The sequence below is a fragment of the Macrotis lagotis genome, chromosome 1 (genome assembly GCF_037893015.1).
Source record: "Macrotis lagotis isolate mMagLag1 chromosome 1, bilby.v1.9.chrom.fasta, whole genome shotgun sequence".
Taxonomy (NCBI): domain Eukaryota; kingdom Metazoa; phylum Chordata; class Mammalia; order Peramelemorphia; family Peramelidae; genus Macrotis; species Macrotis lagotis.
Genome location: NC_133658.1, coordinates 653,529,065 through 653,601,153, shown reverse-complemented (window position 1 = coordinate 653,601,153; position 72,089 = coordinate 653,529,065). Strand labels below are relative to the sequence as shown.

The window sequence follows — 72,089 nt, the reverse complement described above, 5'->3', positions numbered from 1 at the left end:
ATTGAATGTAGTAGTCTTTGGTCTTTTTTATAACTCCACAGTTCTTTCTCTCCGCACAGATGGTATTCTCCATCACTGAGATCCTAAGATTGTCCCTGATTATTGAACTGATGAAATAAGCAAGTCCATAAAGGTACACCCTCATGTTGCTGTTAGGGTGTACAATATTCTTCTGGTTCTGCTCATCTCACTTAGTATCAGTTCATGCAAGTCTTTCTGAAATCCCAACTCTCCTGGTTTGTAATAGAACAAGTGTTCCACAATGTACATTTGCCACAATTTGTTCAGCTAATCCCCAATTGATGGACATTCACCCAATTTCCAATTCTTTGCTACCACAAACAGAGCTACTATGAATATTTGTTAATTTCTTTAAAGAATATGTCCAGATGCTTTTTTTCTTCAGGGTCCTTTCCTAGTGACTGCCTCTAATCCCCTGAGATTGTAATCAATAATAATCCTCATGGTCCCTGCTCCTTTAGGACCAGAAGTGATTCTATTCCTCAGAGTCCCTCATCCCTTGTGTCCACAAGTAGTATTGCCCCTCAGGGTTTCTGATAAGTCTTGACTGCAAGTACTCCTCTCTGCCCTTGAAGCATTATCAAGTTGTCAAACAGTGGCAATAGAGCTGCCAAACACTCCTGTTCTACATCTAGTGCTAGCACAATGATCCCCTGTAATCTCTTTGTGACCAGTTGTCAGATCCTCTTGTTTGAAAGCTTCTAAAGCTGCTGCTGCTTTTGTCACTACTTTGTAATCCCACCATTTTATTTCCCTTAGCTTCAGGTCATCCTCCACCCCATGTCACAGATCTCTCTGACCTCTCAAGTTGTCATGGGCTGGAAGAATATCTCACTTTGAGATATTTTGTTGTCTCTGTCACTCTAGAATTTGATATGAGGTCTTATTTTAAAGTTTTTTCCAAGGGAAATGTAGGGAAGGCTTATTTGAATGTTTTTTCTACTTTATCATCTTGGTTTCAGCTCCAGAAGTCACTTCTGTTTTCTTTTTTTAAAATATGCTTTATTTTTATTTTTCAAATAACATATTTTAATTAGTCTTTCCCTACCACTAATGACCCCATTCAAATTAAAAATCCACCAAATTAAAAAAAAGCAACTGAAAAAAGAAATTCACCAATACATATTTATGTGGTCCAATCTTATACCAGTCATGTTTTAAATGAATTTTTCTGCATTTTGTTTATCACTTTATGAGATAAACACAGGTTTGGATTGCATGGTCATTCTTTTGAACTCGCCACTATTATTTTGATCAGAATTTGTCCTTAAAAGTTTACTTTATAAAGTTAACACTATTTAAATTTTCCTCTTAGTTCTGCTTACTTTTCGCTGCATCAGTTCATAGAGATGTTCCCAGTTTTTTGTTTCTACAAGACATCCAATTCATCATTTCCTTTGAAAGAATAGTGTTCATATTATGCATATTACACATATAATAGGACATTTAATAGGACAGTTCCTTGTTTTACAATCTTTGGCTACCCAAAATAAGCTGGTATAATATTTTTGTACGTTAGGATCTTTTTTTCCTTTACTTCTATTTCTTTGTGACATAAGGCTAGTTATAGATGGGTAGAAGAGTATGTTTTGTGGGCATAGTTCCAAATTGCTTTTAGAGTATACTAGTGTATCTACTTTTCCATGGCTCCTCTAAGAGTTTTTCTTTTCCTCCCTTATTAATGTTGTTAGTCTGACAGGTGTAAAGTAGAACCTTGAAGTTGCTTTGAATTGCCTTTTTCTAATTAGTAGATTTAGAACATTTTTTCATATGATTATTGATAATATGGAATTGTTCATAAACTACCTATTTATCATAACCTTTCACTATTGAGAAATAGTTTTATTATTATAGTTATTCATATTTGTATTTATATATCAATATATATTTTAAAATATATGTATGTTTTAATTTATTATTTTTTATTTATGATTCATATTTATTATCATAAATTTGAATCCATTCTTTATATATCTACAACATTATTGCAAAGAATGCAAAGAAAGTTTACTTTTAAATTTTTATTACTTTAGATTTGTTCAAGAAACTTTTAAAAATTATAAATTCCAACTTAGCCATTTTATACTATATAATTTTATATAGTGCTTTTTTAACCATGGATTCTTTTCCTATCCATAAAACAAAATAAAGGTTTTCTTCCTTGTTCCTCTAATTTACTGATGTTGTGACCTTTCATAGCTAAATCATATAACAATTTGGATGTTATCTTGGAATATGTTGGGAGTTCTTGTAATCTAATTAATTTCTGCCAGACTACTATCCAGTTTTCCCAGCAATTATGGTCAACTTTGATTCCTTCTCTCAGTTACTATGGTTTTTGGTTTTTTTATGGAACATTATTTATGAATTATCACCAGCTAGATGATGAAGAGGATAGAACATTGAACTTGGTATCAGAAAGACCAGAGATCAAATCCAGTCCCAAACATTTACTAGCTGGATGATCCAGGGCAAGTCATTTAACCCCTTATCTGCAAAAAAATGGGGGTGGGATAAGGAGATAGGAAACCACTCCAGTATTTTCTCAAGACTATTCTATGGACAGTTGGTTCACGAGGTCATGGAAAGTCTGAGAGGACTGAATAACAACAGATGTGTGTTTGTATTTACACTTTGTGTCCCTAATCTATTCCACAGATTGATCTCTCTTTCTGTGTCTATCTATCCCAAGTGCCATTCATGCAATGAAAAAGTGTCAGACCTAGGATTCAAGTCCAATTATCAGAACCTCTGACTTGAAATCTGGCACTCTTTCCTTTGCACGATTCCTACTCCTAAACTTTTCAACAGGAATGTACCTGTTAAGTCAATCCTATAGGATTGACTTAAAAAATAATAGCTCTCCTGGTTTGACCAGATTTTGAAATGGTTTAGATTTGGTTGACATTAGCAATGACTTCTATGAGAATAAGGATGAGTATATCAGTTTTTTTTTGCTTTTGTTTTTTTATTTTTTTTTGGTCCATGTCTTTTTTTGTAGGGGCATTATCTCTAGCTCCCTCCACCCAAATTATCTAGTTCTCACATATGTGCTACAGGTAATGAGCAAGTATTAGTACTATCTTTGTTTCTAGCAAGCGAAAGGAGGACCAGAGAAGCAAACTCTTTGCTCTCCCTTCAATTCCATGAATAGTCTGAAAGGAGATAATCAAGACTGGGATAAAATGGAGTAATGATGAACATTTCACTTGGAATAAAAGTCAGAGAATTGTAAACTAAAGAGAAGAGGTTTCAGAGTTTTCATGAGACACTTAAAAGCCTTTATCAAAGCAAATTTTATAAATAGTCATATTTACCCTCAGATTTGTAGATGCATTATATTTCTAAAACTTTTTGTGTATACAGCTTGCAGGACACATAATTGCATGTTTATTTTTTAAGAAACTTAAAAAAATATTGATGAATCATGAGAAGTGCTAGAAACATGGACTTTTACCCAGCCTCACAGCAGATGTTTAATATATTACCCAACTACAAAAGTTCCCATAGAGTAATTGTCAATATTCTTGCAATCTTAATAATAATAGCTAATATTTATTTAGCATTTTAAACTTTATAAATCACTTTATAAATTATCTCATTTGATCCTCAAAATACCCCTGATAATTGCTACTATCATACTCATTTTACAGAAGAAGAAACTAAGGCAGACAGAGAGGTTAAATGACTTGCTAGTAAGTTCTAAAGCTAGATTTGAAGTCAGGACTTCCTGAATCCAGGTCCAGAACTTAGTTGCTTCAATATCAGCAGAGGCAATGTCATCAGTCTCAATGAAGATGGATTTAGTTTCAAGGAAAAGAAAAATCTCTGAATTTCTCAAGTTCACAAAAAAGCAGAGAATCACAGACGTTCAGTGGTGGAAGGGATCTCAGATATGACCTAATTAAGCAATCTCACTTTAGAGTGAAAGGCAACAGAGACAACTTGCAGCTTGGGAGACATAAAATACCTTTTCTGTGTTTTCAAAGGTGGTATGAACCTGGAGCTGTTTCTACCATTCTCTGCCACATTTCATATCCAGTCTTCTGCATAAGTATTTACTCATTTTGACTTGTGTCCAATTTGTTCTGACTCAGAATTTAATTACCGATTCCTTGAGATGTATTTTTGCTTCAGTGTTGGTATTTATTATTTATTTATTTTCCCATGGCAGTTCCCAGTTCTAATTAAAAAGGAAATACCCTATATTGTAAACATCTCTGTTCATATTGGAACTACTGTCTTAGTGGTTGAAGGCAAATACTTAAAATTTCTCAGGAGACTTTGGGAAATAACTTGCCCAATTTATAGACTGCAAAGTCTCTACATCAATGGCAATAGTTGTTCTCCATTAAAATACCAGAAGATATAGAATCTCTTCTCCGAATTTCAAGTACAGTCTTTTTTCCTGACCTTGTAAAGATAACCTCTTCCTTTATCTAGTAATGAGAATCTTTCTAGTATCTAGTACATTGGGAGGCTCACAGAATCTCTGAACTGGAAAGGAACTTAAAGACTGGCTAGAATAATGATAATTCTTTTTGTAGTATATCTGGCAAGTTTCAAATCAACCTTTGATTGAAGACCTTCAATGGGGAGGAACCTGTTTTATCCAGATACAGTCTTTTCTACTTTAGGATAGCTTTAATTGTGAGAAAGTTTTACCTTGCATGATGTATAAATTTGATTTTAGGTAACTTATATCCATTGTTCCTCTTTCTGCCTTTTGGGACCAAGCCATTACAAATCTCATTCTTCTTGACAATAATCCATTATCTGTTTGGATCTATTTTCAGATCCATATGAAGTTTCCCTTTTCCAGGTTAAACATTACCTTCAATTTTTTTTCCTGCATATCACAAAATTCCCTAGATCCCTCTGTTAGAGGTTTTCTATTTTATCATTATTCTTTCTAAAACCTAATATATAAACTGAATATTATATACCAGATGTGGACAGACAAGGGTACATTACAGCAGAGATTTGCTTCCTTATTTCTGGAAAGTATGCCTCTCTTGATAGAATATAAGATCTGTTCTTGGTTGCCATATCACACTATTGACTCATTGAAACTTTGGTCCACAGAACTCCTCAGATCTTTTTCAGTCTACCTGATGTCCAAGTAGACTTCTCCATTTTGTGCTTGAGAAGTTGTTTTTTTTTTTTAGTATAAAGTATACTCAAGGATAAAACTCAATATTGGATTTAAAATGAGTTCTAATTATTTGGGGGAGACCATTTCCCAATCCTGCCCCTCTTTGATAGTGTGATTTTTAAAATTTTATAATGCTGCTTTTTTCTAAGGACTTTATTTCCTTTGAAGTCCACCAGCACTCTCCCCCTTTTTATTAAAACCAAGACTGGGCTAGAATAACTACTTTAGCTGATAATTAAGCCATTATAAATTTAATTCAATTATCAATATTAGTTCACTCTTCCGAAAATTGTTGCTTCAAATAAAAGGGTAGGTTAACATTTTCTCTTAAGTCTATATTTATCTTTATATTTTTAGGGACCTCTGGTTGTCTGTGAAGGTCCTTCTCAGAGTCCATAGGATGGTATTTTGGAATACTGAAATTCACTGTATGGTTTTTTCCAGTAGTAATGTTTGTTTGTGTGAATTAGACTATAAGGAAATCTGAGCACCACAAAACTAACACTGTTGAATTATTGGTGCTGGAGAAGACTCAAAGATCACATTAGTCAATACTTAAATAGAGCAATACAATATATTCACTGGAAGAACAGACACTGAAGCTGATGCTTAATTACTTTGGCTACATATTGAGAAGATGGGACTAATTGGAAACAACCTTGATATTGAGAAAGATTGAAGGCAAAAGGAAAAGGAATTGGCAGAGGGTGAGACAAATAGAAAATGTTATGGAAACAATGAACATGAACTTGGACAGACATTAGAAGAGCTGGTTATGGTCCATGGAGTCATGAAGACCCTATTATTGAATGACTGAACAATAACAATAAAAAGTCTAGACCAGTGGTTCTCAAACTTTGTTTTGCTAATGTCAGATTATTTGTTACTATTGACAGGACTCAAGTTAATAATGGTCTAGGAGAACCTTACAGGTAGTAAATTATCTCTTCAGTGAAAGGATTCATTTTTTATTTGAGTCTCATTTTCAATAGCTTACATATTTTGAGGTTAGTGCATATATATATATATATATATATATATATGCTAGGCAAGGTTTCTTTGTTTTGAATATTTATGCAAACAATACCTTGTATTATGAGTAAATAAAAGTTATGAACAAATCAACAAATTAAACAAATTGATTTATACATTTTATCTACAAAATCTAATATATCCCAAATCATATAATCTAAATAAAATACTCACAGCTTGGAGAACCATTGTCCTGAATTTCAATTTGTAACAAGAATATTATTCAGCTATGCTTTTTAAATAAAAAAGTTTAATATAATATCAGTTACATAGGAGGTGCTTAATAGATGTTTGTTGACTGACTAATAGAATTTCTTTTTTGTTTCTTATTTTATTAATACTCCTGATGAACTTTATTTACCCTGGAAATTGGTCCTTGAAGTCTTCAGTCTACCTCAGTTTATCTTTATTTTTTATTTTTCTAAGAGTTATTTTACTTTTTCCAATTACATGCAAAGAAAGTCTTTTTGATGTAAGGTTTTAGATTCCTTCCTTCCTTCTCTCCTCATGACAATGAGCAATCTGATATACCTTATAAATATATAGTCATGTTTAACATATCCATATTAGTCATTCTGTGAAAGAAGAATCAGAACTAAATGGAGAAATTATGAGAAAAATCATAAAGTTTTAAAAATTGAAAATAATATGCTTTGAGATTCCATAGTTGATCTTTAAATAGTTTCAGAGTCATTCCTCTATGTTTCTATTCAGATTGACTGTTTAATGAAGATGTGCACTTTTATAAGCTGTATTTAAATCTGTCAGTTGGCTAAATATTTATCTTTTTGTATTACAAAATTTCTATGGGAAAGCAAAAGTGCAGATTATATAGTACTTTATAATTAACCACTGTCATACACTTAATTTACAATTTCCTTCCTGCTTCCTAGGAAAGCATTTATTATCTTTGGATGTTAACAATGCAGTGTCATGGAAAGAAATGCCTTAGAGTCAGAAGGACTGAGTCCAAATTCTATTTCTGTGGCTCATTACCACTGTGACTAGAAGCAAATCATTTTTCCCTTCTGGGCCTCAGTTTTCTCATTTGTAAAATGAGAGAATTAGATTAGATGATTTCTAAGAGTCCTCCAACTCAAAGCTAAGTGATTCATAGGTTTTTATTGCTTTTTTTTCAGATCTGTGATTTCATCAACTTTCCATGTAGAAACTCCTTTCAATGATACAGATTAATTACTTGTCTAACTTAAAAACTTTAAGAGTATTTCCTGGGAAACTAGTGACTGGTTATGATCACATAGCAGTTATATGTGTAAAGGAAAGGCTTGACTAAGATTGGGCCTCTATTCCATACTTCAGGCTACCTCTCAGTCCTAAATTTAGGGCATAGAAAGGGAAAGAAATGTGGTTTCTGAAGGTTTGTTTTTTTCCCCTTGGACAGAGTGCCTTATAATTCACATGTCATTGTATTTCCCTCCATTGCTTCTTTTGTTGGGACTCAATAATATATTTTTTTAGTTTTTTGCAAGGCAAACAGGGTTAAGTGGCTTGCCCAAGGCCACACAGCTAAGTAATTATTAAATGTCTCAGACCGGATTTGAACCCAGGTACTCCTGACTCCAGGGCTGGTGCTTTATCCACTATGCCACCTAGCCACCCCCTTCAATAATGTTTTCAAAAGTAATATTCTGTACCCTTACACACAGATTCATCGTATTATGAAGTACTTTAGAGTTGGAAGATAATTTGGCTTTCAAGTTCAAACCTTTCATTTTATAGCTGAGAAGTTGAAGTTAAGTGACTGACCCAGTATCACATAGCTAGTAAATCTCTGAGGCAATATTTGAACTCAGATTTTCCTTACTAGTTTTTTATCTTCTGAGTCACCTAGCTACTGTCCTCTCCCTGGTGAACTCTCTTAAATGTCAGGTGTCATCTCCTGGTGAACATATAGCATTAGACAATCAGAAACAGTCACTTGCTGAATAGAAGTGGCTGGGTATGGGATCTGGAGCAGAAATGGGAAATATGATCAGCAGGCTTAACCTGAAGACAAAGGGGCAAGATTTGAATAGAATTATCATCACTCAAAAGAGACTCAAAAGAAATGGAGATCAAAGGGACTAAGTTTCTATAGGTTAAAATGCTAGAATAAGCAAACAAATTAAAGACCTTGAAAAAGTCATTTCCATTGAATAATAGGTCAGGAAAGAACCTTTGAGACAATCTAATCTAAGTACCTCATTTTGCTGAGACAGGAAGTGATTTACTCAAGATCAAAGAACTAGTGAGTGTTGGCAGTGAGACCTATCCCAGGACCTTGGATTCTAAGTTCTGTTCTTTCAACCAGAATCATCAACAAAATGGATAATTAACTGCAGTCTCAGATATTCTATCAGTAATCTTATGAGTTGTTGAACATGTGCTGCAGACATGTCAAATACAAAGATCTATACATAGGGACCATAAAGAAAAGATTACCTGGCTCTGTCTAAAATTTAGAATTTAAAGGAAAGATTAGTATAAACTGCACTGATCCACATATAATGGTACTGTCCACTCCTCACCACCAACCCTAATCAACCTGTTTGTACTACCCATGAGTGTGACATTTAATTAGTGAAAGAGATTTCATTTTCAGAGTGCAACAATTATTGGGGGTAGTCAATTTGTGTTCCAACGTAATATTTATTTTGCTTAAGAAAATGAACTTTATCTTTTGTGGGTTTTGGGGGGTCTGTTTCTTTCACAATATGACTATTATGGAGAATCATTAAAAATTGAATAAACCTTAAGAATAAATATAGAAAGAGAAGGCCATGAACAAGAAAAGTGCAATCTGGAAGCACCAAGGGGTTCACAGATCAAGAGCCATAAAGGACTTTTTTATGATTTCTTATCCAAACCCTGCAGCTTCAGTTGAGGTAACCATTGCCCAGAGAGGTTAACTAATTTGATCCTAACTGGACAGAAGTCACATAGGTCACATGGGTGGTAACTTCTGCTACCACAGAGCTAGGAGTCAAAATTGGGTTTGTGATAATAAGTTTATTAACATTAATAAAATTCAATGGTCTTTTCATTGTTACATTTGGCTACTAGCATTTAACTTTGTCCTTTATCCTCCCTTCCCTCTTCCTCTCCTTCCTTCCTTCCTTCCTTCCTTCCTTCCTTCCTTCCTTCCTTCCTTCCTTCCTTCCTTCCTTCCTCCCACCCTCCCTCCCTCCCTCCCTCCCTCCTTCCTTCCTTCCTTCCTTCCTTTTTCCTTCCTTCCTTCCTTCTTTCCTTCCTTCCCTCCCTCCCTCTCTCCTTGGTTGTCTTGTCTCTCTGAACCACTGAGAGGAGCTGCATTCATCATGGTTGATCAACTCATAATGTTGTTGTTAACATGTACAATGTTCTCTTGGTTCTGCTCTCTTTGCTCAACATCTATTCCTGTAATTTATTCCATGCTTCTCTAGAATCTGACCATTCATGAATTCTTATAGAACAATAGTACTCCTTTACATTCATATAGAATAAATTGTTCAGTCAGTCCCCAATTGATGGGCAACCCCTCAAAAAGAGCTGCTGTGAATATTTTGGAACATGTAGGAATTTTTCCCATTTTTTATGATTTCTTCTGAATATAGACCTGGTATTGGTATTGCTGGATCAAAGGGTATGATCAGTTTTATTGCTATTTGGGCATAGTTCCATATTGTTCTTCAGAATGATTGGATCAGTTTACAACTCTACAAACAATGCATTAATGTCCCAGTCCTCCCACAGACTCTCCAACATTGATTGTTTTCCCTTTTTAGTCAATCTGATAAGCAGATTTAGTCAATCTGAAAAGCAAAACTCATAATTATTTTTCTTTGATTTTCTCTAATCCATAATGATTTGGAGCATTTTTTCATATGATTTTAGATAGCTTTAATTTCTTCAACTGAGAATTCCCTTTTCAAATCCTTTGACTACTTATTAATTGGGGAATGACTTATAATCTTATAAATTTGATGCAATTCTCTCTATATTTTGGAAATAAGACCTTTAACAGAATCCCTAGCTGTGAAAATTATTTCCCAGTTTTCTGTTTTCTTTCCTTCCATTGGTTTTATTAGTGCAAAATCTTTTTAATTCACTGTAGTTAAAAAAATATCCATTTTGTAATTTATAATGTACTCTGTTTCTTGCTTGGTCATAAATTTGTCCCCTTTCCATAGTTCTGACAGATAGAGTATTTTTTGGTCTGTTAATTGGCCTATGGTGTCACACTTTATGGCTAAATCCTGTACCCATTTTGACCTTATTTTGCTATAGTGTGTAAGATGTGGGTTTGGGCCTAGTTTTTGCCATACTGTTTTTCAGTTTTCCCAATAATTTTTATCAAATAGTGAGTTCTTATTCCATACTTTGACTTTGTCAAACAGTAGATTACTGTAGTCATCTAATATTGTTTCTTTTATACCTATCCTAATCTACTGATCATTATTTCTGAATCAGTACCAGGTAGTGCTAGGCCACCTTCCTTTCCATTTTTTTTCATCAGTTAACCTTGATATTCTTGATCTTTTGTTGCTCCAGATGAATTTTGTTACTTTTTATTTCCTAACTCAATAAAATAGTTATTTAGTAATTTGATTGGTTTGGCACAGAATAAATTTAATTTGAGTAGAATTGTCATTTTTATTATATTAATTCAACCTAACCATGAGCAATTGACATTTTTCCAGTTTTTAAGATGCAACTTTATTTGCTTTGTAATTGTGTCCATACAATCTCTGAGTTTGTTTTGGGAGGTAGATTTCCAAGTATTTAATGTTGTGTTCAGTTACTTTAAATGGAACTTCTCTTTTTTACCTCTTGCTCTTGGGATGTGTTGTTCATTTATAGGAATTCTGATTTATGTGAGTTTGTTTTATATCGTGCTACTTTGTTGAATTTGTTAAGTTTTTTAGATGATTTTTTTAGGGTTTCCTAAGAGTACCATCATATCATCTGCAAAGAATGAAAACTTTGCTTCCAATTCTAATTCCTTTAATTTCTTTTTTTCTCTTATTGCTAAAGCAAACATTTCTAATACCATATTGAATAGTAATGGTGATGATGGACATTCTTGTTTCATCCCTGATCTTACTGAAAATGCTCCCAATTTATCCCCATTCCAAATAATATTTGTTGACAGTTTTAGATAGATACTACTTATAATTTTAAAGAAAACTGTTTATCTCTATACTTTCAATTGTTTTTAAGAGGAATGAATGTTGCATTTTGTCAAAACCTTTTTTAGTGTCTATTGAAATAATCATATGATCTCTGTTGGTTTCATTATTGATATGTTCATTTTTCTTGCATGTTTTCCTAGTATTGAACCATACCTGCCTACCTGGTATAAATCCTACTTGATCATGGTGTATTAATCTAGTAATAACTTGCTGTAATCTCTTTGCTAAAATTTTATTTAAGCTTTTTGCATTAATGTCCATTTGGGAGATAGGTCTATAATTTTCTTTGTCTTTGGTTCTGCCTGGTTTAGGTTTAGGTTTAGGTTTAGGTTTCAGTACTATACTGGTGTCATAAAATTTGGTAGGACTCTTTGTTCTATTTTTTAAAGTAGTTTTAGAATAGAATTCATTTTTCCTTAAAAATTTTGTAGAATTCACATGTTAATCCATCTTTAATTGAAGACTTTTTCTTAGGAAGTTTATTGATGGCTTCTTCAATTTTTTTTTTCTGAAATGGGGTTATTTTATTTCCTCTTCTGTTAATATGGGTAGTTTCTATTTTTGTATATATTCATTCATTTTACCAAGGTTATCAAATTTATTGGCATATAGTTTGGCAAAGCAACTCCAAATTATCTCTTTAATTTCCTCCTCATTGGTGGTTAATTTACTCTTTTCATTTTTGATACTGGTAATTTGATTATCTTCTATTAATTAAAGTCTTATCTATTTTTTCCATACAACTCAATGACTTTCTTCCTTTCAATTTTATTAATCTCTAGATTTTCAGAATTTCTAATTTGGTATTTAATTGGAAATCTTTAATTTGTTCTTTTTTTCTATCTTTTTATTTGCTTACCCAATTCATTGATCTCTTTCTCAATTTTATTCATATAATAGGTGGTCATGGAACATGAAATCCCAAACCATGCAAAATTAAGCATATAATTTTACAGGGAAAAATGGTCATTCAATGAAAGAAATAATTTCAAATTTTGATAAGTAGAAGTCCAGAAATGAACAAAAAAATTGATCTCCAATATCAAGACCCAAGAGAAGCCTAAAAAGGTAAACAAGGAAAAGGAAAATTTAAGGATTCAATTGAGCTAAACTTTTACATCCTTGCATGGTAACATGATACTTGAAATTCATAAAAATCATACCACTAGGTACAATAGGATATTAAAAATAATTAAGTGATGAGAAAGAGAAGTACAATGGGTTTAGAAGGAAAGGAGAAGTTGAATGGGGTAAATTGTTTCACATGAGGAGGCATGTAGGGGTAGCATGAGAAGGTGGACAATGGACATTGCTTAAATCTTACTCTCATCAATACTGGGTCAATGAAGGACTAATACACACTGTTTGTTGAATATAGAAATCTAGCTTACCAAATAGAAAAGCAGAATGGGAGAAGATTAAGTAAAGGTGGTGTGGGTTATGACTGACAGAAGAGAGAGCATAGAAGTAATAAAAGCAGGGGTGGCAATCCTGATCTCAGACAAAGAAAAGAGAAAAATAGTTCTAATTAAAGGAGATAAAGAAGGAAGCCTCATCTTGCTAAAAGATGCCATAAACAATGAAGTAATAGCAATAAACATACACACACACACACACACACACACACACACACACACACACACACATATATATCTCAAGTGGTATAATATGCAGATTCTTAAATGAGAAGTTAAATGACTTACAGGTTCATGACCAAACAAGAATAAAGAACCTTATAAAATGCAAAATAGATAATTTTGATAAATAAAAAAAAGCCTTTTGCACAATCAAAACCAATTTAACCAAGATTAGAAGTAAAGCAGAGCAGCAGCTAGGTGCCACAATGGATAGAATACTGGCCATGGAGTCAGAAGTACCTGAGTTCAAATCCAACCTCAGACACTTAATAATTGCCTAGCTGTGTGACCTTGGGCAAGTCACTTAACCTCATTGCCTTGCAGAACAATTAGAAAAAAAGAAGCAGAAAACTAGTGATCTTTATAGCAAGCACCTCTGATAAATGCCTCATTTCTCAAATAGAGAACTGAGTTAAATTTCTAAGAATATAAGCCATTTCCCCTATTGAAATTAGTAAAAGGATATGAACAAGCAGTTTTCAGATGAATAAATCAGTTATCTTTATGTATATGAAGAAGTGCTTTAAATCACTTTTGTTTAGAGAAATGCCAATTAAAACACTTCCTAGTTTTTCAGAATGGCTAATGTAACAAAAAAAGAAAATGATAAATGTTGGAGAAGATGTGGGAAAACTGAGACATTAATGCACTGCTGGTGGAATTGTGAACTGATCCAATCATTCTGAAGAGTAATTTGGAAGTTTTCCCAAAGGACAACCAAACTATGAATACCTTTGATTCAGCAATATGAGGTCTGTATCCCAAAGAGATCATTAAAAAAAAAAAGGATCTACAAGTGCAAAAATATTTTAGCAACCCCTTTCATAGTAGCAAAAAAAAAGAAAATTGAGGGAATAACCATAAACTGGTGATTGGATGAACATTGTGGTAAATGAATGTAATGGAATACTTTTGAGCAATAGAAAATGATGAGCAAGCAGATTTCAGAAAAACTAGGAAAGACCTGTCCAAACTGATGCAAACTGAAATTAGCAGAACCAGGAAAACATTTGTGCACTGTCTCAAACAACATTGTATGTGATCAATTATGAATGTACTTAGCTCTTCTCAGCCATAGCATGATCTAAGAAACTCACAAAGGAAAATGAAATCCACATCCAGATAAAGAACTGATGAATTCTGAATGCAGATCAAAACATACTTTTTCATTCATTTTCTTCTTTTTCTGTTTTTTCCTTTTTATCTGTTTCTTCTTTCATAGTTGGTGACAAATATGGAAATTTTTTACTTGATAGCATGTGATAACCTAAATCAAATTTCCCACCATTTTAGGAAGAGGGGGGGTGGAATGAGTGAAAAAAATTTGGACCTCAAAATCTTGTAAAAACGAATAGTAAAAATTGTCGAAATGTAGTTTGTAAAAAAAATAAATTACTCTTAAATTCTCGTCCCCAAAAGGATTTTATATGAGTAGAATGGCTCAAAATAGAACCAATTGTTTTAGAAATATGTCTAGAACATTTTAATGAGGTTTGCAGGACAAAAAGAAATTTTTCTCTCGAATGACGTCTGTGGTAGAGACAGGTTTTTCACTGTCCATTTTCTTTATTAAGTTGCCTGCTGGAGTCAATCTTTCCCAGTCTGCCTCATAAACTTTTACACTGAAATTCTGTTAATAGAAACTGGGTTGGGGTGGGTGGGAGCAATACTAGAAGATGAATGTGAAAATTTTAACTTGAGACAGACTTTCAATTCGCCCTTTTTCAGATTTTTGTGCAGCATGGGAGACACTACACAGGACCGCCCAGCATGGCATGCCCTCATTCGAGAAAGTGTGGTGCTCTAGAGGCAAGGCAAAATTGAAGCAAATTAAAGGTAATGTGATTTATGTAAGTGTAGAGTAACCAGGTAATCACATGGACTATTTATTTGTGCCTGACTTGTGGTAGAGCATTCTGAGCTCATATTGGTCTGCTCAGGCATTGCTGGATATGCTGTAACTCGGCTCTAACATATTGATGCCAGTTTGGTCTTCACAAATGAAAGACAAGAACCAACCAACCAATCAACCAACTAACCCATTCAGATTAATCAGAGACTTATAGGAAGAGTAGGTGAGAAAAAGAGAGAGGAGAAAGGTTAGTTATCTCCTCCGAAACCTTCAACCCCTTTATAACTCATGCCCGTGTTTGGCAAGACTTGCTGTCAAGAAGGTCTGGATTTCTATTTTATATTCCTTATGTTCATATTTAGTGATTTTTCTCCTCAGTGGAAAGGTGAAACAGTTGGCCACTTTCCAGTAACAGTCCTCCATGTAGTTGATGTCTGTTATTAAACCACCTTCTTCCCTATACTGGAGATTTTAAACTCGCTGTTGTTACTGTTGTAGTTTGTTTGATTTTACAGTTCTTCAATCTTCACAGTTTCCCTCTGAATCACCTAAGTTTCCCATATAGTTCTTAAATTGTGGAGCTTCCAATTGTTTATAGTGACACAGTAAAAGACTAGACATTTTTAAAATCAGCTCTTCTTTTATAGTATACCTTTAAAAATGCAGGCCTTCAGTAAATGTGCTTTATAGATAAGTAAACTGTATTACTATCATATTCAGATGCTTGTGGTCTATATGACCTCTGGATCCATTTGTGAATTGAATTTAAGCCATTAATTACCAACTAATAAGTATTTGGATATATCTAGTTCGGTGTGTGTGTGTGTGTGTGTGTGTGTGTGTGTGTGTGTGTGATATGGAGAATCTGAAATCATGGTAGCCAATGGTTCAATCATGGCATACCAGTCTACCATATCTGATATATGAGTTTTTCTACTTTTCTTCTTATTTGTCTTTCTGTGTATATACTTAGATGATTTTGTTTGACAAGCAAAGTCCTTTCCATCATTACTCTCCATTTTAAATAGATGACTAAAAGACCCATTAGATAGACAGCTAACGGAGTAGGAATCAAAGTTCAAATCAGATACCAACTATATGAGCTTGGGCACACTTAAATTCATTTCCTCAGTGTCCTCAAATGTAAAATAATACTAAAATAAGTGCTAATAATAGTACTTGGCTCCCAAGGTTGTTCTGAGGATCAAGTGAGATGATATTTGTGAAGCATTTAGCATAGTGTCTTAGTGGATATATAGTAAATACTTTCCCCCTTCCTGCATGCTTCTGGTTAATCCAACTGGACTTTATGCCTCATATATGATACTCTATCTTCTACATCAAAACTCTTTTCACATTCTATCCCTCATGCTTACATCAACACAATGAAGCCCAGCTCTAAAAACGCAGAGGAGTCCAAGATGGATTCAAAGCAGAAATGGTTTAATTCAGATGAAAATCAGACTCTAGTGCTGAGGGACCCTGTAAGACAAGCCATTTGGTTTTGATGTGAATATGAATTTTCCTTGATCATAGTGGTCCAGCTTGACCAGACAAAATGCCCATATTAGAACATTCACTTAGACGTGGTTATACAATCAACCTGGGTATCCTCATATGGAATCCAGGTAACTAGTTACATAGCTTGTTTATAGTGTATGACACTTTTATAAGATTCAGATTTGGCATGATGTTGACTGTACTATGTTAGGGGGTAGACTAAAGCTTTTGGGCTAGCGTACAAAGGGCAATGGTGGACATAGAATGGGAGGGGGAGGGGGAGGTGTGGACTGGGAACATGAGGAACTGACAAGCAAATTTGGGCTATGCAGATATATTTATATGTGTTCTTGACCCTGTAGCCTCCCACCAAGGCTGTACAATAAAAGGAATAAATCTCTCTAAGCCTCCTCAGTGCTCCTTTGGTCTCTCTGAATAAAGAACCTGAAAAGTGGACTTTAGGAGAAAGAGAAAAACCTCCAGAACATCTGACTTACATTTGGCTCCAGGCAGCAGAATTTATTTGACTTATAGACCCCCCCCCAATACAAGATACAAAAGAACAAAGAGTCCAGGAGAGGAGAGATTTATGTTTGAAAACCCAAAGGGGTAGGGGGAGTTCAGGGTGTGGTAGGGAAAAAGAATGCACATTCTTTCCCAGGAACAGGTGAACATAGAAGCAGTATGCTTTGCTGGAACACTTGATCCCAAGGCTGGTTTGGGCTAGTTTGGGGGAGGGAAGGGACATAGCTCAGCAAGGTCAGCTAGTAAACACTAGCAAAATCCTCTGGGAATGAGCAAGACTTTGTCTCAGTACAGGTTGCTATTAACAAACAAATGGACTTATTCTGAGACCAGTTTACCTGCTTGGTAAGGTAACTCATGGAAAACAGACATATTCATCTGAGGGGCATTTCTACACATAGAAAGTGTCCCTGTCACACTTTGACCCCTCATAATTCTTTCAAAACCTGTCTCAAGTGCTATATCTTAAATGAGGCATATCCTCCTGACTACAAATATCATCTCCTTAAAAAAACAATAAAATTCTCAAACATTTATTTGCATGTATTTTGTGTTCATTTCTATTTGTATATATTGTCTCCCTTGACTGAAAGTAAACTCCTGGAGATCAAGAAAACTTTTTTGGTTTTTGTGTCCATAGAAAATAGTATAGGACCTGGAACCCAGTGATGGAGTCTAAACCTTTAATATCATTAATATAGAAAAATCCTAGAAAAAGTAATCCCCTTTCTCAATGCAAGTCAATACCTTCCCTTAAATTAAAAAACTTAGAGTGTTGAATGGTTAATATATATGTTTGTTAATTATACATATATATAGGGGTATATATGCAAACCTTATTATATGTATAATATGTACATATATACACATACATAGACATATATGTATACACACATATTTGTTCAGTTGTTTTAGTCATGTCCAAATCTTCGTGCTTCTATTTGGAGTTTTCTGGCAAAAATACTGGAATGGTTTCCCATTTCCTTCTACAGCTAATTTTACAGATGAGGAAACTAAAGCAGACAGTGTTAAGTGACTTACCCAGGAACACAACTAGTTAGTATCTGAGGCCAGATTTGAACTTAGGAAGATGAGTCTTCCTCACTGGAGTATTGTGCTACCTAGCAACTCTAATACTGGTCAGTGATATGGACCATGGCAAAGCATAAATAATATGATTCATTTAATTTATTTTTTGCTTCATATTCCCTTTTTGTGCACTGGGTTATAAAGTAAAATCATTCCCAAATAGTAAGATGTAAAAGTGGTGGTGTTATCTTATCATTCCATTAAAATATTGAACTTTTAAAAATATCTCTCTGAAAAAAAAACTGGAACAATATCAAAAAAGAGAACCATTATTTGTAGGTTCAACAATAGCCCACTTTCAGGAAGGACATAATTTTTTAGTTACTGTGTGTTTAAAAAAGGGTAAAACTGAGTAAATTGTAAAATTATCTTATCATACATATGGGTTCTTGAATACCATAAACTTTAATTAGTATATAAATTACTTATTTCTGTGCAAATTTACCAAGTAAATAATTTAAAATCATATAAAATACTTATTTTCAAAAATAGCAATTGATTCAAATATTTTATTTTAGACTTTTTAATATTTTAAATTTAATTTAATTTTTCTTTTTTCATTTACATTTTTATGTACACATTCCTAAAACAGTATTGTAAGAGTAAATATAACCCTAAAAAAAAACCTCATGAGAAATAAAGTGAAAGAGAAAAAAATGTGCTTCAGTCTTTGTTCAGATACCATCAGCTCTGTCTCTGGGGTGGATTGCAATCTTTATCATAAGTCCATCAGAGAAGTTATTTCCATATGTTTCCCCCCCACAGATTTTTTTTTTTGCTGATTGTAATTCCCTCCATACATTCCTCCCCACTCCCATTTATTCTATTTTCTCTCTCTCCTTTCACTCTGACCCTCTTCAAAAGCGTGCTGTGGGGCAGCTGGGTGGTGCAGCAGAACAGAACACTGGCCCAGGGGCCAGGAGGAGCAGAGCCCACATCCCACACCCAGACACCCAATAACCACTCAGCTGTGTGGTCCCGGGCAGGTCACCCAACCCCACCACCTTGCAAAAAACAAACAAAAAATTGTATCTGACTACCCTCTCCCATGATCTTCCCTCTCCTCTCTCATCTGCACTCCCCCTCCCCTCCCTCTGTCCCCTTTATCCCATCCTTTTCCTCTCCTTTTTCCTCTAAAGTAAAATAGATTTCTATACCTTATTAAATGTGTATTTTGTTTCCTCTCTGAGCCATTTCTGATGAGCCTGAAGACTCACTCATTCCCCCTCACCTTCCCCCCTTCTACTCTATTGCAAAAGTAAGTTTTTTGATTCGTTTACATAAAATATTTTAACCCATTCTACCTCTCCCTTCCCTTTCTCCCAGTACATTCCCTTTTGCCCAATGGCTCCATCTTTAAAATTATTATATCTTCATATTCGACTCCTTCCTGTGTCTTGTCAATATATGCTTCTTCTAACTGCTCTATTAAATGAGGTTTATATGAGTATCATTAGTATTATCCTCCTATGCAGGAATATGCACAGTTCAACATCATTAAATTCCTCATAATTATTCCTTCCTGTCCACCCTCTCTGTGCTTCACCTGAGTCCTGCACTTGAAGATCAAACTTTCTGTTCAGCTCTGGCTATTTCAGCAAGAAATTTTGAAAGTCCCCTGTTTCTTGAAAATCCAACTTTTCCCCTGGAAGATGTTCGATTTTGCTGGGTAGTTTATTCTCAGTTGCATTCCAGGCTCTTTTTATCTTCCAGAATATTATATTCCAGTAACTATGGGCCATTTATGTAGATGCTGCTAAGTCCTGTATAATCCTGACTGTAGATATACAATATTTGAATTGTTTCTTTCTGGTTACTTGTATTATTTTCTCTTTGACTTGGGAGTTCTGGAATTTGGCTATAATATTCCTGGTAATTTTCATTTTGGGATTTGTTTCAGAAGGTGATCAGTGGATTCTCTCAATTTCTATTTTACCCTTTACTTCTAGGATATCAGGTCAATTTTCCTACAGAAATTCTTTAAAAATGAACTCAAAGCTCATTTCCTGATGATGACTTTCAGGTAGCCCAATAATTTTTAAATTGCCTCTTTTGGATCTGTTCTCCAGGTCAGTTGTTTTTCTAATGAGATATTTCATGTTTTCTTCTAGTTTTTCATTCTTTTTTGATAATTTTTTTTGCTGTCTTGATTCCTCACAAAGTCCTCAGCTTCCTTTAGCTGCATTCTACATTTGAAGGAGTTGTTTTCTTCAGAGTGATTTCTTATTTCCTTTTCCATCTGGTCAACTCTACTTTTTAAGGTATTCTTCTCCTAATTGACTTTTTGGTCTATTTATTCTATTTGACCCAAACTGGTTTATAACATGTTGTTTTCTTTGACATTTTTGTATCTCCTTTGACTAAGCTGCTGACTTGATTTTCATGTTTTTCCTGCATTGTTCTCATTTTTCTTCCCCCTTTTTCTTCTACCTCCCTTACTTGAATTTTTTTGGGGGTTGAAGCATAGGAATGATCATTCATTCATTCATTCATTTATTTTTATATTTATTGTCTTCATTTATTTACACATTATTGAAATATTCTTATTGTAGAGTAAACATAATCCTCTTCTCCCCACAAAAATATAAAACCTCATGAGAAATAAAGTAAAAGAAAGAAAATAATGTACTTCAGTTTGTGTTCTGAAACCATTAGTTATATCTCTGGGGTGCATCACATTCTTTATCATAAGTCCATCAGAGAAGTTACTTCCATATTTTTCCACAGTTGCTGTTGCTGATTTTAATTCCCTCAATTCTTTCCATCCCATTATCATTTATTATGTTTTCTCTCTTTTTTCCCCTCTGTCCCTCTTCAAAGATGTGCTGGGGGCAGCCAAGTGAGTACTGGCCCTGGGGCCATGAGGCCCCAAGCCTACATCCCACCACAGACACCCAGCAACCACCCAGCCTCATGGTACCAGACAGGCCACCCAATCCCACCACCTTGCAAAAAATAGAAAAGAAAATGCATTATATCTGACTACCCTTTCCCATGATCTACCCTCTCCCTTATCACCCACACCACCTCCCCTCCCCCTGTCCCCTTTACTCTCCTTTTTCTTCTAGATTTCTATACCTATTGAGTATGTATGCTGTTTCCTCTTTGAGCCATTTCTGATGAGCATGATGTCTCCCTCATTCCCCTCACCTTCTCCCCTCCTTCCATGCCATTGCAAGAGCTATTTCTTGACTCTTTTACATGAAATATCTTAGCATATTCTACCTCTCCTTTCTCTTACTTCAAGTACATTTCCCTTTCACTCAGTGACTCCATTTTTACAATATATTATACCTTCAAATTCAGCTCTCTCCTGTGCCTTATCTAAACATGCTCATTCTAACTGCTCCAATAAATGAGAAGGTTCATATGAGTACTATCAGTGTCATCTTCCCATGAAGAAATTCATGCAGTTCATCATCATTGTGTCTCATAATTTACCCTTCTCATCCACCCTCTATGCTTCAGCTGAGTCCTGTACTTGAAGATTAAACTTTCTGTCAGCTCTGGTTGTTTCAACAGGAACATTTGAAATTTCCATCTTTCATTGAGAGTCTATCTTTTCCCCTGGAACAGGATGGTCAGTTTTGCTGGGTAGATGATTCTTGGTTGCATTCCAAGCTCTGTTGCCTGCAAGAATATTATATTCCAAGCCCTATGAGTGCCTAATGTAGATGCTGCTAAGTCCTGTGTGATCTTGACTGTAGTTCCATGATATTTGAATTGTTTCCTTCTGGCTGCTTGTAATATTTTCTCTTTGACTTGGGAGTTCTGGACCTTGGCTATCATATTCCTGGGGGTAATTTTTTTTGGCTCTCTTTCAGTAGGATATCAATGGATTCTCTCAATTTCTCTTTTGCCATCTGCTTCTAGGATATTGGGACAATTTTCCTATAGAAATTCTTTAAAAATGAAGTCGAGGTTCTTTTCCTGATCATGACTTTCAAGTAACTCAAAAATTTTTTAATTGTCCCTTCTAGATCTGTTTTCCAGATCAGTTGTTTTTTTCACTGAGATAGTTCACATTTTCTTCAAGTTTTTCATTCTTTTGGTGTTGAATTATTGTGCCTTGATTCCTTGCAAAATCTTCAACTTCCTTTAGCTACATTCTACATTTGAAAGATTTATTTTCCTCAGAGAGCTTTCTTACCCCCTTTTCCATCTGGCTAATTCTGCTTTTTTAGGGCATTCTTCTCCTCATTAAATTTTTTGGATTGTTTTATACATTTGACCTAAACTGGTTTTTAACATGTTGTTTTAACATGTTTGTTTCTCTTTGACTAAGCTGTTGACTTGGTTTTCATGTTTTTCCTGCATTTCCCTCATTTATCTTTCCAATTTTTCTTCTACCTCCCTTACTTGATTTTCAAAATCTTTTTTGATCTCTGTCATAGCCTGAGCCCAACTTCTATATTTCTTGGACGTTTTAGATGCAGAAGCTTGGACATTTTCCATCTTCTGAGTGTGTATTTTGATCTTCCATAGGACCAAAGTAATTGTCTATGGTCAGATTCCTTTTTATCTGTTTATTCATTTCACCAGCCTGTGCCTGGTTTTGGGGTGCTTCCTGAGCTTTTCAGTATTATTGGGACATCCCATGAGGACTTCAGTTCCTTCAAGGTCTTATGGCAGGTTCTGACTACTCTCCTGCCTGTGCTCTGGTCTATGGATGACCACAAGCATACCCCTCTGCCCCAGGTGTGAGGAAGTCCTCCTCTATGATAGTATGGGGGCCCAGACTGTGATAAAGATTCGAATATGGTCAAAGCTCCAGAGTCCTGTCCCAGGGACAGAGAAGAGACCTTGACAGTCTCCCCCTACTCCCTTACCTTCCATGGACTGAGCGCTCTGGGAGCAGCTGCTGGGAAGCTCCCTGCTGGGTGCTTCCACCAGCCTGCTTCTGGGTTCTGTGCTACACTGAGGGCAGTGGCTGCACTGAGCAGGGCCACACTGGCCTGGGCTTTGTGATCACTCTAGCAGTTTCCTGGCTGATCTTCCAAGTTGTGTTTGGTGCTCCCTGGATTGCAGACCTGGAAACTGCTTCTGCTGCCAGGAGCCAGGGTTCCCAGGGACCTAGGTGCCCTGGGGCTGTTCCTGGAAGGCTGGAGTTCCTTCACTCAAGCTTGATGATCCTGCCTGTGCTGCCTCTGAGCCTGTGGAATAGAATTTTTCCCAGCTCTTCCAAGTTTCCTTGGGTGGAGAATTGCCTCACTCAATCTTTCTGTGGGTTCTATCCCTCAAAAATTTAAAGTCATAATTGTAAAGTTTTTGGAATATTTAGGAAGTGAGCCTCTGGGAAATCCTGCCCTCATGCTACCATCTTGGCTCTGCCTATATTTTAGACTTTTTAATTTATATTTTTTGACATACCCAAGTAAAGTTGAAGTGTCAGTGTAGCCAGACCAGTATTGGGTAAGCAGAAAATTTTTAGGACATCTTTTTTACTCTCTTCCCCCTCAATGGAAGATGAGCAAAGGTACCCTTTAAAGGTTCCTCAGACACTAGGGGGCTACTGAATCCCACCTGATGATCTGGGGCACCTGTGTGCAGGGTGGTAAGTACCGCTCCCAGTATATCTACACCTGCTGCTTCATCACTTGTCTGTTGTCACAGTAATGGTATGGCATGGTATGGGTGGTGTCTTTTGATTCATCTATAAATTGGATTTATGTGAGGCAGAGTTTCATGAAGTCATTTGCTTCATTTTCTCTTCCAAAGTCATCATAATCCAGGGGCAAGACTGAGTCAAGACAGCTGGTGATGGTTGGAGATTCAGTGGATGACCTTGGCATTTTTGATATATAATCAATCTCTAAGCCCTCCACAGCTCCTGCTTCAGCTGCCTTTGTGGTTGTTGCAACAAAGTGTTCTCATCATTCTACCAATGCAAGACTTCACATGCTTTGGGTAGACATCCACCTAAATCATGGATGAGCTTGAGACCCTCCTTGGTTCCCCTCAATCTTCTTTAGCCTGGATTGTGTCTGCTGTACATGCTACAACTTCTTGGAGCCATATGTGAAAGTTAGGTGGCTCAGGTGGACATCAACGGTAGAAAGCAGTCCAGAAATATAACTCAGCAGTCCTCACAGAGAAATAGAGAAGCATTTCCACTGCTAAATGAGAAGACAAATGCTAGAATATCTGATATTATTTTAACATTTCAAAACATTAAAGACAACAACCCTGTTGTTCCCTTTCAGTATGTAACTGAATGAAGCTAAAGGCATCTTTCAATGTAGCAAGCTTCTTTTGCATTCAGTCCATATTGATGCCATTGAAGGAAAAATTATTATTGTCTGAGTCCCTTTTGGAAAATACAAAGCCATTGATGTTTTGAAAATGGGGAAAATTTTTTTGACAAACAACACTTTGATTGGAAAGAAAAGCTTCATCCATAGTACAGATGGAGCTTCTGCAGTTCTTGGTCAATACAGTGGATTTTGCTTCTTTAGTTGGGGGGATAACTCATTTTGTGATCACTGATTGCTTTTATATACAAAGATATGCATGAATGACAAAACTATTTTTAAAAAATTCTGAAAAAAGCTTTGTTGACAATTACAAAATGATTAATGTTTTCAGACTTCTGGATTATGACATTAAGAATATTATATCAAGAAATGGGAAGAAGGGAAGAAAAAATGCATGATTACTATTATATATATGGAACTTGAGGGAGAGAGAAATTGAGGATGACTCCAAGGTTGTATGTGAGTGACAGGAATATTGGTGGTGCCCTCCAAAGAGACAGAAAAGTTTAGAAGTGGGGCTTGTAATTATAAAACTAGTATTTGAGGGGTTTTTTAAGTTGTTAAGTGACTTTTGGGGAAAATGTAATGAGTTCATTTCTCTAACTCAGAGTGGGAAGAAATAAGGAAACAACTGTGAGGAGATGAAGGAAGTAGGAGGAAAGAAGGATGATTGGGGGAATAACTTCTTCCTGCTAAGCATAACACTCAAGAGGAGAGTGGTGCGTGTCTGGGAAGGAGTGACTAAAAGGCCTTTTTTTCCTATATTATTGAATCCAAAGAAGAGGTCATGTGGTGCACTGGAAAGAGCTTGACCTGTGCAGTCATTCATCTTGTGTTCCAGTTTCAGCTTTTTCATTTACTCCCTGTGCTACTCTAGGCAGGTCATGATTCAGTGTCTTCATTTGTAAAATAAGATGACACTGGATGACTTTGAAGATCCTCTTCAACCTTGAATCTATGAAACACTAGTAATAAGTACATACACAAGTTGAAATAGGCCAAGACTAGGCCACAGAATTACTGAACTTTCTGTTTCTTTCTTTCTTTTTTTCTTTTTTTTTTGCAAGGCAATGGGGTTAAGTGACTTGCCCAAGGTTACACAGCTAAGTAATTATTAAGTGAGGCCACATTTGAACTCAGGTCTTCCTGACTCCAGTGCTGGTGCTCTGACCACTGTGCCACCTAGCTGTCCATTATTAGATTTTCTAGGTGAGCCAAGTTTCTCCTTTTTTATGTTTAAGTACTTGTGATTAGAATATAAACTCCTTTGGTGAAGGCATTGCATTTTTAAAGCCTTGAACATTATAGAAAATTAGTATTTGCTGAATGGTGAAGTGAGTTTTAAGGAAAGAGAATTTAATTATTCTGGTTGAGATCCTTAATGTTTGAAAAACAATATATTTTCCATATTTTTTACAGGTACAAAAAACAAATCTCTGCTAAAAAGTCAATAATTTATTAGGTGATGTAGAAGAGTAGTGTAGAACTGGAAGTCAATATATTATTAGTTGTCCTAAACTTTCCTTTAAACATGCAAATGCAGCATATTGTGATAAAAGGAACATTAGCTTTGAAATCAGGAGACCCTAGTTCAAAGCCTGACTCTCTCTCACTAATTAGTTATATGACCTTGTGAAAGTGATTTGATGCCACAGTTTGCTCATCTGTAAAGAGAGTAAAGGTTTCTCACAGGATTGTTATAGGAAAAGTGACTTCAAAATTTGTAAATACTTTATATTTATTAAAACTATCTCTTGACTGTAGCAAAAATAAGAAAAAAATAGAAAAAGTATGAAGTTGTGGAAAACTCACAAGCAACAAGGCAACTTCATTCACATCTAATTGATCAAAGGTTTTCTTTTTTAAATAGATAATTTACACTTGATAAACAACAGATGTATTGAACAGGCATGAATATTAACTTCCCACAGAAATAAATGTATAACATCTATTCTACCAAGAAACCTCAGACCAGTGATTATATTTTATTTGACATCAAATGTGGTCACTTTGAACTTGTTATGTCCATCTGTTAAACTCTCCCCTTCTTTGCTTCAAAAGACAATATTCATTTCTCAACATGCTTCAATTTTCTTAAAATTGGGCTAGAATAAATCATTGATGCTTTTTCCTTATACCATTTGCCACTTTTTTGGATAGTGCTGATTTATTTAGGTTTCTTGTAGGCAACTAGATAGCATAGTGGAAGATGGTGCAAAGGAGAGTGTTCCTGGTCCTGGAGTTAGGAATAAGACCTCAGATACTTGTTAGTTGGCAAATCACTTAATCTCAGTCTACCTTAGTTCCCTCAACTGTAAAATTGGGATAATAATTAGAATAATAATAGCTAAAGTTCAGGGTTATTATGAGGATTAAATGAAATAATAGTTGCAAAGTTCTTAGCCTGGTGTCTGTCACATAAGGCACTAATAAGTACTTTTTTTCCTTCATTTATATTAGGCTGGTCTGAACTTTAAAGGCAGTGTGGATTTTTAAGCATAATGGCCTTTTAATAAATTGAAACTAATGGTTGTTATATTAAGAGCAGTATGATGTTCAAGAGGAAGAAGTCATAGCCCTACTGAAAATGTCTGGAGTATGGTGTTCAATTCTGGATTTAATATTTTGGAAGAAAACCATAGATAAGCTGAGGAGCATCCAGATGGGGTGAAATTAGGATGACAAATGGAGTCAAAACTATTCCATGCAAAGATTGGTTAGAGGAACTGGATATGGTTTGTCTGAAGAAGAGAAGATTTGGGGAGATGGAGGTGGAGAGAGAATACTGTTCACTATTATCAACATTAAACTTTTAGAAGATTCCAACCTGAAAGACAGATTTAGTTATTCTGCTTGATCTCAGAAGGCAGAATTACAATCAGTAGATGGAAACTTCAGGGAGGCAGATTTTGATTGAAGGAAAAATTTCTTAACCATTAGTGCTATACAAATTGTGATATGTAACACCTCAGGAGCTAAATTCTGCTTCACTGAAGGTTTTCAAGCAAAGACTGGATTGGATGACCACCAGATGGAATAGGGGAAATTTTTTATTTAGATATAGGTTGAACCAGATGACCTAAATATCTTCCCTATATGAGATTCTGTAATTTTATAAGATACCATTGAGGAATTATTTTTATTAAGATTTTTTTTGATTTGGGGGTGGCTAGGTGGCGCAGTAGATACAGCACTGGCCTTGGAGTCAGGAGTATCTGAGTTCAAATTCTACCTCAGACATTTAATAATTACCTAGCTGTGTGGCCTCGGGCAAGTCACTTAACCCCACTGCCTTAAGAAAAAATTTTTTTTGGTTTGTTTTATTTTTGTCATTTATTGTTTTTTGTGTTTAGTTTTTGTTTTTGTTTTTTGGTGGTGGTGATAGGGTTGAGAGGGAAATAATCAGCAAGAGTTATAGTCATATACAAATGAAAATACAGTCTTTTCTTGGTTACATGCTCTAATAATAGCTTATAACTTTAGAGCTCAAAAGGGATTTAATTTCTACATTTCATAGAAAGAATCATAGAATTTTGGAGCTAATGGGGATTTTGGAGTTCAAGAAAATGTCCAAAGATATACTTGACTCCTCACTCCTTCTAACCCCCACATATCCAATCAGTTGTCAAATATTGCAATTTCTACCTTCACTACATCTCCTCAATCTGTTCCCTTATCTCTACTCATCTAACTGCAATTTTAGCTTGGGCCTGTATCATCTTTTTCCTGGACTACTCCAGTGGCCTCTTAATTATTCCTCAACCTTCAAATCCTACTCTCATTCCTTAAAATCTCAACTAAAAATTTTCAAAGGAGACCTTTGAAGGCCAAAGTGAAGAAGTGAACAGAAGTTGAATATGGGTCAGTTCCAAAGGGATGGTGATGGCCTCCATCACCCTCAGCTGATTGAGAGTGAGTTGGGTTCAGATCCCCAAATCCAAAGTGGCAGAGACAGGCACCATAAGGCATGCAGTGAGGTAATGCAGTCGATCCTGATGAAACTAGGGAACCTCGGGCAGAGTTCTCTTTTCTTTGTGAAGGGCAAGGACACCCTGGAATGGGTTCACCTGAGAGAGGGGCCTGGTTCTGACAGCATACAATGAGATTGACCTCTAAATTGTGCACTAACAGCAGAATGGTATAATCCTATGAATGGCAAACTAAAATTGTCCTAGTCTTAAAACTACTGCCAATTGAATCAATATTGATGAGTAATTCAAAACTCAAAGATGGAAGGTCTGAGAGGAAAGACTGAAATGGCAATTACCCCATCAAGAGACAGGTTAGGTTATACCTGTCGGTGGCATTTTGTCATCACATAGAGTAGGTCAGTGCTTGCCCAGCTTTGATGATGTGCAATAGTGCCTTGATGGTATGGGAGGAATTGAAACAAATTAAGGCCAAGAGACTCCCTCACAGTAAAACCAACTCCGATAGTCCTGTTTCCTATAAATCAGATCCTGGGATAGAATGATTCTGGTGAAGGCAAGTGATAAGAATGCATTGCACAGGATACCCATCATTATGATAAACATCATCATGCAACTGATGCCTCCAACCATTCAGTTGGTTGTTGTGGTTCTCTTCAATACTGAAGGATTAAGTAGTAGTAATATTCAAGCTGAACAGGGATTCAGTAGAGCTAGATGTTCGTGATACTTATTAAAATTAGAGAGGTAGCCATGGTCAACTTCTGTGAGCCTCAGTTTCTTTCATATTAAAAATGGAGTAATAATATTTATGATAACTATCTCACCTGGTTGTTGGGAGGACAGTATCTTGTAAAAATATTCAATTAAATAATCAAAAGACATTTATTGAGTGCCTATTTTGTAAATAGTCAGATAATAAACATATATTGAGTTTTACTCTGCCCAAGGCTGCATTAGATGTAGTACTAGGGTAGTACAAAAACAAAAATGAAGCCTTCCCTTACCTCTAGGAGATTGTATTACATTGAGGTGATCATTTGTGTATATATCTGGAGGTGGCTAGGTGGCACAGTGGATGGATCATTGGCCTTGGAATCAGGAGGACTGGAGTTCAATCCAACCTCAGACACTTGAAGTTACTAGCTGTGTGACCTTGGACGAGTCACTTAACCCTGATTGTCTCTCATCCAAGGACCATCTCCAGTCATCCTGATTCATATCTTACTACTGGACCCAGATGGCTCTGGAGGAGAAAGTGAGACTGGTGTCTTAGCACAGCACTGCTAACTAAAATCCAATTCACTAGCTTGTCATGGCATCTCCTCCCTGATGTTGTGGTCTTTTTCAAAAATGAAGGTCAAACATTATTATTATTATTATTATTATTATTATTATTATTATTTATTGTTGTTGTTGTTTGATATAGACAAAGTGATAGGTTGATAGGGATAAGAATTGGACTTGTATTCTTAGATAGGAAAATTTCCTCTACAAATGACACCTTCTTTGCAATTTAGAGCCTCCACCTCTTTGCCTTAATATAGCAGCATTAGTAGGAAGGAATAAAGGAAAGGAAGCATTTGTTTATTCCTATCACTTCTAAGACCAAATATAACTACTCTCATTTCAAAGTTAGAGGCCCCAACATGCCTTTCCAACTTTGTGATATCTTTGCTTCATACACTCCGCAGTCTGGTTGATCTTTCTTTCTTACTATTTGTCACTGATGAAATGCCATTTATTGTCTCTTTCCACATTGTCCTGGTTCTTTCCCAGGCCTCGATAGATCTTTTTTTTGTATTTCTACCTTTCATTAAAATCCCAGAACTTGGTATGATGACTTACATAGAACAAACAATAGATGCTTGCTGATTGAGTGACTGATTTGGAACTTTATATCTCATTGCAAAGCTAAAAATTGCATTGCCTTACTTATTCTTGTACCAGTGAAGTTGGCTTTTTGACCCCAGTGATAAAACTTCACATTTATTCCCATTAAATTTCATCTCATTATATTTGACTCAGTGTCATGGAATGTGGAGACATTTTAAAATCATGATTATTGCCAATTTTCCCTCCCAACTTTCTCTCATTTTTTTAAGAATCTACAGTTTCCCTCATGGGAGAAATTTTCCCCAAAGAATAAGCATACAATACAAATATTACAAGAAGCAACAGTGAACACTTGAAAGCATATTGAATTTGGTGTCAGAGCAACCTGGGTTTGAATACTGACCCTACTGTTTGAACTTTGGACAAGTCACTTCATTACTGGACCATCAGCTTGAAATGGGAATAATAATAATAAAGTTTGTTGCCTATTTATACAGGATTGCTGTATGGGTCAAATGAGATAATGTTTGTAAAATATTTTGAGTCCTTTAAATACTCTATAAGTATTTACTATAATATTATTTGTCCATAGACATAGTCTTTTCCATCTACAAGCTCAGTAGCAAAAAAAAATCTTTGCATAATACTCTTTCCTAGACCAGATATACTGAAGTTGTTGGGAACTTACTGACAATAGAGAGAAAGCTACATTAGGAGACTGAAGACCCCAGAAGTTGGGGGTCTTCAAGGAGACCAGTGATGATGACATTTTGAATCCAAATATAAAACTTCATATTTATTCCTATTAAATTTCATCTCATTATATTTGGCTCAGTGTCACAGCATGTCAAGACATTTTTAAAATCATAAATATAGTTAACTATCTATCCCAATGTTCTCTCATCTTTGATGAGTCAACAGTCTCCTTCATGGAAGGAAACTTTTCCCCAAAGAATAACCATACACAAATCCAATTCACAAGAAGTAACAGTGGGTACTTGAAAGCATATTGAACCAGAGTCTTCCTTCGGGCTCTGCCACTGTGTAACTATGGGCAAGTCACTTCCAATCTCTAAACCTCATTTTTCTTGATTGTAAAGTGAGGCTATTGGACTAGATAATCTAATAGCTCTTTTCCAGTTTAATAATTGTGTGACTTTTTGGTTTCCCAATATATGGAGTCCTGGGATGGATGGGAACGTAGAAAAGTAAAGTAAAAACAATTCCTTTAAACCTTCAATGTCAAACCTCCCATCCTGAGAAATTCCCACCAGATTTCCCATTCCTGCAGAATTCTTCTCCAACCTCCATTAAAAATTTAAACATGCTGAGTTGGTAGGCTTTTGTGGTACAAACTGCTGTTTATACACAGTTCTTTGCTTCAAAGGGAATATCGTTTAATCCAATAACATTTTGAATTAGAGAGGCTGCCCAACACCTGCTGTATTGGCTGATGGAACAGCAGGGAGGCCTAGCAGTGACATGCTTAATGATGTCCTTTTCACTGACAAGCACTGCTGAGTTTGCTATCGAACCAGTTGCAGCTGACAGCCTCCTCTTGGTGCAGGTGACTGGCGTTCACTGGGTGAGCCAGGTGGTTATCTTTAAAGAGGCATACTCAAAGTTACATGTGTCAGCGTGCTATTGGTGGGGGGAGTACTCAGCTGTGTTTATTGACTGACCAATTTGATGCTCATTTCCAAATGATTTCTTAGCATGAGTTGAATGGATATGCATTCAGTTGCCAAAATTTGCTGATTTCTATAAATATTTTGAGATCAAAAAAGAGTAAAAACTGTTCATAACAAAATAGTCCTGTAGCCAAGAAGCTAGAACTGAAATCTGCAAGGAAGCAGCGTGATGCTCCTTTTTTCAAATAGGCCAGTTTTTTTGCAATTGTGTGTATATGTATGATCTTTGCCAAGTAGTTTTTCATAAAATAGTTGTTTTTCTAGCTTAATGTATTACTTGCGCAGGGCTTAATAAGTTTCTCCTTTTATTCCCATTGATTTCCTGGATCCTTCAGTTTTAACTACAAATTACAAAACCTCTTTGTCTTGCCTGCTAGCTGAAAAACCAGTTGTCACAAGAGAAACATGTGACAAATCATGATGTGTTGATCCAGCCAGGAAAAGATTAGGAGTTTGAGGTTCTGCTTAAATTCTTGACAGTTTTCAAGTTCATTATCCCAGTCAGAGCCAGAGCAAAACGTCTTTTGTTATCTATACTTGCAGCACAATGTTTCACAGGTGGATGTTAAAAATATCATGGGATTTCAAAATACAAATAGAAATGGAAAATAAGCTCAGTGATGGAAAAGAGGTTAGCTCTTATCAATAATCCCAGAAATATTTAGTGAATTAGAGACAAATCGTTAAGTGAATTCAGAGCTTTTGAAATAAAATAAGTTATAGAACAAATTGTCTTAAATAAGGATTAAAATGGTGAACACGTTCTGATTACAGAGTAGATTTGGAATCGGAACACTTTGCATTTAAATTCTTCCTCAGACACTTACACTAGTCATTTTGCTGTTCAGCTGTTTCAATCATGTCTGACTCTTTGTGAGCCTATTTGGGAATTTTCTTGGGTAAGATATTGGAGTGGTTTTCCATTTCCTTCTCTAGCTCATTTTACAGATGAGGAAACTGAGGCAAACAGGGTGAAGTGATGTGCCCAGGGTTACTGAGCTTGTAAGTGTTTGAGTCCAGATTTGAACTTAAGTCTTTTTGATGCAAAGTCCAGTGTTCTTTTCTCTGTGTCACCAAGTGCACTTCAGAGAAATTGCCCTAATAGAACCCTTAGGAGCAGATACACTAAGCAAAAAAGATAGGAATAACTTTTTGAGGGCAGGGAGAGTGGTGGATAATAGGTGATGATCTACAAGAAATGATAAACAAGGAAACAAAAGAACTGACAGAAGAAAATCTATGTCATGGTATACCAGTGCAGTAGGGAGCATCTAGGAGAAGGGGAAGTTCAACGTTATTGAAATGTTCAGAGATTAAAATAGAATGAAGACTAAGAAATATATTTAGATTTATCAGACAATCAATTAAAGATAACCTTATAGAATATAGTTTCAATAAAGGGGTAAGGTTGGAATCCAGGAGAAGAAGGCAGAGGAGAAAGAGGAGGGAGGGGAAGAGTGATTGAAAAAGAGAGGGAGAGGGAGGAGGGATAGTGAAGGTTAGAGCGTGAATGATGCCAGTGATTTAGGACAGCACATTGGGTTCATTAGAGTCTCAAGATTGTGACAAAAATAAGGTAAGCATGATGGATTGGGTGAAAAATGGAGATATGGAAGAGAGGGAGTTCAATAAAATTGAAGAATAGATTTAAATAGAGTGAGGAAGAAGAGGAGAGGAAAGGAGAGGAAATTATGGCAAGAAATTCAGACTTATGAAGGTACCAATTTTGGATGATGATTATATTTAAAGTATGGCCATCCCCTGCAAGTGCCTGGGATCAAGTGAATATTAAGCTTATGCATCATGAAGAAGCTGATGGACTACGAGTTCAATTTATTTGAGGAAATATCAGTGATTATATTGAAATTCCTGAATTGTTAGAGAAAGAAAAATGACCATTATATAACAACAATAAGGATTTGAACTAGAAGATATACTTGACATATTCAGATGAATAGTTTCTTCAAACATGGAATATTCACTAAATTCAGCTTGATTTGATTAACTTAATGTACAGCCATTTGCTGGGGCTGCTAGATTATGTGTGGATGGAATATCAGGCCTAGAGTCAGGAAGATCTCAATTCAGATCTGGCCTCAAACACTTACTATCTGTGTGACTCTGGAGAAGTCACTTAACTCTAATTGCCTCAGTATAAAACAGTAGGAAAACAATATTTATGTATAAGAGGATGGGAAGAAGGAATATTTAATAGCAGATAAAGAATAAAATTTACAAATTATAAACATTTTTTGAGTTAAACCTCTCCAACTCTGTAAAATGAGTTGGAGAGGGGGTATCTAGGGGTACAGTAGATAGAGCATTGACCTGGGAGTCAGGAGGACTTGAGTTCAAATTCAGTCTCAGACACTTAATACTTATCTGTGTGATCTTAGTCAAGTCCCTTAACCCCACTGCCTTGCAAAAAAATGAGCTTGAGAAGGAAATCTCAAATGTGCCAGCATTTTTGCCAAGAAAACCCCAAATAGGGCCAATAAAGGTTGAGGAAGACTAAATAGCAGCAAGTATATATGAAGTACTTCCTGGCTTGATCTCTTTAATTCATCTTTCTCTAAGCCTCTAAGTCCATTCTCTTGGCTATTGAAGATGAAAAACTTTTTCAGGTTAGTTTCCCCAGAGCTTAACTTCAGGTTATGACCAGGCAATATGTACAAGAAGTGCCTAATATTCTGAGCAAAACATGTTCTCTCAACCTCCTATTCACAGAAATATTAGGGAAGAATACTATCCAATCTTAGACAACTTTCCTGATGTATTTTCATTCTCAACTTCCTAAAATGAGTGCTTTTTTCAACTTCAATAAAACCATTGTTTTCTGATCCCTTTTCAATCTAGTTGATACTATCCCACAGAAGAATTTGTGCTCATTTATATTTCTTGACTTAAGAAGATTCTCCAATATACACAGGGTAAAGGTAAAAGAGTGTAACAAAATATATAATGCATCAGTGGAAGTAAAAAAGAAATTGGAGATAGTGATCCTAATCTCAGACAAAGCAAAAGCATAAAATAGATCTTATTAAAAGGGATAAAGAAGGAAACTACATCTTCTTAAAATGCACCATAGATAATGAAGTTATATTATTATATGTACCAAGTGCTATAGCATCCAAATTCTTATTATAGTGGGGCACATCAATCTCCTTTCAGAATTAGATAAATCTAACCACAAATTAAACAAAAAGGAAATTAAGAAGGTGAATAGAATTTTGGAAAACTTTGATAGATCTCTGGAGAAAACTGAATAGAGATAGGAATATACCTTTTTCTCTGCAGTATATGGCATTTATAACAAAATTTACCATCTTTCAGAGCATAAAAACATTATAATCAATTACAAATAATAAGTGCATACTATTCAGATCATGATGCAATAAAAATTACATGTAATAAAGAGCCAAGGAAAGATAAATCAAAAATTAATTGGAAACTAAATAACCTAATTTTAAAGAATGAGTGAGTCAAACAATTAATCATAGAAATAGTCAACCATTTCATCCAAGAAAATGACAACAATGAGACATCATACCAAAATTCATGGGATGCTACTGGGGCAGTCTTTATTTTTATTTATTTTTATTTTTTAAAAATACTCAAATTCATGAATTCATTTCCATTCAAAACACTATGGGGAAAAGTACAAAACAATAGAAAAATAATATTTATGTAAAAGAGGATGGGAAAAAGGAATTTAATAGCAGATAAAGAATACAATTTACAAATTATAAACATTATTTTTGAATTAAACATAATGTGACCTTGGACAAGTCACTAAGATTCTTGTGGTCGCAGTTATAAGATCATAGTTTTAGACCCTCTAAAGTCCTTCAGCTCTAGATCTATGATCCTATAATTCCAAGTACCAACTGCAAGAAGGTAGACCTTGTCCTCCTCTCCCTTTCCCCTTGTAACTGATTGCTTTTTGTCAGGCTCTACTCTTGATGCTGGTTAAATCAATTCTAGCTTTCTTTCTGGTGAATAACATTGAAAGGATGGTGAATGTTTTTTTTTTAATTAAATATTTCCTATAAGCCTTGTGAGGAAAATAGTATTCCAATGCTTAGTCTTATCCTTATCAACTTCATTCATAAAAAACATATAGATATTTATCTCATCTCCATTCACAGACTCAAGATTTTTTCCTAGTTTCCACCTGAAAAAGGCTCTTTCCTATGTGGTTTCCAACCCATGTGTTCCCTTTAGCTTCCAGTCTTCCTCATGAATCCTCGAGATATCAGTTCTCTAATTCTGCACAAGCCCTCTTTGCTGTTGCCTTCAAAATGCCTCTTGGTGATGACTGTTTAGTTTTTATATCATATTCTCCCAGCCATGTGACAGTGGCTGATTTGGCACCTAAATTCTAAGATTTCTTCTTCCTAATGCATTCTTCCAGAAGAGACTTGGAATCATAAGCTTTGACCTCCCAGAACCATAGAGTTTAAAGAAATCAGATGCAATCAGGTACAAACTGCATCTCAACAAGAGGCATCATCAACAGACATTGATCTCATCTTTACTTGAAAATGTTTAATGATTGGTAGTGACCCAGTACCTCCCAAGACAGTGTGGGCCAATTTTGAGTCACTTTAATAATGAGCAAATTGGTGTTAATGTAAAATATAAATGTGCCTACTGGGTCTATACCCTGAAGAGATGATGAAAAAGGGTTAAAACATCACTTGTACAAAAATATTCATAGCAGCCCTGTTTGTGGTGGCAAAAAAATGGAAATCAAGTAAATGTCCTTCAATTTGGGAATGGCTTAACAAACTGTGATATATGTATGTCATGGAACATTATTGTTTTATTAGAAACCAGGAGGGACAGGAAACCTGGAGGGATTTGCATGACCTCATGTTGAGTGAAATGAGCAGAACCAGAAAAACATTGTACACCCTAACGGCAACATGAGGGTGATGATCAGCCTTGATGGACTTGCTCATTCCATCAGTGTAATAATAAGGGACAATTTGGGGCTATCTGTGATGGAGAATACCATCTATATCTGGAGAAAGAATTGTGTAGTTTGAACGAAGACCAAGGACTATTACCTTTCTTTTTTTTTTTTTTTAGGTTTCTGCAAGACAAATGGGTTAAGTAGCTTGCCCAAGGCCACACAGCTAGGTAATTATTTAGTGTCTGAGGTAGGATTTGAACTCAGGTATTCCTGACTCCAGGGCCAGTGCTCTATCCACTGCATCACCTGGCTGCCCCATTACCTTTAATTAAAAAAAAAATCTGATTTTTATGTAATCTTGCTATCTCTTGTACTTTATTTTTCTTCCCTAAGGGTATGATTTCTCTCTCATCACATTCAATTTGGATCAATGTATATCATGGAAACAATGTAAAGACTGGCCAATTGTCTTCTGTGGTGGGTGGGGGGGAAGCAAGAATAGGGGAAAAATTGTAAAACAAAATAAACAAAATCTTTAAAATGAAAAAAATCTAAATGTGCACATCTATATCTTCCAAAGATTGTTCATTATCCTGCCCTCAGGGCCAAGAAGAACCTACCAATCTGTCTTCCACATGATAGCCTCTCTCTTTTTGATTTATTTTCATCCATATGCACATGTATATTTTTAAGTTACAAAATTACCTTCCACTCTCCTTTTCCATCCCCATTCCCCTGGTGGCAAACAGGTAGGTTCACATTGAACATACATATTTTTGATAAACATGTTTACAGATTAGTTATTTTTGGTATGAGGAATTAGGATTAAGGGAAAGAGATATATAAGAGATAATTTTTTATAAAGTATTCATCAGATTATGAAATGTTGGGGTTTTTGTGGTTTTTGTTTTGTTTTGTTTTTCTTCCCAGGGCAGTTTATAGGGAAAATTTTATATCTCTAAATGGTTATATAAATAAAATAGAGAAAGAGGAGATCAATGAATTGGTATGCAACTAAAAAAAACTAGAAAAAGAACAAATTAAATATTGAGTTAGAAATTCTGAAAATCAAAGGATTAATAAAATTGAAAGCAAGAAAACCATTATAAAACTAAGAGTTGGTTTTATGAAAAAAATCAATAAAATAGAAAAACCTTTGGTTACTCTGATTTTCAAAAAGAAAGAATACCAAATTACCAGTATGAAAAACAAAAAGGGCGAACTCTTCAACAGAGGAGGAAATTAAAGAGATAATTTGGAGCTATTTTGCCCAACTGTATGCCAATAAATTTGACAAACTAAGTGAAATGGATGAATATTTGCAAAAATACAAACTACCCAGATTAACAGAAGAGGAAATAAAATACTTAAATTATGCCAAATCAGAAAAAGAAATTGAAGAAACTATCAATAAACTCCCTAAGAAAAATTTTCCCAGTCCAGATGGATTTACAAATGAATTCTGCCAAACATTTAGTGAACAATTAATTCTAATGCTATGCAAACTCTTTTAAAAAATAGGAAAAGAGGAGGTTCTTCCAAATTCCTTTTATGACCCCAGTATGGTGCTTATACCTAAACCAGAAACAACCAAAACAAAGAAAATTATAGACCAAGCTCCCTAATGAACATTGATAGAAAAATCATAATTAAATTTTTGCAAACATTACAATTTGTTACTAGGATAAAATACCACGATCAGGTAGGATTTATGCCAAGTAGGCAGGGATGGTTTAATGTCAGTAAAACACTTGATATATTTGGCATATCAATAACAAAAAGAAGAGAAATCCTATGATTATCTCCATAGAAGCTGAAAAAGCCTTTGACAGAATGCAACATTCATTCCTATTCAAAACCCTAGAGAATATAGCAATAAATGGATTTTTCCTTAAAATAATAAGCAGTATGTATTCAAAAATATCAACAAATATGTAATGGGGATAAACTAGGAGTCTTTCTATTAAGATCAGGGCTGAAACAAGAATGCTCATTACCACCTTTATTATTCAATATAGTATTTGAAGTGTTAGTTTTAGCAATAAGAGAAGAAAAGGAAATTGAAGGAATTAGAATTGTCAGTAAGGAAGCATAACTTTCACTCTTTGCAGATGATATGGTGGTATACTTTAGAGAACCTGAAAAAAATTATCTAAAATTTACTTGAAGCAATTAATAACTTCATCAAAGATGCAGTATATAAAATAAATTCACTTAAATCATCAGTATTTTTATGTATGAACAACAAAGCCCAAGGGCAAGAACTGAAAGAGAAATTCCATTTAAAGTAACTACAGACAACATAAAATACTTGGTAAACTGTATGAACACAATTACAAGACACTTTTCACACAAATAAAATCAGTTGGGAAAATATCAATTGCTCATGGTTAGGCCAAGCTAATTAATGAAAATGACAATTCTACCCAAATTAAATAACTTATTCATACCAAACTGGCAAATAACTTTTTTTCAGAGTTAGGAAAAAATAGTAACAACATTCATCTGGAGCAACAAAAGGTAAAAAATCTCAAAAGGAAATAAAAATATAAAGAAAGATGGCTTAGTTCTACCAGATCTAAAATTGCATTATGAATTCCTCCCAAATGAGGTCAAGCTCCTTCTGATTTGGTGAATGTTTGAATCACCACACTCTGACCTATTGAACAGAATAATATCCATACACAGAATAAAATGGGGTGGGGAATCTATAGTCAATAAAAAGGGGCCACCTAAGGTTATAAATGTAATGCTGACAAATGGATAGAGAGAGAGAGAGAGAGAGAGCAGACCTGACTATAATAATATAGACTTAGGTTGCCATGTCTCTTCTCTCTCTCTCTCTCTCTCTCTCTCTCTCTCTCTCTCTCTCTCTCTCTCTCTCTCTCTCTCTCTCCTATGACTTGCACAAGCATCTGCCAAATTTTGTAGCATATTTAATCTAACCACTCTGGGTCATGTTGCCATCAAAACCAATCAGAAAATGTCCTAGTACTAGTAATTCCAGTAGAAATACCTTCCCTAAGAACTCTGCCCCCCAAGAAACTATTTCATTATATACATATGAAGAAATAGCTATTTGCGCATTGATATTTATAAAAACCATGTGAGTTTCTTCTACTATTTAAACAATGTGTTCTGTAAAGAATAAAGACAAGGAATTGTGAGCTATTTAATCCTATAATCCTGAGAGAAGATTACAGAGTAAAAATCAGTTAGATAACATAGTTGGTGGAATGTAGGGCCTGGAGTCAAGAAAACTCATCTTCCTGACAAGGGTAAGTCATTTAACCCTTTTTGCCTCAATTTCCTCATTTGTAAGAAGAGGAGAAAGAGATTATGTCACTCCAGTATCTTTGCCAAGAAAATCTCATATGGGACCATGAAGAATCAGACATGACAGAAAAAAAGACAGAACAAAAATTAAATATATAATTATATGCCCTACTGAATCAAAATCTTACTCTTAAATGAAAGCCTATCAATGTGATTATGATGTACCTGATTTTTAGGCAAAAAAAGTGTCACATGCAAAGGAGGTAAAGAGTCATTTCTGTGAGTGCAGGACATTAATATAAAGGAAAAAAAGGTCAATTTATAGACCTTAATTCAAATAACAAGTGAAAGTCCTAGAAGATAATAATTTCATTCAAAAATAGTTTCTGTTCAAGTTTTTCACATTTGCCTTTCTATCTTTCTTGATGATTGCTTTTTGTTTTCCTTATATAATCAAATTTTTATTTTAATCTGTTATGTTAAAAATGAATTGTTTTGAAATAATTTCTGAAATGTAGCCCTGATCCAGCAAGAGGTTGTGAAAATATTCAGCAATTTAAAAAAAAAATTCCCCTTAGCACTTTCTGCAAATGATGAAATTACAGACTCTGCTTTTTTTTTAAATATTATAAATGCAGAGAGCAAAAGATGGCAATCTTTTGACAACAGTGGTCTTGTCAGAATTTGATCAATGAGAGAGTTGTTGGCATACCTTGTACCAGATAAGTTTTGAGGACAATTTTTGTGATCTTGAAGAAAAATAGCATACCCATCATGTCCTTGTGGATTTTCAAAGAGGCAGAGTTATATTAGAGGTTTATTTATTACTAAGCCAGAATCTTAATGCCATCATTACCAATCACAACTCACCTCTTGCACTTCCATGATATTTACTATTTAAATACCATTTGACAGCTGTATCTGGTGGTACATTTTTTCAAATAGACATTATTGAGTCTAATCTCTGATTTGATCCTACTATCTTGTCACTTGAAGATAAGTTGGGATGCAGGAAAGTATGAGGATAAAATAAGAAATCAGGTAGGGACAGCTAATTGTTCAAATTCTTAACATGAAATGAATCTGAAAAAGAAGGGGTTGAGCTTTGGACAGTTGTATATAAGGGTTTAAGAGCTTGTATTTCATTTTATAAATGAGGAGGAGCCAGGATACCTCTGGAAGACTCTTTTGGTATCTGTGAAGATGGCAAATCTGAAAAGGAATAGAGTAGAAGCAGGGAGCCCAATTAGCAAGTTATTTAAAATAATCTTGGAGAAGGACTATGAGGTCCAATATGAGTAGAGACAGAATGGACAAGGTCTGATAGCTAATTAGATAAGCTGGATGCGAGAGGAGGGGAAATCAAAGATGACTCCAATTTTACAAACTTAATAAGTGAGAGAGTGGTAATGTCCTCAAGAGAAAGAAGTTTTGAGATTTAGGTGGGAAGACAAGGAGCTTTGTTTGAGATATGTTAATTTTGAGATGTCAATAGGGCAAATGTGGAGTTTTTCCTATGGATATTTAGTGAGGAAGGACTGTCGGATGGAGTTGAGGAAAGAAATTAAAACTGCCTGATACAGTGAAATTTGAATTGCTAGATTTGGCATGACCTGGTTTCAAATCCTAGCTGTCTGTTACTATATGATCAAGCATGGGTAAATTTACTATTAGACTAGGTGATCTCAAATATTTTTTTTTCTAACTCAAAAATCTATGATTTCTCCTCTTGGTTCAATGAACAAGAATAATTAAATGTGGTCAGAGGGACAATACAGGACATAGAAGGGTTGAGTTGAGCTGGGAAGGGAAAAAGAGTAAGGGAAGTTGATCATAGGATGCTGGAGGGGTGAGGAATAAATTCCTTGAGATGAAGGAGCTGATTGGTCTGCACTATTGGCTCTTTTCCTGTCAAGTGGCTATGTAATAAAAATTGTCACTTCAGTCCTAAAAAGTAGAAGCATGACTAATTAACAATTTTGGGATACAGGTGGAATTTCCTGAAGGAGAAATCATAGCTGGCTGTATTTTAAGACTGAGCTAGGAATTGAAATGGACTTTCTTCCAGACCCTGAAATTTCTGATATCCACATTGATGGTAAACTCCCATGTCTATGAAGACTAGACAGAGAGGGTAACTTGCAGCATTTTATATAAAGGGAAAACCACACTTCCGGCCTGTAGCAAGGATCTGTTTTTTGATTATTTCTTAGAGTGCTGGAGTCTAATCAATGATTGGCCAAGAGGTAAGTGGACAAATTTCAGATTTGTCTTTTAGACTTTTTGGTTCTTGGCAGACATTTGGCTAGTGAGAGTTTTTTTCCTGGGTAAATAAACCTGTATATTGCAGCTGTTCATGGTTATCTCAGTTATGACATTGGAGATGGCTGCTATTAACCTAGAGTGAGATTGAGGTTAGTGGAATAGCACAGAACTCAATTATTTTAGAGAGAGAGAAAAAAAAATTAAAAAAGGAACACAATCAGAAAAAAAGAACTTTTAGCAAGCAAATAAAGGGGACAGAGATTATAATGAACCTCACACAGAACAGTTATTAAATTTTAACCATTTATTCAATATGCAAGGGAGTTAAGCTTTCTGATAGAAATATCTTAGAGCTTTATTTGAAATTTCCTTTCTATGAACATGCTTTATGCTCATTATCTCTCTCTCTCTCTCTCTCTCTCTCTCTCTCTCTCTCTCTCTTTCTCTCTCTCTCTCTCTCTCTTTCCTGTCTTTTCTCTGTCTCTCTCTGTCTCTGTTTTTTTTTTCCCATCTTGGTTTCTTTGTCTCTTTCCCACCCAAGGACCCACTTTTTCTGTCTTATACACAAAATCTTTTATTATTTTTTTCTCTCACATAATTCTTCCTCTGTTTCTCTCTACCTCTCTTTCTTTCCTCTCACCCTACAAAATTTCTTATCCAGGCTCTACTTTGATTGTCCCCCTCATTCCCAAATAGCGAAGCATTCCTGGATAGAGAGCCCATCTTAAAGACAGAAAATCTACCTCTGTCCCATAATAGCATTGTGACTGTGGTGACATTACCTTTCAGTCTTCTGCTGTAGAAAAAATATAGTGGTCTAGATTTTTTGATATCTGGGAGATTCCAAATTTCAATGAAATCCCCACCTCTAATTCTTATCTTTCCCCCAATAGATGGAGGAATAGCGTTTTTGCCTCATCAGATGAGAATTTTGAATTATAGGAATCGGGGAAACAAGAAATCTTTATTTACTAGTCCAAAATGAGGAAATAGCAATTAATTGGGGTCCTGTCCCTTGATGATACTTTGAGGTTGGATGGATTTATAATCCCTAAGATAACATGAAGCTGTTGGTAGATATACTAGAAAGTTTGGAGAAAGGTCTAGGTCAATCAGTCAGAAATCATTTGGAAAGTACCTACTAAATAGCAGTCACTATGTTAAACCTCCAGGGCTAGTATTGAACTCACATATAATATTAGTTATATAACCTCATGATATGAAAAATACACTCGGTTCTGTGTCAAATATCCTAGTCTGTGGTTCTTTTGCTTTTTGTCCCAGTGCCTGAAACTCTATTTGAAGCCTTTCTAGGCTTTTGTTTGAGGTTTTAGATCCTCTTTAGGCCAAGGGTAGTATCTGAGAACTGGGTGGGGCTGTAAAAGAGCTGAGGAATTACTGTATTTAGGAAACTAAGATTTAATAGGAAGATAATAAGGTTACTTCCCCTTCTTTTTGGAGGGAATTCAGCTTTCTGTTGGTAAAGTAAATTTAGGACATGGTGTTTGGTATCCTAAAGAACTATGGACCTAACAGATGGAGACAGAAAGACTTGCTACTGGAGCACAAGATGGAGAGTTTTTAGTTTCTAGGCAACAGTCATGCATGGTTAACCTTAAAAAGAACAGAGAGAAAGAAAGTCTCCACTGTAGCATTATGATGAGAGATATCTGGCTGAGCACCATGTATTTGTGGGGTAACCAGGTGAGATCACCATGTAGGACAATCCAAAGGGTTACCTGTCTGGATGAGGTCAAAATGACTGCTATAATCTCATCCTTCCTGCCTCTCCTTTGCCTCAAGCTCGTAAGAGTGGATACAACAGCATCTCTGTTCTTTATACTGTTACTGACAATGGGACTTTTTGCACTGAGTGACATGAAAGAAGTATGTTTAAAAAAAATCAACTTCACAAGTACAGAATGGAGGAATTATAACTAGACAATATTTCCTGTGAAATAGAATCTAGGGATTTTAGTGGGTTATAGGCTCAAAAACCCTCAAAAGTCAAAAGGCAGTCAAAAAATTCTATTGCATTAAGAGAGACATGGTATAGGAATAAAACTTTCTTTCTCTCATTTGCAACATGACTAATATAGAAACATGTATTTTGACTTCATAAGTATAATCAATATCAAATCGTTTGCCTTCTCAAGAAGGGAGCCACAGGTATCAAAAAACAAAAGAATGTTGAAAAATTTTTACATGAAATTGGGAAATATTAAATTAAATAAACATATATTGGGAAAAATTAAGACATGGTATATGGAAGAAGGGTCACAATTCTGCTGTATTTTGCCACATCAGGGGTATTTTGTTTGATTCTAGGGGCTATGATATAGGAAGGCCCTAGACAAGCTAAAGTACATAGGGAAACCAAGTTTAGTGAGAGAACAAGAAAATGTTATATAGGGATTGATCTAAGAAAAAAGGGCGTATTTAGACGTCTTCCTCAGTATCTCTCATGTGACCTCCTTATCTCTACTTACACAATTTTAATCTTATTTCAGTGGTTCTTTTATGATCATTTTCCTGGATTACTGCAATAGCATCTCAAATCTCTTCCCACATATACTATTCTTTTTTTTTTTCACAAATAAAAATTTTAATGAATGCTCAGTTCTTTTTTTTTTTTTTAGCAATTGCTATCTTTGGTTATTTTTTTATATTACTACAATAATCTTGTTATAAGAGTAAACATAAATCTCCTTCTCCCTAAGAAGATGAGACACCTCAAGAATAGTGAGAGAGAAAAAAAAATGTACTTCAGTCTGTGTTCAGATTCCACACATATACTATTCTAAAAGTAGTTTTCCTTGGTTGTCATTATAAATTCATGATTCCCCAGAGAATTCCTATTGCTTCTGAGATAAAATGTAAACTCTTTTGATTTATCTTTTAATCCTTCCATGACCAAATCCCAGGCAAAATTTTCAACTTTCTTGGACATTATTCCCTCCCCCCATGCACTGTGATTCCCTCAAATTGGCCTTCTTTCTAATCCTCACATATAACAAATCAACTGTTAACGCTTTGTCTTTTTTAGCTGTCTTTCATACCCTGAATGAACTTCTTCCTTATCTCTTCCTTGTAAGATACTTCTCTTCTTTTAAAATGAGGTTCAGATAACATCTTCAGTATGAAGACTTTCCTGAAGCATCCCCAACCTCCCCATGTGTTAATGAAAAGTACTAAGTGTTTATTTGCATGTGTATATAATATATATATATATATATATGTATATATATTGAATTAGGTAATTAGGCAATTCAATGGATAGAGTGCCCTTCCTGAAGTCAGGAAGACATGAGTTCAATTATGGCCTCAAACATTTACTAGCTGTGTGACCCTGGCTCAGGGTTAATTTCCTCATCTGTAAAGTGAGTTGGAGAAGGAAAGGGCAAACCATTCTTCTTTGCAAAGAAAACCCCAAATGGGGCTGTGAAGAGTTGTACATGAATGAATAAAATTGACTTTTCATATAAATATATGATAACTTTATATTTATATTATATATAATATTACTTACATGTATGTACATTTGTATTATATGTCCTTTGTATCTCAGAATGTAAGCTTTTTGCAAGTAGAGATATTTCATTCTTTGTACTTGAATTAGCTAGACAGTTCTTTACTTAGTACATTAAATTTGGAGTTAAATCAGGAACTCCTGAGATTAAATCCTATCTTGGACATTTATTCTAGGTAGGTCATTCACCATCTCTCAGCTTCACTTTCATCATCTGTAAATTGTGGATAATCATAGTACCTATATCTCGGGGCTATTGTGAGTAACAAATGAGAAAATAAATGTAAAAGTTTATAGATATATTTAGTTGTTGTTATTGTTGTTAAATCTTGAGCACCTAGAAGAATACCTGGTACATAATAGATGCTGAACAAATATTTGAATGAGTGACTTAGGGGGCAATATAGTAACAGTCAAGTACTTGAAGAATTATCATGACTAATAGTATAGAGGGCAGAAGTTCAGAGAAGAAGGTTCAAGTCTGAAATAAGGAAAACTTTCTACCATAAAACCCATGGGAAATTAGAAGATATCTTACTCCTCTTAGATTCTCTAACACCAGTAAACATTTAATAAAAACACTAACAACCTAATTTGAGAACTGAGAAAAACCAAACACGATTTTTATTTTGCCTTGAAATTTCTTTCACAAATACACAACTGAAATTTCTGTTCTGATTCTATCAAAATGATAGAGCACTTTGATTTTGGTCTCATCACTATTACTAATTCTTACAAATTTCTCATTTCCATGAACAGTGCTATAATTAAAGCTATCAACTTAAGTCTTCAATCAGCCAGTGAAGATTAATATCAAATATTTATGTACTTGAGAGTTAGAGGTAAAAATAGACATTCAGATCTTATAGGAAAAACTGTGTTTTAAAAATACATAGGTTGTATATAAGTTTAGGAGACAAATGTAGTATTTTTGACAGATTATCTAATTTATAAGGAAACAGTATTATATAGCCATTGGATTGATCTCAGAACAAGTTTTTTTTTTTTTTTCCTGGCCAAAAAGTAATCTTCAAACATCCTATTATAAACTTCAATCTATTCAACTCTAGAATAATGGAGTTGGAGTAGATGACTTCTAAGGTTGCCTTCATGTTATAAATCTATAATTCTTTGGTGATCAATAGAATCCCACAGATAAATATTTTCAATGATGCTTTTGAAAAACTCTGTCACTTCATCTTTGGTAATGGAATACCTTAACCAAATGTACCTCATTAGAAATTTGTAGAATAACTTAATTTCAGAACACGAGCTTTATAAATTACAGTTTATTCAAGCTAGCCTTTTTCATGTCATAAAAATTCAGTTCTATGACATGAATACAAATGATTCTGAGGGAAAAGAGAAGTTACTCCAACTAAAAAATATGAATAAACAGAAAATCCTTCATTACCTTATATTTTTAAAAGGACATGCATCTAACAATAAACCTGAATGCACTATATGGAACAGATTAATTCTTCTAAATATGATTTTCAAAATGAAGGTGGAAATCAAACTGAAAATATGAATTTTAAAATGGCATATATTATTAGAGGAATATTAGGAATTCTGAATTCTGGAATGAGCTTGAAACAAGGAAGATGCTATTGATGACAAAAAGAGTCATATTCAAAGGTATATATGGGGCAATATGAAGATGAGAAAGAGAGAATAAAGTATCTCCTTGGGGTGGATGTAATGACAATAATCACAATAGGGAAAAAGTAGTACTATCCAGACTCTTACTTTCTTTTTGCTTCCTTTAACCAGAAGACTAACCTTCTGTTTGGAAGTAGGAGCAAAAATGTTTAACAGGGAATTGAATAACAAGATATGAGAAGATAGAGGAAAAATCATTTAGCTCCCTTGGATGAAGTCAAGTCACAAGGTATGGATGAATGGCTGCTTGTGAGTATGATGGAGTCACAGTTGGTGATCCTTTAGAAAGTGAGCTTGACTAAATATATTTCATTTTTGTCAGGGCTACTAGAGTGTAGAGGGGAAGATAAGAAGGGACATGACACAGATATAATATACCTGGATTTCAGCAATTCATTTGTCAAATCTTTCTTGTGAGCATGATGGAGAGATGTGAGCTGAATTTCAGTCTAAGTTGGTGTTATTTTGAACTAGTTGAATGACTAGACCCAAAGATAAGTGATTAATTGCTTACAGTCAACCTAAAAGGAAGTATCTAGGAGAATACTTAATGCATTCATTCTTATCCCTCTTTTATTTAACATTTTAATCAGTGCCTTGGTAAAGGTATATAATTTATAAGTTTAAAAAATTTGAAAAGATGGTAGTTTATACAAAATGATAGAATTGAGTTATAAAAAGATCTCTGTGTTGGGTTAAATTAAGGTAAGCTTTAGCATGGTACAAAATGCACATAGAATAAAAACATCACTTGCACAAGTATAAGACAGAAGACATGTGGGCAGATAATAGTTCAAATACTTAGTATAAATGGGATAGGATATAGAAAGAAGAGAGGATGGGGCAAAAGCATTCCAGGCCATGGGAAAAAATATAAGCCAAGGCATATGCTTATCTAAAGAGTGAGAGAACAGAAAGTTTATGTTGGAAAATAGTGGATAATAAGGTTATAAAGATGTGGATCAAAACTGGATTACACGATTAAAGTCAGAAGATACCTGTGAGATCATTTAGTCAATTCCCAGAGCCTTCATTTTATAGATAAAGAAATTCAGGCCCACAGAAGTCCATTAATTTACCCAATGTCATAATGATGGTGAATATCATTTGGAACACAAACATTTATTTTGGCTTCCAAAGCAATGTATCATGTTTCTTCCTCATATTTTGGAGCCATGAATTCCAGGCTAAGGGTTATATGCACTTTATCCTATAAATACTTTTAGAAGGTTTCTGGAAATGGAAGTAATATAATTAGCATAATTTTAGGAAAATTAACCTGGAGTTGGCAGAAAGGATTAATTTCATAAGAAAAAGACAAAAAGTATGAAGAGAATACTGGAATAGTGCAGACACAAGGTAATTAAGAACCTAAAATATGAAGGAGAATGGTAGTGTTGGAAAGGAAGGGATTAATTCAAGATCCTGAGATTTGAAAACATTACAATATTCTTCAACAGTATAGATTGATCATGCTAATAAAGGTAGCAGAACTCAAAAACAAGTTAACTTACAATTTGAGTGGATATTGGTAATTTAATTGAAATCAAAATTAGTGAATGTGGCTTGTTCTCTGGGGAAGACCTGACTTATTCATTTAGATGCCATGCCGAAATTTTCCCAAGGGGATTTGCATCTTAAGCTTTATTTCTAATTATAGAAAAAAGTGACTTGTTAAAGGAACTTCAACCATCACCCAGCAGGTGTGGAAGATCTCTTTCTTGAGGTGATAATTGTTTTTATTTTCTTAGATATTGGCTCCCACTTTGGCCTATAAAAAGAACATGTGTCACCTTTGCCCAACGAAAAGCCTTGAAACTTTAGGGTCTAGACCAACCCATATTAGCACACTTTTATTAACTATCATCAAATTGCAAGAGTATTTGAAGTGAATACAAACTATTTTGAGTTGTCAGTATTAGAAGATGTAGTTAATAATTGGGCTAAGAGAGATTAGATCTTTGATTTCCCTGGAATAGGTGTCCAATGTATAATAAAAATTGTCCAAACTATCATAAAAGAAACTGAGGCAGAGCTCTGAGACAATGTTTTTTTTATTAAAAGATCCATGGTCCCTCAGGGCTTTAGTTTAGTAGGACCTGATACCCAGGCAAATACATATGAGAAAACTAAAAATGCAGAATCTCATTGGCTTATAGACCTTGCCCTTGCCCTTCCAGGAGGTCTACACAAAATGGAGAATCCCACTGAAAATAACTGGGCTAATGGACAGAACTTCACAGTTCTATTTTGATCTTTCAGGACGTCCTACAAATCTAATGAGCAGACACCTGAACTGGGCTGATAATCAGATGCCAAAACAGCTATATGGGCTGATAGGCTGGTAGATAGGCACTTCACAGGTCAGCAAATAAGGATTCTTGCTGGACAAGTGCTCATGTAATGCCCAACCCACAAAGTTCACTGACTATATGGAGTCCTGAACAAGAGTGCCTGCTACTCCCTGGAAAACCAGCTTTGCCCAAACTGCTAAGTGTTGTTCTTGGAGAGAAGAATATCTATTAAAACGAAACTAGGCAACCAGTATCATACAAAATCAAGCTAAATCATAAAATTTATTTCTCCTAGAACTTTGGGCTCAGGAATTATACTCCAGTTCTATGGTTAGTTTTTTTCTTCATTTTTAAAAATATTGGTATTTTTTTCATGCAATGTTACTTAGGGGATAGAACTGATTTTGAGTTCAAGTCCTGAATGACATTTCCTAGATACTGGACTAAGGGTAAGTCACTTAACCGCTTCTTCTTCTTCTTCTTCTTCTTCTTGCAAGGCAATGGGTTTAAGTGGCTTGCCCAAGGCCACACAGCCAGGTAATTATTAAGTGTCTGAGGCTGGATTTGAACTCAGGCACTCCTGACTCCAGGGCCGGTGCTCAATCCACTATACCACCTAGCTGCCCTGCCCCCACATATGCTTCTAAGATGGTTGCAGAGAAGATTCTAATTTGTATTGCTAGGGGAAAGGGAAAGGGGATAAGCTTTGATACAGAGCTTACCACATTTCAGGCACTGTGCTAAGAGCTTTTTACAAATATTATTTCATTTGACTGAATTGATAGGGATTACACAGCTAATAAGTGACTGCAGCTAAATTCTTGTACCTGATTCCAGACCCAGTCTTGAATTCATTCATTAACTGCCTCAGTTTCTAATTATTGGAAATTTTCTTCATTGATGAAATCATAGATCCATTTTGAAAAATTCTCAAAACCTAATTTTCCCACTGACAACCTTCTTCTTGCTGAGCTATTTATAATTCCAGCAGGTAGAATTTTGTTAAAATGCTGCTCAGGTATCCTTTCCTGATCCCCAAATTACTTTTGCTCTTTATCTTTTGAATGTCTCCCTGTTATTTTATAAACAAGAAATTGGATGAAATGGATAGAAACCAGTTTGAGAATCAGTTTGACCTGGTTTTAAATATCAACTCTGATGTTCCTTGGCTGTGTCTCCTTGGGAAAATCACTTAATTATCTAGTGTCCCAGGCAATGTTCAAATGTTATAAATTATACAACAGTAGTCCATTTGCATTGTGAGGGGAATTTTCTCATCCAGGATCTCCTCATAACTATGAAATCGCTATGGTGAAAAAAATTAATTAAAAAACAAACCTTTTCTTATTTACTTAGGTAAATATTATATGTCCCCAGCATAGGACAAAGTTACATTACATTTTTGGTATCCTTGGTTTTTTTATACAGTGCTGAGCCCAGAGTAATCCTTTGAGAAATGTCTGTCAAATTAGGAATGGGTCTGAAACATTTATTTCAGTTCTGCTGCCTTATAAATGCTTGTTGAACTGGATTTAACTGAGTTGTGATGAAGTCTTTTACAGTTATATTTAAAAAGCATTTTGATAATAAACTTAATGAATCATAATGACTTTAGGAGATGAGATCTTGGCAATAATGATAAATATGTAAGATTTTTTGAAATAAAAGAGTACATTAATCATTGAAATGAGGTCTACAAACCTTTTAGTGAGTCGATGCAAGTGAGTCATTTTAGTGGGTGTATACAGTAGTATTAAGAGTCACTTTAATAAAATAATAATGAGTCACTTTAGTGAGTGGTCTTGGTAGTAATAATAACACTTTCTTTTAGCATAGATTGATCAGGTAACTTCTTCTTAATTATAAGAGGTAGGTAGTACAATGCAAAGACTCTCCAGTATGCACTTGGATTGTACTATAGATGGATGGAGGGATATCTCAATATAGACTTTTGTCTATGTCTGACAGGTATGACAGGCAAACTCTAAGTTGACTCTAGAGATTGACATAAAAGTCAGAAGGGGATGTCCCAGGTTTGAAGAAAAAGGCAACTCAAAATTGGGAAAGGGAAATTTGGAGGATTTGAGAGAAAATTAAGGTTTGAAATGAGAACAGAGGCTCAAGCTGAAGGAGGAAGATAGTTTGTGTTGAAGAAGAGTTAAGAAGGAGGAAGAGAAAAGGTTTTGAAGAGAACTTGAGAGGTAGAATCTGAAAGGATAAGGAGAAAAATGAAAATGCAAAAGGAGGAGGAGGAGGAAAAGGAAGAAAAGTAGGAAGAGGAGAAGGAAGAAAAGGAGTAGGAAGAAGAGGAGGAGGAGGTGAACATGGATTTTTAGTAAGACAAGATATATTATTACATTGTGAACTCCTTGAGAGCAGGGACTATTTTTTTGCTTTTATCTTCCTACACTTTATAAAATGCTCACAGTATTAATAGCCACTTGGTTATTGATTTATTGACTTGAGACAAATTGGCAAAATGTAAAATGTTAGTAAGTCAAGAGAAAGTTGATAAATGATAACTTTAGAGCTAATGACCCTCATTAGCTATTTACCATCATGGTGATACAACTCATTAGATAAAAAATGAAAGACTAAGTACTAGTATAGAGTACAGGTAGATTTTATAATGATTTGCAAACTGTGATGTTTGCATTTCTTCCAATTAGGAGAATCTTATCTAGGCTTAAAGGGGAAACTGATCTCCCTCCATATAGTGATGGTAGATAGGGCTGAGACCTATCCTTCCACACATAGGTTATCATGGGAATGGGGTATTCCTTACAAGCACAAGTAGGAATAGATCTTTAATTTTCAGGCAGAGGAAAAAAAAGATTTGAGAAAGCAGAGGGGAATTCTGAACTGGTTCAGGAGGCTGGAAAGGTGAGTGTGTCACAGGAGAAAAGGAAAAGGAACAATTGGATACTTGGCAAATTATGAATCATATCTAGAAGAGAAGGGACCTGGATTCTCTGGGAAGAAGCAGCTGCATTATGTAACATGGAAAGATGAAAACAAAACAGTTTACAAACATTAACTCTTCCCATCCTCACAACAACCCTGGGAGGCAGGTGTTGACTTAGACAGAGGGAAAATAACAACTACTAAGTGAGTGAGGCAGATTTTAACTCAGGTCTTCAAGGGTCTAGATTCAATACTCTGTCTCCACACTCTGTCTCTGAGGAATGCCAATGTGGATACTATTGAGTGACAGCTCCTGGGAGTGATTTACACATATCCTTTGTGACCTTTTCCATTGGAGATATGTATGTATTCTTGCTCATTAAATGGATTTGTTGGCTCTCCAGTGAACCCTGAACTGGGATGATCTGTGGCTCCGGAGGTGGTTGTAAAAGGCTTTTCTGATAAAGAAATATGCGGGTTTCTAAGAATAAATATTGTAAAGTTACGCAGGAAATTGTGAAACTGGGTCTCCTTTAACTGAGTCATTCCTGAGTTAAGTTTTTTTGTTATAAAAAGTCTGAGTTTTCAAAAATAAATCAGATTTTGTATCATGACCTTGCATGTATGTTTCTACTCAAAAGTATATTTCCTACAGAACCTCCTTGTTTAAATTTCAAATATGAATGTTTTCTACCCTGTGTTGCCTGTCAGACCCTAAATAGAAGAATTTATTATCATTCTATTTTGCTATGTGTGGAATTCTCCTAATAGAGTTATTCCATGGGGTATTCCAGGCTATATTAAACCAATTTTATACCCAGAAATAGGGTTAGCTAAGTCAGAAATATGGAAGGCTATGACAGAGAAGAGATAAGGTATATACAATGGAATAAGATGTTGGGCAAAATATCTTAGGCAGAAAAGAAATTGTCAGTGACTGCATGCACAGGACCAGATATTGCTTTCATGATATGATCTTTCAAAAATGTTAATATTATCAGAGAAAAAGGGGGATATAATGTTAACTATTACAATTGCACTATTCAAGCATGTGCAAATAAGGAAGTGATGGATGATGATCTTGTTTTCATGATAAGACAACCAAAATTTGCTATAATACCCATCAAGGTAGAAGGCTAGTATATGTCTCCTGCTGATGAGTTCTTAGAAAAGGTATTAAAGAGGATTAGGCAAAAGAGATGTGTTAGTTGCATTGTGTTTAGAATAGTAAGTGTTGTGGTGGCCATTGTGGCAGCCACCTCTACAGTTATTTCTGTACAAATGGGGAATAAGGAAAAAAATTAAAGCTAAATATATTTAAGAATTATCAGAAAATGCTCAGGAGAGAATTAATGAAGATATTTATTGTTTGATTAATGCATTACAAACCTCTGTAATGAACACAAGGGACAATTGCAATGTGATTATAGATTTTCTGCTATTTGTGTTATTCTTTTAATATATAATACTTCACTTATTCCATGGAATAATATAAAAAGTTATTTGAATGGAACATAGTATATGATTCTATAATTATGGATATGAATCAATTACATAAAATTATTAATGATATTGCTTTGGTACCTAGAATAGAAATGGACTCAGGTATTCATAATTTATTTAACTTTGTTAATAGGTTTTATCCTTTTCATTTTATGAACGTATTAGTGAGCATATTTCCTGGTATCTTTGCATTATTATTGATATTGTGTTTTATTCCTATTTGTCTCAGATGTCTTTTTTTCTCTGGGACAAAATATAGATATCCTAACATACCATCTGAAGCTTCAGCATGCCTAAGAAGGGGGAATCTGTTCAGGGTCAGCTCCTGGGAGTGATGTACATATATCCTTGGTGACCTTTTCCATCAGAGATATGTATGTATTCTTGCTCATTAAATGGATTTGTTGGCTCTCCAGTGAACCCAGACCTGGTACAAGCTGTGGCTCCAGAGGTGGTTGTAAAGGGTTTTTCTGATAGAGAAGGATGCAGATTTCCAAGAATAAATATTGTAAATTTACCCAGGAAATTGTGAAACTGGGTCTCCTTTAACCAGTCATTCCTGAGATAAGTTTTTGTTATTAAAAAGTCTGAGTTTCCAAAAATAAATCAGTAGATTTTGTATTACGACCTTGTGTGTACGTTTCTACTCAACTTGACTCTCATGAGTCAATGTCCAGATGCCCACCAGAGCTATCATGGGCAATAGGATATACATGTTGTCAAATGAGCAATCATGCAAGAGGGTTTAGAGGAAGAAGAGACAAGAAGCAGTTGTTAGTGACTGCCTACTATGAGGCATCGAGGTAGTTTTTGGTAGGGGTGATAAGAACAAAAGAGAGGTTCACTTTTCCTGGTATATTCATCCAGGAAACTCTCTTAAGACTTGTCTGACTACCCAGTGCTGTTGAATCTTTTGGATACTGTAATGTTACTAGGATGAATCTAGAAAACATCATTAAAATATAATCTTAGATAAGAATAAACAGATGCTGTATGCATTACTGTTACTGATCAAAGGTGAGAGCTTCAGAAGAGATATATAGATTTGGAAATAAAAGAGTCTGGATTATTAAGACATAGAGAAAAGGATTTGATTTCAGAACTATTTTTGATGAAATAGCAATGATAGAGCAATCAAATGAGCTAATATTTGTATAACAGCACAGTGTCCAATACCTAGTGGGTCTTAAATGTTATTGCTATTAATTATTATTATTACTAAGGGTATATTGTCCTAGTCTTGCAAATAAAAAGGTAATAGGAGGTTTGTGGAACATTCCCAAACCCAAGATGGAAGCAACTACATGGGAGATGCTTTGGACTCATTTCTGGGAGAGACTCAGGAGAGACTTCTATGTTACCTTACCGCATGTTTGGGAATAGTCTCCTTCTCTGTATCTTTAAACCTACCCAAGGCATAGATTTTCCCCCCTCTTTTCCTGTTCCCCTCCCGACCAACCTTCCACTTTCCCAGTTACCCTCTCTCTCCCTACCCACTTCCCTAGAATGAACGCCATGAAGTAGGGGGAAAGAACCTGAAAGTCATCATCTCCTTCCCCCAGACCAGTTGATCTGAGAAAAGGGGTTTTATTGTTGGTGGATTTTGTCCTTTTTAGTTACAGGTTCTAGACCTGGGAGCTTTGGGGATACTGGAGCCCAGCAGTCTAAGCCAGATGTTGTATTCCATCTGCAGGGGAACACTGAGAAACCAGGGTCCCAAACAAGCCCAGTGGGGCCTTTGGATTTGTAATTTGGTGAGACTAATTTTATGTAGGCTCTGAGCTAAATTAATCTTCCTCAACTTCCTAGAGGTGGAGGTGGTAAAGAGAGGCATTTTTCCCTCCCAGGTGTTGAGGGGAAATATTTGTATGTTTGTTCTTGCTGAAATGTTCCTCTAAAAAAGCTAATCTAACTGTTAAGTGCATAAAAGGAACAGAGGTACTTGGAACCCTAAAATTGGAAGAATACAATATATAAGGACTTGAAGCAATGACAAAGATATCTCTTCTCCCCCACTCCACATCTTCTAATACATTAAGAGTATTGGAAAATCCTGGGGGTAGGAGTGGCATGTAACACCCCTGATTTTCAGGCAGTGGGAGCCAGAGCAATTACTATTATATAAACAAAGGACTTTAAATTGAAAAGAAAAAGGGAGGAAGAAAACTATTTTTAATGCACATAACTATTAAGGAAGAAAGATAGCAGTAGATATTACCAGAAGGTCATAGGAAACAAATCCAAGGGGGAAAAAAGGTAAGATGAATTAGAGATTTTAATTAAAGAAGGAAATTTAGCTAGAAAGATTATTATTGGGGCAGATAAGTCGCACAGTGCATAGAACACCAATCCTGGAGTCCGGAGGACCTGAGTTGAAATCTGACCTCAGACACTTAATTACCTATTTGTGTGACCTTGGGAAAGTCACATAACCCCATTGCCTTGCAAAAATAAAAAAAACAAACAAACAGGTGCGCATGGGGTGCGGCGGCAGCGGTGTGGATCCAGCTCCCGGGACGGTTCGAGCTCTGCCCGGCTCCGGGGCTCCATGAGCCGGGGCGCCGCCGCCGCCCCCCGCCCCCCGCGCCCGCGTCTATGGAAGTGATGGACGGGCCCCTCTTTCTAAAGCCGTGAAGCTGACACAGTCCGAGCAGGCTCAGCTACCACAGGAATCACAAAGGGACAGCCACACGAAACAGCTCCGGCTTACTCAGGAGAGGAGGAGGAGGGAAGCGGGAGGAAGAGTGCAAAGCCCAGCAGACCCCGCACGGAGCCCCCTGCAGCCGCTGATGGAGGCCGGGTCTGAGGGCCAGAGTGCGCCCAGGGCCCAGCAGGCTCATCCCGCCCCGGTGCCAGCCGTCCTGCACAGGGACCCAGACACTCTCCTTTTTCTCCTTCAGAAGAGGAGAGACCCCACAGAACCGTGTCCTGGCAGCAAAGTCCCGAAAGATGACAGAACCACCATAGAAGAGCAGGCAACCAAGATCGCCGGCCTGAAGCGCCACGTGGAGTTTCTTGCGGCCGACGAGGAAAGGTTGAGGAGGGAGAACAAGCAGCTCCGTGCAGGGAAGGCCGGACTCCAGAAGACCCCCCTCGAGAAGGGGCTGGAGGCTGACGCCGACGTTGTGCAGAAATCTGAGCTGTGGGGCCCCTCGGAGGCTGCCTCCGGCCCCTCCACCTGGCTCCCGAACCCGGGAAAAGCCCAGGACGTTCCCATCCCCAACCTTCCTCCCTTGGACTTTCTGTCCCCCCCGAGCTCCCGCTTCTGGAACTCCCTTAAGTTATAATGAAAGGACTCAAGAATAGATAAGTGGATGGGCACAAGGGGCTCAAGGTGGTGGGGAGGGAGGGGCAATCAGACAACCAGAGGGACACCACGAGGCTCGAGGTGGTCCGTGGAGGGTCACCCGACGGACCACAGCGGGAGAAGAGGCCTGGCCACGGGGTGGAGAAGGGCCACGGGGAGGCCCACGCCAGCTGGGGTGTGGCCGGAGCTGCGGGAGCTGGGGCGACAGCATGGACCCCTCCGGTTCTTCCCATTCCAATCAGACTGCCCCCCCAGAAGAACTTTGCAAGCAGCAGTTGATTTTCCTTCTCTTCACTTCAGGGCTATGCTCTATGTAATAATTGATCCACAGTGCCATAAAGGATAATGGGCCCGGCCTGGGAGGAGCCTCCTGCCCTGCTGGGAGGCATGCCCAGCCTTCAGGGGTGAGTCCTCCAGGTGCCACGCTGTGCACTCCTCCTAGCGTGGTGTCAACCCCCAGACTATCAGAAGAAACGTTTCAACTTCCACTTCATGAAGAAAGGAACCAAATTATTAGTTCTGCTTTTTTTAATTATAAGTTTACATAATTAATCAGGGTGCATCTTAAGTTTTAACTTTGAGTTTGCTGTATTAAAATGTTATGCATCATTTACAAAACACCCAAGGAATCCTCCCTTTGTTCTGAATGGTGCATGAATGGAAGCAGTGCTAGTTGGCAATATTTGATTGCAAGAAATCTATAAAATAATTGGGTTTTTAAAAAAAACCCCAAAAAACAAAGAAACATAAAAGATAGACTATTACTATAGAAAAGAAAATTAAAGGAAAAAAATAACAGATCAGGTAAATGGGTGAATGGCCTTGTACATGCAAAAAGGGGAAGATGGAGTCAGTGGATAGAGCACTGGTCTTGGAGTCAGGAAGACAGGAGTTCGAATTGGACCTCAGACACTTGACAGTTATTAGCTCTGTCACCTTAGGCAACTCACTTCACCCTGTCTCACACCCAGGGCCCTCTCCAGTTATCCTGACTCATATCTGGTCACTGCATTCAGATGGAGGAGAAAGTGCCCTCACTGAAATCCAATTCATGTGCTTGGCATGGCACCGCCTCCCTGATGTCATGGTCTTCTTTGTGAATGAAAGACAAATATTGTCATAATTAAAAAAAGATTTCCTCATTTAGGAAAATTTAAGAAGTGTGGTTAGGAGCATTTAGGTGAAGGTCACTAGAGGAAAAAAGTCATCACCCAAATATACAGACCAGTAGTGTAAGAAAAAAAAATCAAATGCAAGTTTTGTGGGACCTGGGTGAGATTAAAATGTAATTGGGAAATATTTTTACAAAATAAATAAAAATATCATATATATATATATATATATATATATATATATATATAATGTTACATTTTAAAATTGAGTCAATATGTGGCACTTAGGGATTCTTATGTAGATATTAGAGGTCCCTTTTCTATTTGAATTTGACACCAATACTATAGACTACTGCTTACAAGAAAATTAATATGAAAAATAAATCACAAACTTGGAATTGAATTAAAATATATCATATTTCCCTGAAAGCAAAACCCAATCAGAAAATAAACACTAGAATGATTTTTTTTCAGGATGCTTGTAATATATACCCTACCTCAAAAGTAAGCCCCAGTTAAGATTGTCAGCCAGTAGGACACATTTAGTACATCTGTTACAACACATGATACATCAAATTATAAAATAATAGTATTGATATGTAATTAAATATAAATTATGTTTTTGAACATGAATAAATGAATAAATGTAGATTGTTGTACATAGAAAAAAATTAGACATCCCCTGAAAATAAGCTTTAATGCATCTTTTGGAGCAATAGTCATTTTTGAGAATATAGTAGTAATCAGTTCACATTTATTAAGTATCTACTATTGTAAGGGGAAAAATAGACAGAGTATGTGGCCATGAGGAGGTCATCCTGAGAGTCATTGAGACCTGGGACAACAGGAATGTCTATACCAGAGTGCTCTGAACTCAGGAAGGAGCTCTGGCCCTTCTCTCTCTTTGTTCTCCTGCCTTTCATCCTCATCTTGTTCAAGTGTCCCAGGAAGGAGTTCTGGTACTTATCTCTCTACCTTTCATCTTTATCTTGTTGAAGATTCCACATTTTTCCATGATACAGACCTTTTGTGGCATGCCCTTTATACTTTCACAGTGCCTGGAGATGAGGGATGCTGATACAAGGGGACTAGGCTTATATATACCCTTATTTCAACTATGTGAGTCAGAGATGTAGCATATACCTGCAATAAACTCCTTGCTTATCTCTCACTGGCTGACTTTCATTATTGAACATGCGGGACATGTCCAGCTGAGCTGCCTGAAGAGTTGTGTGAATTAGACTGAGACCCGGCTGCCCAGAGTGGACCGCAACATACTATGTATCAAAAACTGCCCTAAGATTTTGGATGCGAGAAAAGACAAAAGTTTTCCCTGTTCTCAAGGAGCTCAGAGTTTAATGGGGAAGGGACATTATATACAAGCAACTATGCTGGCTCTTGTCTTTCCTTATCAAAGAAGACCAAAATGACATCACTGTGTTTAAGACAAATTGCAATTGTATCCGACTGCATTGATCAGCTCAATGTGAGCTTAGAATGCTCAATATGAGAAAGAATCAAGTGCTCTGTTTTCCCACAAGGATGAGAGAGGATCTTGCTAGAATCTCAGGGATGTCTTTGAGAATAATACAACACAAAAGCCAGGATGCCTGCTCTTTGTGTAAGCCAAAACATGCTTTGTGTAAGACAAAAGATGCTTCCTGTAAACAGGAAGGGGAAAGGTAGACAAAAAGAAAAGGGATTAAAGAAATAACTTTGCAACTAGCCAGGGGTTGACCTAGGGTCTGTGTCCTTGTCCTTGGCACCTGCTCCAGGAGGTTTATGCATATCACCACCTGTGCCCATCAGTATAATGAGCAGAGCAGGAAAACATATAGGGGGAAAGTATCGATAAGATTGTGACTTTGACCAATGTTTGCATACAGGGGAGGAACAAGCCTTTCAAACTGCAGACAAGACTTGACATTTTCATAATTGGGTGCCCCTTTTCCTTAAGAGAGGAGGTCCTTCTTTGCAAAGATGAATTAATAAAAGGCATTTTAATCAATCTGGACTAGTATTTATAATGAGGAGCCATTGATAACACATACCATGGAAAGGGTACAACTAGTCCATATCAACACCTGGGGTGGGTACATATATCATGTACATATGTTATATTTCTCTTGAGCTACTTCAATTCTGCCTTCCTCATAGAGCACAGCACCCTCTCTGATGAGGACATGCCATGCAGGGTGGTCCTGTGCCATGCTGCACAACCAGTTCTAAAGTTCTTAAGAGAGACCTTCAAGGTACAAACAAGCCATATATAGGACAAATTGTAAATAGCAAATAAAGAGAAGGGACAGATATCTGTTGGCGGAGGCCTATGTTGGCATTCTTTATAAAAAAAAACCTGACAGTGAATAGTATATTGATTTTTCTTAATGAAAATCTTGTGTTTCAAAAAGTAGAAATGAAATGAAGAATTTCCCTTTTGCATCCATTCCCTTTTCATCATTTTGAACTAGCTCCTGGAACTGAAATGATGATATGGAAGGAGCAATATCTTAACCCTTTCTAGCATGCAAATTAGGCTAGTTTTTCCTTAAAGGCATTAAGAATATTGATTGGTTGAACAAAAGGCTCAGCTTATTTACATCCATTCTTTGTTCACCAGGTAATAAAGCAGCTAGCTCTAGGCACTCTTTGATATTTGGCTGGTGGGAAAAAAATGGACAACTCAGTCAAAGGAACCTTGTTCAGCTGAATTAACCCTAGGTATCCTACTGTCTAACCTTATCGACTACCTTCCTGCTCTAGATAAATCAGTTTCCTTTTGTTAGCTGTTGACTTTTCAAAAAATGTCTCATTTTGGAGGCCAACCCAGAACAAAGGATAGCCTCCTCAGAAATGGGAGAAGTAACTACTCTATGCTACAATTTATGATAGAGGAAAGTCAGGAATAGGTTGACATGAACCATGAATCAAATGGTTCAGAGAAAGATTAGGTAAGACTCCATGGATTAAAATTCTAGAGTAATATTGCCCTGAGAAATATGGGGGTTTCTCAGGTATTAAATTCTAAAGACAAAAAATAAAAAAAAATTCTAATGTTGTAGGAAAGAGATTTATCTAAAGAGATTGATGCAGTTATACAAGGAATTGATTTACTAATCTAGATTTTTGAAGGACATTTACAGGAAATGAAACAAATACTAGAAAACACAAAATAGGATAGGCCCTCATAAGAATAGTGTTACAAACAAGGAACCCTAATTCAGGGTTTTGAAAATCTATATTGAAGATAATAAGAGGATTTAAAAAAGGAATAAGACCACACTTGGGGTAGGTGTGGGAAATGATCATAGATGATAAAGAGAAATCTGACCTATTGCCTTCTTTTTCTGCCAAAGGGAATGAATTTTGGAATTGGAAAATGTAGAACATCTGTGACTGATATGGCATTGATTGCTTTTAGTAAAGAGATGCCCTTGATGAGTTCTTGTCAAACACCAGTTGGACTATATTTATATGTATTGAAAGATTTGGCAGAAGTAATTGCTGAGTACCTGAAAGTAATCTTTGAATGATTATAGATAACAGAAGTACCAGAGAACTAGAAAAAGAAAAAAAATTCTTAATTTAAAAAAAAAGAAAATGGAAGAGAATGGAGTTCACAAGGTCTATCAGGTTGATTTTCAATTTCCTGAAAATTTCTAGAACATTTATTAAAGGATTGATTGGTTTTTAAATAACTAGAAAAGAAAGAGTAATGCCAGAGAATTAGCGTATCTTCATTAAGAACAGTTCATACCAGATTAAAGTTATTTTCTTTTTTTAATAAGAGTTTCTAAATTGTAAAATCAGGAGAATATCATTAACAGTGTTTTTCAGATTTTAGAAAAGCAAATACTTTCATGCTGTTTGAAGGGAAAAGATGGAGATGTGATTAGAGAGGGGTATATTTGGTTAGATTCAGAAATCATTGATCCAAAGATTAGCCATGAATGTTTCAATGTCAACTTGGAGTGCAGTCCATAGTTGAGAACCTAAAGGATTTGTGCTTGACTCTATGCTTTTTAAAATTATTATTACTTTTAAATATTTTATTTATTTATTTTTCCAGCTACATTCAATGGTAGTTTTCAACCATCATTTTTGGCAAGTTTTTGAATTTTTAATTTTTCTCCTTTCCTCCCATCTCTCTCTTCCCCCCTGACAGAAAGCAATATAATATAGGTTATTCATGTTTAACCATGTTAAATATAGATCCACATTAAGAATGTTGTGAAAGAAGAATCAAATCAAAATGGAAAAAAGAGAGGAAAAAGTAATAACTACGACAACTTTTAAAAATTGAAGATAATAGGTTTTGGTCTGTATTTAAACTCCACAGTTCTTTCTCTGGATATTCCTTCTGGATGGGGATAATATTGTCCATAGCTGGGCTAATATGGTTGTCGTAGCTCACTCTGAACTCCTGAGAGCAGCTACTTCCATCAAAGTTGATTTTCTTACAGTGTTGTTGTTGATACGTACATTGTTCTCTTGGTCCCGCTCCCTTTGCTCACCATCAGATCCTGTAAGTCATTCTGTGCTTCTCTAGTGTACAACCATTTGTGATTTCTTATAGAACAATAATATTCATGTATCATAATTTGTTTAGCCATTCCCCAATTAATGGACATCCCCTCAGTTTCCAATTCTTTGCCACTACAAAAAAGAGCCACTACGAATATTTTGGAACATGTAGGACTTTTCCTATTTCTTATAATTTCTTCTGGATATATACCTAGAATTGGAATTGTTGGGTCAAAGAATATGAACAGTTTTATTATTCTTTGCTATGCCTAGTTTTTGCCATACTATTTTCTGGTTTTGCCAACAATTTTTGTCAAATAGTGAGTTCTTATCCTAGAAGCTAATGTATTTAGGTTTGTCAAACAGTACATTAATGTTGTCATTTACTGCAGTTTCTTTTGAATCTATCCTAATTCACTGATCCATTACTCTATTTCTTAACCAGTACCAGGTTGACTGCCACTTTATGGTATAGGTTTAGACCTGGCAGAGCCTGGCCACCTTCCTTCACATTTTTTTTCATCAGTTCCCTTGATATTCTTGACCTTTTGCTACTCCAGATGAATTTTGTTTCTTATTTTTCTGATTCAATAAAATAGTTATTTGTTAGTTTAATTGGTTTGGCACTGAGTAAGCAATTTAATGTGGGTATAATTGTCATTTTTATTATAGTAACTTGACCTAACCATGAGCAATTGACATTTTTCCAATTGTTTAGATTTGGCTTTATTTGGGTGATAAGTGCTTTATAATTGTGTTCATACAATTTCTGAGTTTGTCCTGGGAGGTAGATTCCCAAGTATTTAATGTTGCCTATAGTTACTTAAATGGAATTTCTCTCTCTTTCTTGCTTTTGGACTTTATTGTTCATATATAGAAATGCTGATGATTTATGTGGCTTCATTTTATATCTTACTACTTTACTGAATTTAATTGTTTGAAAGCAGTTTTTTAGATGAGTTTCTTGGGTTCCCTAAGTATATCATCATCACATCATTTGCAAAGAGCCCAAGCTTTGCTTCCTCATTGCCAATTCTGATTCCTTCAATTTCTTTTTCTTCTCATAGCTAAAGCTAGCATTTCTAATATTATATTGAATAGTTATGGTGATAACTGGCATCCTTGTTTCACCCTGTTAGGTTTGTTATTGATATGATCAATTATGCTGATAGTTTTCTTAATATTGAACCAATCCTACATTCCTTGGTATAAATCCTATTTGATCATAGTGTATTATCCTAGTTATAACTCGCTATAATTGCTTTTCTATTGTTTTATTGAAAATTTTTGTTATCTGTACTCATTAGAGAAATTGGTCTATAATTTTCTTTCTTTGTTTTGATTGCTCCTGTTTTAGGTATCACTTTTTTGCTGCAAGATGTTAATTTTATTTTGAATTTTTTTCCTCAATTTTTCCATTTGATTTTTAAAAATCCTTTCTGAGTTCTTCTAAGAAGTCTTCTAGGCTGGAGATCAATTCATATTCTCTTCTGTAGCTTCACATACAGTATCCCTTCTGCCCTCCTTTTCTTTTTTATTATATATTTTATTTCTTTAAATTATATATTTTATTCTTTCCAGTTCTATACAGTAGTTTGTGCCTATCATTTTTTGTAAGTTTTTGAATTTTATAATTTTCCCCAATCCTCCCTTCCCTTCCCCTCTCTCCCCAGGAGTCAATCTGATAATCTTTATATTGTTTTCATGCTATTCATTGATCAAAATGGAATGTCTTGGGAGAAAAAAAACATAACCTTGAGGAAGAAATAAAATATTAGAGACAGCAAATATGGAGTACATAAGATCACCTTTTTTAAAAATTGAAGGTAATAAACTTGGTCTTTGTTTTAACTCCAAAGTTCTTTCTCAGGATAAGATGATATTCTCATTCATAGATATACTAAAATTATCCCTGATTATTGCACTGATGGTGTGAGCAAGTCCATAAAGGTTGATCATCACTCCCATCTTGCTGTTATAATGTTCTGGTTCTGCTTATTCCACTCAGCATGAATTCATGCACATCTTTCCAAGTTTCTCTGAAGTCCCATCCCTCATGGTTTCTAATAGAACAATAGTATTCCATCACATACATATACCACAATTTGTTTAGTCATTCCCCAATTGATGGACATCCCCTCAATTTCTACTTCTTTCCTACAACAAACTGGGCTCCTATGAATATTTTTGTACAAGTAATGTTTTTACCCTTTTTCCATGACCTCTTCAGGGTATAGACCCAGTAGTGGTATTGCTGGATAAAAGGGTATGTACATTTTTATTGCCCTTTGGGCATAATTCCAAATTGCTCTTCAAAAAGGTTGGATGAGTTCACAACTCTACCAAACATGCATCAGTGTCCCAGATTTCTCACATCCCTTCCAGCATTGTTCATTGTCCTTTCTGGTCATGTTGGTCAATTTGAGAGGTATGACGTGGTACCTCAGAGATACTTTAATTTGCATTTCTCTAATCAATAATGATTTAGAGCAATTTTTAAATTACTATATATAACTTTGATTTCCTTGTCTGAAAATTGCCTTTGCATATCCACTGACCATTTGTCAATTGGAGAATGGATGTTTTTTTTTAATTTGACCCAATTTTCTATATATTTTGGAAATGAGTCCTTTGTCAGAAACACTAGTTATAAAAATTGTTTCCCAATTTACTAATTTTTTTTTATTTTGGTTACAGTTGTTTTGTTTGTGCAAAAGCTTTTTAATTTAATGTAATCAAAATTATCCAGTTTTTCATAATGTTCTCTACCTCTTCCTTGGTCATAAACTGCTCCCCTTTCCATAGATCTGACAAGTAAACTATTCCTTGTTCTCCTAGTTTGTTTATTATATTGTCTTTCATGTCTAAATCCTGTACTCATGTTGATATTATCTTGGTATAGGTTGTGAAATATTGGTTTAATCCAAGTTTTTGCTATACTAACTTCCAATTTTCCCAACAGTTTTTATGAAAGAGTGAGTTCTTATTGCAGAAGCTGAACTCTTTGGGCTTACTATAATCAATTCCTGCTTTCTCTTTTGCACCTAGTCTATTCCACTGATCCACCATTCTATTTCTTACCTGTACTAGACAATTTTGATGATTGGTGCTTTATAAATTAATTTTAGATCTGATAAGATTAAGCCACCTTCTTTTGCATTTTTCATTAAATCCCTTGATATTCTTGACTTTTTGTTTTTCCATATGAATTTAGTTACAATTTTTTTCTAGCTCATTAATGTAATTTTTTTGGAAGTTTGGTATGACACTAAATAAATAGTTTAATTTAGGTAGAATTGTCATTGTCATTATATTAACTTGGCCTATTCAGGAGCAGTTGATATTTGACCAGTTATTTAAATCTGATTTTATTTGTGTGAAAAGTGTTTGATAGTTGTTTTCAACTATCAAAACTATCAACTTTCAACTCGATGTATTCATTGAGTTTCTGAGTCTGTCTTGGCAGATAGACTCCCAAGTATTTTGTGTTGTCTGAAATTATTTTAAATGGTATTTGTCTTTCTAGCTTTTGCTGCTGTATCTTGCTAGTAATATATAGAAATGTTGAGGATTTATATAGATTTATTTTATATCCTGCAACTTTGCTAAATTTGCTAATTATTTCCAGTGGTTTTTTTAGATGATTTTTTTAGGGTATGCTGTCTCATTTCTTCATTCCCAATTCTAATTCCTTCAATTTCTTTTTCTTCTCTTATTGCTGAAGCTAACATTTCTAATACAATTTTGAATAGTAATGGTGATAACGAGTATCCTTGTTTCTCCCCTGAAATTACTGGGAATTCCTCTAGTTTATCCCCATTGCATTTACTTCTTGTTGATTGTTTCAGATAGATACTGTTTATCATTCTAAGGAACAATCCATTTATTGCTGTGCTCTCTATTGGTTTCAGTAGGAATGGGTGCTGTATTTTGTCAAAGGCTTTTTCAGCATCTATTGAGATAATCATTTGATTTCTGTGAAATTTATTATTGATATAGTCAATTATACTGACAGTTTTCCTAATACTGAACCAACTCTGCATTCCTAGAATCAATCCTGCTTGGTCATAGTGTATTATCCTAGTGATAACTTGCTGTAATCACTTTGCTAAGATTTTATTTAAGATTTTTGCATCCATATTCATTAGAGAAATTGGTCTACAATTTTCTTTCTCTGTTTTGACTCTTCCTTGTTTAGGTATCAGTGGTGTCATAGAAGGAATTAGGCAGAGTTCTGTCTTGACCTATTTTTCCAAAGAATTTATATAGAATTGGAACCAATTGTTCCTTAAATGTTTAATAGAATTCACTTGTGAATCCATCTGGTCCTGGAGATTTTTTTCATAGGGAGTACATTGATGGCTTGTTGAATTTCCTTTTCTGAGATAGGGTTATTTAGGTATTTAGTTTCCTCCTCATTTAACCTGGGCAACTTCTATTTTTTAAAAAAAATTCATCCATTTCACTTAGATTATCAAATTTATTAGCATACAAGTTGGGAACTTGGTCTATAGTTTTCTTTCTCTGTTTTGACTCTTCCTGATTTAGGTATTAGAACCATATTGATGTCATAGAAGAAATTAGGCAGAGTTAGTACTGAATTATTAATTTCCTCCTCTTTAGTGATGAGTTCACCTTTCTCATTTTTTATATTAGTAATTTGGTTTTCTTCTTTTTAATCAAATCAACCAAGGTTTATTTATTTTATTTTTTAATAAAACAAATGTGTTTTATTTATTAATTTGATAGTTTTCTTGCTTTTGATTTTATTAATTTCTCCTTTAATGTTTAGAATTTCTAATTTTCTATTTAATTGGCATTTTAAATTTGTTCTTTCTCTAAATTTTTAGTTGCATGTTTAGTTCATTGATTTCCTCTTTCTCTGTTTTATTCATGTAAGCATTTAAAGATATAATATATCCCCTAATAACTAATTTTATTTGTTTTTCAATTACATACAATGGTGATTTCTACCAATCATTTTTTGCAAGGTTTTGAGTTTTACAATTTTTCTCCCTCCTTCCCTTCCCTCCCCCCCAACAGAAGGGAATCTGATATAGTCTGCCCTCCTTTTCTGACATCCTCATCTCCAAGGTAACTTTCAACACACTCTGCTTTTCTCTGACTGTTCTCATTCATTTTGGAATTTGAAACCCATCCCAAGGGTCTTGTTTTGGGAGAAGGACTTGCTCACAGACCTTAGGTGTTTAGAACTCTAGAGGTTTGCTTACTGACCTGGGACCATTGATGTTCAGAACTCCAGAGAGTTGCTCATTGGACCAAACAGGATGGAAAAGAAGCTCAGAGTCTTTCTGTGTTGGGCTTGTCAGTCGCTTCTTCCCTGGACCTTTGGGATAGGTGAGAACACCTGGGGCTGTTTCTGGGCAACTTAGAATGCCAGACCCTCCTCCCAGGGAATGCCAGGGGTTTGCCATCTGGGTCAGGTCATCCAGACCAGCCATGCTGATTGAATGGGGGTGTGCTGGAGGTCTCCCAGCCCACCTATGGTACAGCTTGAACTGCAAAAGCCTGTGCTTCCATAGCCAAGTATCTCAGGTGAGTCCCTGCCTCATTCTGCCACTGTGCACTGGGTCTCTGTTCTCTACTCTGGGTACACTAATGCTCCCCTGTGACAGATCTTGCTAGGAAATGTTCCCCTTTGTTCTTTTGTAGGTTCTGTTGCTCCAAATGGATTAAGAGATTTGATTCATGGCGGTTCTCAGGGAAAGCCAGGAGAGAGCTTCAAACAGTGCCTGGCTTCTCTCCACTATCTTGGCCAGAAGTTGGTAATCGTTTTTATGACTTTATACTTTTTAATATTTTATTGCTTATTTAATTAAAAGCATCAAACATCATATTTGCTGATGGTACACAGCTAGTAAAGATATAAAGCACACTGTGCTTTATATGACTGTCAGGATTTAAAAAGATATTGATGGAATAAAACATTGAACTAAACATAATGTGAGAGAATTTGATATTGATAATATAAAATCTTAAAATTTAGGTTAAAAATTAATTTCAGGGGCAGCTAGGTGGTGCAGTGAATAAAGCACCAGCCCTGGAATCAGGAGGACCTGAGTTTAAATCCAGCCTCAGACACTTAATAATTACCTAGCTGTGTGACCTTGAGCAAGACATTTAAACCACTGCCTTGCCAAAAAAAAATAATTCCTTAGTAAGAAAACTATAAGGATGGTTTAACTAGATAGGAATCAAGATTAATTTGGATATTTTGGTGGTCTGCAAGCTATGAGTCAACAAATTGATTGGAATTTACAAATTTGTAAATTACAACTTTACAAAGAACTTATGGGTTTGCAGAGTTCTTTAGAAACATTTCATGTTATCCTCTCTACAACCCTGGAGATAGGTACTAGTATTGTAGCTAAGGAAATTTTGGCAGACAGGGGTTAAGTGACTTGCTCAAGGTAACACAGCTAGTAGATTTGAACTCAGGTTTTTCTGATTCTAGTCAGTGCTCTGAAGACTGACTAGTCTAGATGACATTTGAATATGTTGAGAGGCATAGTGTCTATTATCAGAGTGATGATAGCCATGCTATGCTCTGTTCTGGTCAGCCTAGAGCAGGAGCATTATGTTTAGCTCTGGTCAATATATTTTTGGAATGTACCTGATAAACTGAAAAGTTTCCAGATGAGGAAAATCAGAATGGTGAAGATTCTTGAGAAAATACCATGTGAGAATTAATTAAGGAAGTTTGAAAGTTTCTCTTGGAGAAGAGAAGACTTAGCAGTGACAAAGTATTGGAAAGGATGCTACATGTAAGTGATGGCAAATACTATGAGCAATGAATACAAGGTTAAATGAACCAAAAATAGACTTGATGAAAGGAAGAATTTACCAAAAAATTATTTAAAATTTTAATGGGTTGCTATGGGAGTTAGTGGATTCCCACTCCTTGGATTTTTAGAGGAGGCTATTAGTGATTTTGTAGAAGGAATTCTTTTTTCTTAGGTTCTTTTGCAAGGTAAATGGGTTAAGTGGCTTGCCCAAGGCCACACAGCTAGGTAATTATTAAGTGTCTGAAGCTGGATTTGAACTGAGGTACCCCTGACTCCAGGGCCGGTGCTATATCCACTGCACCACCTAGCCACCCAGATTTATTACTTTCAGACCAAAGTATCTCTTCTGGAGCACCAGTTCCCTAAGTGTTTTGTCTTCTTTAGAGTTTGTATAATGAGGACAAGAACCATCTGTTTTTGCTACTTTGTATCTCCCTACTTTAACTCAGTCCTTGGCACTAGGATGGAAACATTTAATAAATTCTTTTTCATTTATTCAGTCAACAAGTGGTATAAAAGCTGCTACTGAAAATACATACATAGGAAAAGTGTTTGACTAGTTGGAAGATCCATGTAGTATAAATGAGAGGACAACAATGTGGCAAGGTGATAAACTTGAGATGGAATCCATGGGTTTAAATTCTGGCTCTGTTGCTTATTGATTATGTGACCTACATGACTACAAATTCTGTATTAGTAAAATTAAGGAATTTGTTAAGGTCTATTCATCTACAATAGCCACATTTTCATGGCCCTAACACGTTCAATTCTAAGCAAGTCATCATTATTATCAAGGCAACAAAAGACAAGAAGAATTATATGCTGGAAGACCACATATGTATGATTTTAGGGGAAATATGGGCAAGAACTATATAGAATGACAAGTTGAGAGGTTTTGTAATGTACATCAGTAAAAGGGGAACCTACACAGCTGCAATCAACCACCACCAAAACGTGAAAGTACATATTTACTGCCATGGATTAATTTTACCCTAGAGTGCTGATAGTGGGAGGGACTTTAGAGGTCACAAACAATATTACTATAACTTGTATATAGAAAGAGTGGAAGATTTAATCTTAAGACACTACTATATGTGGGAGAAATTATTTGCAAATATACTAAAAGATTTTTTTAACTACATCTATCATTTCATTGTTATAGAGAATAAATGTCAGAGAGTTAGGACAACCCTATTAGACCGGCTATGGACAATGCTATCCCCATCCAGGGGAAGAAAAATAAAACAAAACAAAAAAATTCCTTCAGAATCTGATGAGCATTAAATTACTTTTTAAAAAAATCTCTTATTGCATTTCTTTCCTTTAATTCTAAATTCCTCATACCAAAAATTACTAATATGTAAACATGTTCAACACAAATGTTTATGTATAATATTAACCTGACTGTTTGTTGCTGAGGGGAGGGCAATTGGAATGGAGGGTGGAAGGAAATTATGTAAATTAAAAATATTATGTAGGCTAATGGATGAATATTGAAAAACTTTTGTAGCGTATTTGGAAAAATAAAATGTCAATAAAAATGCCTATTAAAAAAGAATAAATGTATGTGTAGATCTTTATCTCATCCTTCATCTCTAACTCCATCACATTACTAATTTTTTGTTGTTGCTAGTCATTTAAGTCATATCCTACTCTCCATGACCCCATTTGGGGTTTTCTTGGCAAAGATATTGGAGTGGTTTGCCATTTTCTTCTCCAATTCATTTACTGATGAGAAAACTGAGGCAAATAAGGTTAACCAACATGCCCAGGGTCAAACATTTAGTAAGTGTTTGAGGACATATTTGAACTCAGTTCTTCTGACTCCAGATCTGGCACTCTATCCACTGTACCATAGTGACATGGAGATTTTTTTGTACTTGTTCAAAAGTCTTACAGACTTGGAATGGAATGGAAGTTCCCATTCAAACTATTTTTTGTGAGCAGCTGAACCTTCTAAATATGTGGTTGCAGGGGATAATTTTCTGGTTTGAGGATTTTTTTTTCATTTAACAAGAAAAATATTTATAAAGTTCTTAGGACAATACCTTGTACAAAGTAGGAGATTAATAAATGTTAGTTCCTTTCCCCTAACTCAATAGTTGTTCTAGCCATCCTGATACATGAATAACATAAAAAGTAACATTGAAATATGACCTTATTCTTGTAGATCATGGTTGAAGGCTTTGACAGAGTGCTGGGATTTTTACTGAGAGTAGAGGATTGTTCCTCAAAGAACTAGGAGAGAGAGAGGAGAGGGAGAGAGAGAGAGAGAGAGAGAGAGAGAGAGAGAGAGA

At 35.5% G+C, this 72,089-nt stretch overlaps 1 pseudogene; it reads left to right on the top strand.

Moving 5' to 3' along the window:
• Window positions 1–31,454: 31,454 nt before the first annotated feature.
• Window positions 31,455–58,010, top strand: LOC141506030 (nuclear receptor-binding factor 2 pseudogene; annotated as a pseudogene).
• The last annotated feature ends 14,079 nt before the right edge of the window (window positions 58,011–72,089 follow it).